Source organism: Aquarana catesbeiana, linkage group LG03 (assembly GCF_042186555.1).
Source record: "Aquarana catesbeiana isolate 2022-GZ linkage group LG03, ASM4218655v1, whole genome shotgun sequence".
Classification (NCBI taxonomy): Eukaryota; Metazoa; Chordata; class Amphibia; order Anura; family Ranidae; genus Aquarana; species Aquarana catesbeiana.
The window spans coordinates 479,162,279-479,234,367 of NC_133326.1; positions in this window are offsets into that span (position 1 = coordinate 479,162,279).

The window sequence follows — 72,089 nt, forward strand, 5'->3', positions numbered from 1 at the left end:
AGTAATGCAATTTGTAGGATTACAGTGTACCATATGTGTTATGTTTTTTGTACTTTTTGAATTTGCCGCTGGGCTCCGCCCCCATGCGTCGCGGCGCTCACAAGGAACGAAGCCCGGAACACAGAGCATCGGGCGGAAGATCCAGCGGAGGACGCATCGGGGGGACATCGCAGGATCCTGGTGACAAGGTAAGTATGCTGTACCAGGATTCTGCAATGCAATCGGGGTTACCGCCAATGGTACTGAAATTTAACTCTGAGCCACACTCTGGAATACTGCCAGGAGGGTTAAAGCAAACTCAAGGCACAGATAACAAACACCATAATATAGTTATGTATTATTTATAAAAATAATTATATGCATTATGCTATAAAACCAGAATAAAAACCTGAAGGCAACCTGATCAACAGCCTCAAGTTATCCGCCTCAGGACAGCACATACAATCTGAATGTTAGGATAGTATTCTGAGCCAGTACATAACTGCAAAATTTTGATTAAATAATAATATATGTGCAATAATATCATATAAAGTGCAACAGTAGTATTAACAGCACTTAAAATTGTTACAACATACAATCTTAAAGAGGAACTACAATCTGCTCACATCATTTGTAATAAAAACATCTTTGCCATTCTGAAGCTTCACTCCAACCATTTTGCATATTACTTCATATATACTGTAATTCTGTACTTACCAAATATGCTGCAGAAATCTCCCTCCTCTAGGTCTGGCTGCAGCCATTTTAACTGTGGGCAGCTGAAGCTGCTGCCTGTTCACTTTCTGGATTTACACAGAAACACCTCCAGCACTGCAACCCTGCAGCTTTCATTGGCCCTCTTATGACTCACCCCCCCTCCCTTCCTGGCAAACTCTCACAAGAATGAGAGAGAGAACTGTGCATAATGTCATAAGCCTAGGCTAATAACCAGACAAGAAACATGAAGTGGGCTGTATAAGGTATTTACAGAAAAAAAATGTTTTATGAAGTTAAAACAACAAGGGCAGAAGATTTAATAGATGAAAAGTTGAAAAAATGACTGTAGGTCCACTTTAAACACAAAAAGTTAGTTAGTTAGTTAGTTAGTTTTAGTTTATTTTGAACATGTAAAAAAAAAAAAAAAATACAAAAAAAAAGTAATAATTCAGTAGTAGACAATCGCAAAACAACTAGTTACAAGAAAAGACAAAAAAAAAGAACTATAAACAATAATTTAACTTATCCAATTCCACATCTTCCCCATAAGTAATAAACTATCCCCTTCCCGCCGACCGTACACACATATGGGGCCTCGGCTTAAGGTTATACTGGGATGATGCATGCAGCTGCATGAAATGGCTTTATTCCAGTCTTCTTTCTGTAAACACAGAAGTGACGTCATAACGTCACTTCCGGTTTACATGGCTGCCAATGGCACCATTTAAAAAAAAAAAATAACAGTATTCAGAATCGCAGTTTTGACGATCGAAATACTTTGAAGTGCAAAGGAGGGATTTGGGGTCCATAAAGAGTACATGTCACCACCTATTACTGTCACAAGCGATGTTTACATTCCTTGTGACAGCAATAAAAGTGATCACATTTTTTTTTTTTAAAGTGACAATGAAAAAATAATAAAAATAAATAAAATAAATAAGAAAAAGTAAAGAAAAAATTTGAAAGCGCCCCCGTTCCAGTGAGCTCATGCTGCAAAGAAAACGCACATGTAAGTTGCGCCTGCATATGTAAACAGTGTTCAAATCACACATGTGAGGTATCACCATGATGCTCAGAGCGAGAGCAATAATTCTAGCACTAGACCCCCTCTGTAACCTGGTAACCCATATTTTTTTTAAAGCGCTGCCTATGGAGATTTTTAGGTACCATAGTGTGTCGCCATTCCACGAGTGTGCGCAATTTCAAAGCATGACATGTTAGGTATCTATTTACTCGGCATAATCTTTCACATTATACAAAAAAATTGGGCTAACAATACTGTTTAGTTTTTTTTTAATTTATGAAAGTGTCTTTTTTCCCAAAAATATGCATTTGAAAGACGGCTGCGCAAATACAGTGCGACATAAAATATTGCAACAATCACCATTTTTTTTCTCTAGATTCTCTGCTAAAAAATATATATAATTTTTGTGGTTTCTAAGTAATTTTCTAGCAAAAAATAAAGATTTTAACTTGTAAGCAACAAATGTCAGAAATAGGCTTAGGCATGAAAGGGCTATTCAATGTCCCATCGCTCTAAAGTCATACAATAATTAATAATTCAAATATAATATACTAATTACCAATAATCTAAACACACAATCATACACATATATGCATACATACATGCATATACACACCCAAACAAAACTAACAAAAAGTCCTCCTTATAGATAAATCCAAAAGTCCCAAAATTTGAGTGCTTTAAGCATAAATAAGTCCAATTAATGACCACAGTGTCAGCAGGATACAAATTCTTCCCACCATGTGACTTGTAATGCCAAGGCAATTTTTCCCCACTACCACATAAAATTACGCCCTCTACTGGATGGTTAGACCCCTTATTATATGGAGGTTATGCCATCATGCCACTTTAATGGGTATCAGAATCACTGAAATCAGACTGACTGCATGCAAGCTACTCCCCTTAGATCATCCAATATGCTCAATAGACAATGGATTCAAAAAAGAAACAAACCACACATAGTGTAATATTGTGTAATATTGCACAATTAGCTTGAGTTTATTCACTCATAGATATACTTATAAGTAGCAGCAAATTTAAGCATACATATCAGAAACGTGCTGTACAGCACGCATGCATGGTGCATGATGACATCAGACAAAGTGCCCCCCTACAATTTATTTTAGCAAAACTGTCCTCAGGGGAGCCAGGAAACATACATATGTATATAGTATATACATTTATATATATAGTTTTAATAACTGTTTGTTGATATTTTTTGTGAGCAGCCATCTCTTCTTTCAGAGTACATTAATACTCTGACATCACCGTGGAGTTCACTTGGGATATAGTATTCTGAGCCAGTTAAGAGCTCTATTGTTTTGTGCAGTGTCATCAGTTAATAAACTGGCAATGCTTGCATGAGTGAGCTGGCTGGCGAATACACCAGTATGCTGCTTCACTGTTAAATCACAGACTGGCAGCAAGATGGTGACCAAGCTCTTTAGATTAAGATTGAACTCTAGGTATGATCTTATTTGCATTGTTACTGCGGTCCAACTTGGACCAATGTAAGTATGCATATTTCATAAGGCGCTACTACAGTGATAGCCGCTATCTCTCAAGTCCTGTGTGAGTAGTTGCTCCCTGCTCCACAGGGGGTCGCTGATTCAATGAGGTGGATAGACAGGGTACGCACTTCACAATCTCCACCTCGCCCAATCAGAAAAAAATAAAAGGCGTCCTGAATAGTGACAGGTGGCAAGCAAGTGATCCTCTGTTCTCAATATGCATTGGGTCAGCCATTCAGAATAGGACCAGGAAAATAACAGCGGGCACTGTAATAGCGTGGACTACTACAGTGATCGTCAGCAGCTGGACCAATGTGAGTATGCAATTACAATTAGGCCTCATTCACACGAGGCGGACTCCGTTTACATGGAGCCTTCCTCGGTCCGCCGGCTCAGCGGGAGATCTCTCCGCTGATCTCCGCTGAGCCGGTGGATGACAGGTCCCTCTCTGCTCACTGAGCTGGGAGGGGCTTGTCAGGCGCCACTGCTGCCTATGGAGGGATCGGATGGAAACGGACAGCATGTCTGTTTTCATCAGATCTCACCCGATCCGATCCACCAGCGGATCTGGACGTAGGGCCATCCGTCTGCTTTTTGCAGTTCGGACCGGGTCGGATGTCAGCGGACATGTCTCCGCTGACATCCGTCGCTCCATAGGCTAACATGGAGCGCCCATTCAGGTCCGCCGTCAAAACTGACAGGCAGACCTGAACGGTCCGATCGTGTGAAAGGGGCCTTATACTTGAAGTTCAGCTTTAACTGGAGAACAGTAAGATGAGGTCATTGACAATGTTAATTGCATTTTTATATAAAACTAACATCAATGTCTCAATCTGTTTTAATAGAGTAATGTATTCACCTACACAGCAGCAAACACTGGCTTGATCATATAATTGGCTAAGCACTCACAAAACTGAAAAAAAGGTATATGTATTTAAATGTGTAATTAGCTCTTTGTCAAAATTACAGCTTTGAGGAATTTGTTACTCCAACATTTCATATTCCTGATATGTGTCTGTTGTACCATGCACTTGTGTTAAAACGTATTCAGCTCTCTTTATATTGCTTCCTTTGTGTGAAATACCTAGTTATCCTGCTTTCCTATTTCAAACTGACCACACCAGGCATCAGATCACATGTATCCCAGCTTGGTTGGTTTTCTGGCTGTGCTGGGAGTACATCCTCCAATGGCCAGATCTTGTGCTGACACCCCCTGCACAGCTATTCATTAGGAAGGTCATTCTACTGCTGTTTCACCTTCACTTCGCTAAACTCCGAGATTATCACAGAGATTATGTGATCACTTATAAAAACAGAGAAAAGGGTATTTATAGTGTATATTATATAACATTTTGGCTTTAATGTATATTTTAAACTGAATGGGTTGTTTTGCAAAGTAAGGGTTCACTTTACGTACAGAGATCTTGATATCTCAGTGCCTCTAATAATATGAAAATGGAGGTGCCATGTATGATGAAGGTGACTGTATGGCCACACATAAAACTGTCTGTTGTTTTATTTATTCAATTAGATTAGTCACCACAGGAGTCTGAGTATAAAGACTCAGTGTGCAAACATTGATTTTTTTAGTGACTGACAGCACAGAGGTCACATTCATAGCACAAAGGTGCTCAAAAGTGTTCCTGGAATATAGATTAATGTCCAACTATTCTTATCCCAATATTTTCCATTTACATCATTGATTCTCAAGACATATCAGTCAGGAAACATAATAACTTGTGTCTCATAGGAGTTATTTAAAGTGTACTCATGTCACATATTCACTATGGAGATAGCCATTTCCAGGAAGTACTAATGATGGGTAATACATGATAGATACATAAAAGAAAGGATCACCTTCTGTCACAAATGAAGGCAAGAATGTGTGTTTTGTAATGATAGGAAATACATGATAAATGAACAATGAAGTCCACTTTTATACAGTGACATTATTCCAGAAGTGCCATTCATTCTTATTTAAAATTCTGCTTTGCAAAGATTTTAATATGAGGTTTGAAACAAAAATAAACTATTATCACTTTGTAATTAACATGCCGTGAGGTTATAAAATATATAAAGAGAAATTTAATCCATTACATAACAAGCATCTCTCTCTTCTATAAAGAGATTTGTTACCCTATATTCACCTGCGCCCCAAAGATTGTTTATCCCTTTCATGACTAAGCCTATTTTTGAAATTTGGTGTTTACAAGGTAAAATCCTTTTTTTTTGCTAGAAAATTACTTAGAACCCCCAAAAATTATATATATTTTTTTAGCAGAGAATCTAGAGAATAAAATGGAGATTGTTGCAATATTTTATATCACACGGTATTTGTGCAGCGGTGTTTTAAACGCAAATTTTTGGGAAAAGGGACACTTTCATGAATTTTAAAAAATTCAAACAGTAAAGTTACCCCAATTTTTTTGTATAATGTGAAAGATGATGTTACGCCGAGTAAATAGACACAAAACATGTCACGCTTTATAATTGCACGCACTTGTGGAATGGCGACAAACTACGATGCCTAAGAATTTCCATAGGCAATTTTTTTTTTTACGGTTACCAGCTTAGAGTTACAGAGGAGGTCTAGTGCTAGAATTATTGCTCTTGCTCTGATGATCACGGCGATACCTCACATGTGTGATTTGAACACCGTTTACATATGCGGGTGCGAGTTCCGTATGCGTTTTATTTGCTGCGCGAGCTCGCGGTGACGGGGGCGCTTTAACATTTTTTTTTCTTATTTATTTTCTTTAATTATATATTTATAAATTGTGTTTAAAATAAAAAAAACATTTTGATGACTTTTATTGCTGTCATAAGGAATGTAAACATCCCTTGTGACAGTAATAGGTGGTGACAGGTACTCTTTATGGAGGGATCCCTCCTTTGCACTTCAAAGTATTCAGATCTCCGAAAACGGCGATTCTGAATACTGTGTATTTTTTTAAAAACCGGCGCCATTGGCAGCCGAGTAAATGGGAAGTGACGTCATGACGTTGCTTCCGTGTTTACGATTAGGAGGCTGGAACGAAGCCGCCCACGGCTTCGTTCCAGCCCACCCCCAGCCGCCGGAGGCAGCCGATTGGTCACCGGGCCTCCCGATCGAACGGGAGGCCCGGTAAGAGCGGCGGGAGACGGTGGGAGGGGGGGACGTCCCCTTCTGCTCCTCCGGTATAACAGCCGATCGGCTTTTAGCCGCATCGGTTGTTATACTCGGATAGCCAATCGCCCGCTCTAAACAACGGTACCGGGATGATGCCTACATCTGCGTACGCTCGGCAGGAAATGGTTAAACTATGGAGATCGGCCATATCTACAATGCTAATAAAATGTACAACTATTACTTGCTTTCCTGTTTGATCAGTGCCATTGTGCCTGTTATGGTCTGTGCCCTTTTTTATGGAAATTTCCAATAAAAATATTGAAAAACAGAAATGTCATCATACAGTGTAAAAAGAAAAGAAATATTCTAACTAAAATGTTAATAAAGAGTTAAATTTTCATCAAAGGGAAACTATAATGGATTCAGGGCAGTTTATTTAATGTTATAGGTTTTTACATTTTACATCTCTAATGTAGGGATGAGCTTGATGTTTGGGTCAAACATACAGTAGGTTCGACCCAAACATCGAGTGTTCGCCCGTTTGAGTGAACATTATGGGGCGTTCACGGCAAATTCGAGCACCGCGGAACGCCCCATATTGCACTGCGAGATCTCAGTGCATTGCTGTATGATGATTGGCCAAAGCATGCACCTGACCTGCATGCTTTGGCCAATCACAGCACGCTCTGCTAAGAGACCCATAATTGGCCAAAGGCAGGGTGCCTTTGGCCAATCATTTAAGTTAATTTTTTTCCTCATTAATGTACACACAGCACCCCATATTGACAGAAAAACACAGAATTGTTGACATTTTTGCAAGGTCTCCAACATCCACCAGCTCTGTGATGTCGTCATGGAGGAGTGGAAGAGGACTCCAGTGGCAACCTGTGAAGCTCTGGTGATCTCCATGCCCAAGAGGGTTAAGGCAGTGCTGGAAAATAATGGTGGCCACACAAAATATTGACACTTTGGGCCCAATTTGGACATTTGCACTTAGGGGTGTACTCACTTTTGTTGCCAGCGGTTTAGACATTAATGGCTGTGTGTTGAGTTATTTTGAGGGAACAGCAAATTTACACTGTTATACAAGCTGTACACTCACTACATTGTAGCAAAGTGTAATTTCTTCAGTGTTGTCACATGAAAAGATACGGGAGTCTTCTTCTCCTGTAAGCTTTCTCCTGCCAAGAGGAATTATGACGTAGGTGACCGTGAACTTTTGGCCATTAAAGCCTCACTCGAAGAATGGCGATACCTGCTGGAGGGAGCGGCACATCCCATACTTATCTACACGGATCATAAAAATCTGGAATATCTGCGAACTGCCAAACGTCTGAAGCCGCGCCAAGCACGGTGGGCGCTATTCTTTTCCAGATTTTCATTTCACATCACCTACCAGCCAGGGTCAAAAAACTTCAAGCCAGACGCTCTCTCTCGCATGTACGATGACCCCAAAGAAACCTCAGTTCCGGATACTATTTTATTTGAAGGCAATTTTCTGCTTCTCCAGACAGACCTGATGTCAAGCCTAAAACAAGCCTCAGGGGTGGTGTCCTGTCCACCAGGAGTGACCCTGATACCTAAGGATTGAATGCTTTGGAAAGACAAAAAAAATTTGTGCCAGAGAGGTTCCAGACAAAAGTACTGAGCCTGTGTCACGACCACCCCCTGGCTGGCCATTTTGGGGTCCACAAGACTCTCAAACTAATTCAGCACATGTGTCAGGAAAGGTCTCCTCCGCTGGTGATATCGATCATTTGGCATGCAGTACTGAGGTCCACCAGCAGGTGTCTCCTGGCAGTTCGGAGCTGTCAGAAGAGCTCTTTCCTGCAAGTATTCTATCACCTTTGGGCCGCAGTACTGGCGTCCACCAGCGGAGGAATCCTGGCAGCATGGAGCAGGTATTCCCCTCTGCAGACAGGTGTCACCTGACTTTAATTAGCAGAACTGTAGTATAAATACCCAGCAATTGCACACTTATGTTGCCCTGGTATTGTCCTTGAGCCCTGACCTGTATCCTGTTACTCTGATTCCTGAACCTGTAGCCTGAACCTGAAGCCTGATTCCTGGAACCTGTTTATCCTGTTTCCTGTCCGTTACATAAACCCTGGACCCTGGACTCTGAGCCTTGTACCTGACCCATCCCTCCTGTGATCCATCCATCTTCTCTTGTCCTGTTTAGCTCCCTTCCCAGCTACTGATTCCCTGTTTATGACCCCGGCCTGGCTTGTCTACGATTCTGGTACTCCCTCTTGCTACATATGCTGGTTGGTTTTATATCACTGATTGTTTGGTGGTTCATTCTGTATTGGTGGTGTGTTCACATATGCATTTTTCCTTAATAAACTTACTTTCACCTATTTATGTCTGGTTCACTCTGTCGCAGTCACACAGTTCTGGTCACATCTGGTTTATGACAACATGTTCTGGTGGCCGAAGCTCGAGAAAGATTGCAGGGAATATGTCAAGTCATGTGTCATCTGTACGCAAAGCAAGTCTGCCAGGACCAAGTCCTGGGGTTTCCTCAGACCATTACCAATTCCTGACAGACCCTGGAGCATGATTGCCGTGGACTTTATAGTTGAGCTACCCCCTTCTGAAGGAAATACAGCCATCTTTGTAGTGGTCGACCATCTATCCAAGATGGCCCACTTCATACCCCTAAAGAATACGCCTTCTACCTTCTGTTCGGGTGTTCATCCAGGAGATCATAAGACCACATGGGGTACCAACAAACATTGTATCTGACAGGGGAGTCCAGTTTACCTCTCGCTTCTGGAAATCACTATGCCAAATCCTGAAAATTGAACTTTCCATGTCATCTGCTTTCCACCCCCAGACTAATGGACAAACTGAGAGGACAAACCAGACCCTAGAGCAGTACATCCGTTGTTTTACCACATTTGTCCAGGATGATTGGGTAGCACTTTTACCTCTAGCAGAATTTGCTTTCAATAATGCTAGCCATTCAGTCACAGGTTAGTCACAGGTTAGTCAGTCTTCCTGCCTAATTTTGTTCCAGAATCTCCACTTCCAGCAGTACAAAGCACTGTAGAGTTTCTAGGTCGCAACAACAACATGTACATAATATAACTGGGTACTGACATTTATAGGTAAAGTTGATCCAGGGAAAATCCGATTGCCTCTCTGGGATCAGGAAGGAATTTTTTCCCCTGCTGTAGCAAATTGGAGCATGCTCTGCTGGGGTTTTTTGCCTTCCTCTGGATCAACTGTGGGTATAGTATTGGGTATATTGGATTGTACGTTTTTTTTTTTTTTTTTGTGGTTGGACTGGATGGACTTGTGTCTTTTTTCAACCTGACTAACTATGTAACTATGTAACAAGTTGTTGCAAGAAACCATGTCCAAAGCGCAGGCAACCAACAAGAAGCTATACGACAGGAAGAGAAGAGGGGAATTACGTCTCCAACCAGGTGATCAGGTGTGGTTATCCACTACCAACCTCAAAATGGCTTACCCCTCGAAAAAGCTGGCACCCAGATTTATTGGCCCTTTCCCAGTTAAAAGGAAATTGAATGAGGTCTCTTATGAACTTACCTTGCCAGATTCGCTCAGAGTTCACCCAGTGTTCCACGTGTCCCTGCTGAAACCCACAGTATCCGACCCCTTCCCGGACAGAGGATCAGGGCCATCCGAACCCGTAATGGTTAATGGGGATGAAGAATATGAGGTGGAGGCTGTAGTAGACTGCAGGAGAAGAGGTAATCAACTTCAATATTTAATCAAGTGGAGGGGGTATGGACCAAAGGAGAACTCATGGGAACCTAAGCAAAATGTGCATACCCAAGAACTAATCCAGGCCTTATTCCCCAGTCATCCCCAAAAAAGAGCTCTTTTGGGCACCCGGAGGTTGCTCTTAAGGAGGGGGCAATGTCGTGGACATACAGCTCTTAGACCTGCAACAGGGCTCAGGCACATCCCAGTGCACCAATGGGCATGCGCGTGCGCCGATTACAGGGATTATGCATGAGTGCACAGTAACGCGGCTTTGGTGCCCAGTGGCCTTTAAAAGGGGCTCCTACCATTCAGTCCTTGCTGTCTGATCTGCAGTTTTTCCTGTTACCTGTTCCCGAATCTGCACCCGATCTCATACTGACCCGGCTCTCTGACCTCGCTGCTGTCTCCAGTCCTGTCCTTTGGCTTTCCTTGACCCTGCTCTGTTTACCTGCCTGCCTGCCTGATGTTCTGTTGCCAGAACCAGCCTGAACTCTGACCATCCCTTGCCTGCCGATTCTGCCTGAACTGATCCACTGTGTATGACCTGGCTTGTCTGACTTTGCTCCTACCTGCCGTGCCCATTTCTTGGCACATCTGCATCCTGCTGACCTGCATCCAGCTGACCTGCATCCAGCTTACCTGCATCCAGCTGACCTGCATCCAGCTTACCTGTTCTATCTTGGTCTCATCAGACCAGAGAATCTTATTTATCACCATCTTGGCGTCCTTCAGGTGTTTTTTCAGCAAACTCCATGCGGGCTTTCATGTGTCTTGCGCTGAGGAGAGGCTTCTGTTGGTTCACTCTGCCATAAAGCCCCGACTGGTGGAGGGCTGCAGTGATGGTTGACTTTCTACAACTTTCTCCCATCTCCCGACTGCATCTCTGGATCTCAGCCACAGTGATTTTTGGGTTCTTCTTTACATCTCTCACCAAGGCTCTTCTCCCCCAAAAGCTCAGTTTGGCTGGATGGCCAGCTCTAGGAAGGGTTCTGGTCGTCCTAAACATCTTCCATTTAAGGATTATGGAGGCCACTGTGCTCTTTGGAGCCTTAAGTGCAGCAGAATTTTTTTGTAATCTTGGCCAGATCTGTGCCTTGCCATAGACAGGTGTGTGGCTTTCCTAATCAAGTTCAATCAGTATAATCAAACACACCTGGACTCAAATAAAGGTCTAGACCCATCTCAAGGATGATCAGAAGAAATGGACAGCACCTGAGTTAAATATATGAGTGTCACAGCAAAGGGTCTGAATACTCGGACCATGTGATATTTCAGTTTTTCTGTTTTAATGAATCTGCAAAAATGTCAACAATTCTGTGTTTTTCTGTCAATATGGGGTGCTGTGTGTACATTAATGAGGGAAAAAAATGAACTTAAACGATTTTAGCAAATGGCTGCAATATAACAAAGAGTGAAAAATTTAAGGGGGTCTGAATACTTTCCGTCCCCACTGTATATGCCGTATACACACAGTATTAATATACATATCATTATCATGTCGGGAAGATGAAAATATTTTATATGGAGATATCATTATGACATGCCTTGCTTATGGGCTTGGTGGATGTCTTTCTAGCACAAAAATAATGCAATTTTACAAACTTGCAGGTAATCATCTGAAAATATTTGGTTTGCATTTTAACAAGGTATGTGCATGTTCAGTGGTTGAACAAACAACTGAAGAGATCTATAGTTTGAAAATACAATTATATTAAGGACTGTATTTATACTAAGGACTGAATTGCTGCAGATTGCAGATATGCCAACTTTGCTGCTCAACTCAATACCCCTCTCTTAAGATGACTACCTTTACACAGAGTATTGTATTTTATTGGTTCTAACCTAAGTTTGTACAAGATGAATGTATTTCTATTGATTATGGAGAAAATGTGTAGCTAATAACTATGCAAGAAGCTAGCTGAACTAGCCACCCATAGGTGCATGCCTGCTGTGCCTTATCATAAAACTAGCCCTGATTGTAATGATTTTTATAATTATAATTAGGATGTGACACTGGACCCCTGACTGCGTAATCAGGAGTACCAGTTGCTCCCTGAAGGACAGTTTGTGCTGTTCCCTGCCATGACTATGTTTAGCATTGTTGTTCCTGTGCTTTGCTGAATACTTGCATGCACCCAATAAAGTTGAATATAACCCTTTATTAACTGCATATAACTGTTGTGTGATATTTACTATCCCAAATCTAATGAAGGCAGAGTTTATTTTAAGAACTCAATAAATTAATTTTTTTTTTTTTTTTTTAATATATACTGTAGATATATAACACAATGGCAATTTAATATATTTATTTCCTTAATTTTAATTAATAGTCTATCAAACTTAGATTTCTTCAACTTAGAGTTGGCAGGCCTTAGGAAAATACTGAACCAATGCTTTTTTTTTGCATTTTTCTAATGTTCTGTTATATTTAAATTATGATTATTGGGGGCGTGTCCTAGCCGCTGAGCGAGCTGGCTGACTGAACTGACCGCTCTGCACTATCGAGGGTGATAACAGTGGCCAGAAGCATAAAATTCTGCCGAAAACACCTCCATCTAGGAGGGGGAGACAGCGGGCACCTCACAGGCTATGTCCCGCAAGAAGAACAGAATTACAGTGCCACGCCAACTCACACATTACTACACTATGCAGGCAGGGGAAGGAGGGAAAGATGGCATTGAGGAGAATGGCCGTTCTTCCTCACTGACACACACGCCAGAGGATTACACAGAGCGGGAGCTCCCAGGCACGATGGAGGAGACAGCACAGGATGCAACTACCATTTCCTTTGCTGACAGAGGTAAGAGAATAGCGCTGTGACCAGCACATTCGCCCCATAAGCCTCTTCAGACTAAAAAATAACACTGGACAGCCTCCTCACAATCACAAGCTGACACTGCAGCAGGACATACAACACCATTAGCTGCATTTCCTGCCTCTGATGCTCCAGCTTCAGAAACCTTACAAACAAAAAAAAAAAAAGAAAAAAAAAAAAAAAAGAAAAATCATTGACCTTTCTTTGCATGTGTACACACACGTGTTTGAATTCAAAGATACATTTAAAAACCAGGAATATGAATACAAGATTAATTATCCTTGCAAATTGGATTGCAACAAGAAATGCGCACTTCTATCTTTCACCTAACCAATCGCATTGACTCTATTGAGGACATCACCAACATCTTAGACACGCAGATAGGAGAGGTGGTCAAAGCGCATGATGAACTGATAGACGCACATGAGGAACAAGAGGAAACAATCCGCAAACTCCAACTTAAAGTGACAGATCTCGAAGATCGCTCCCACCGCAACAATATCAAACTTAGGGGTATCCCTGAGGCTGTGAAGCAAAATGACCTGATTGCTTATTTACACCAACTTTTCCTCAAACTCATCCCAGACCTAACACCAAGGGATATGCTACTGGACAGAGCACATCGGGTTCAGAAACCGGCCCACCTACCCGACACGATCCCTAGAGATGTTCTGGTCAGAGTACACTTCTACCATATTATAGAACGTCTGCTGCGTGCAGCCAGATCCAACCGTAAGCTACCCCCCCCCATGCCAACATAGCGCTCTACCAGGATATCTCTCCAGCAACATCTCAAAGGAGGAAAGAATTTGCACCCATAACTGCAATCTTAAGGGAGCGTGAAATTCCTTATCGCTGGGGTTTTCCGACAAAGCTTCTAATAACCTACCAATCTCAACAATTGGTCATTACCTCCCCCAAAGATGGCCTCAAACAACTGCAAAATTAGGGTATGAATACCCAAACCCCCCAGCTTGGGGTAGGAGACAACCGTACTTAAAGCGCTAAACACTCCCTCTCATAGGTGTTCGGTAACTATATACTGCTGTAATTAATAATTTTCTTTTCTTCTTCCATGTTTATTGGCAGCAGGTCCTATAGGTGCCTAAGCAAAGTGTTACATATCACCCTCGGGGTGCAGTTATTCTATTGTTTTACCACACATTTTTACTTGTTCACACGTACCCCAATACGTTGTGCTAAGCACACCTTACTCTATTTTACATATATTTTGTTCTATTTCTCTTCCCCCAACTAGTTTGTTTCAAGCGTTTCTATACTGAAACTTAAGCTAAGGCTGTACAATTTATTTTTTAGTTTATACTTAAACTCATCTGATCCACACCTTCGGGCCTTTGGGGCCATACCCTTTCTTTTTATCACAATGACGCTTCTTATACCCTCCATTAATGCGAAGGGGCTTAATAGCCCATTTAAGAGATCAAGCCTATAGAGGGAAGCCCTGTCGCTGAAAGTAGATCTTTTATGTATGCAGGAGACGCATTTTGCACAAGGGAAAGCCCCCTCCTGTACCCATCGCACATTTCCCCAACAATTCTTTGCTAATAATACTAAGAAAACGAGAGGGGTTATGATTGCTGTACAGGGATCCATATCCTTTCAGCTCCAGCACACAAAATGTATGGGCCGATATCTCATTCTATCCACCCTCTTTGACAATGTGCACTATGTGATAGTTAATTTATACGCTCCTAGTACACATCAGAAACGGTTTTACCGTATGATCCAAAACAAACTATCTCACTACCCCAAAGATAGAATAGTGCTCTGTGGTGACTTCAATGATATAGTAGACCCGACCCTAGACTCCTCCTCCACCAGCAGAAGGACACCAACAGCTCTTCACTCTTTCCTGCTTCTAGAAGAATTCTATGATCCGTGGTGCTGCTTGCATGGCACGGAAAGAGATTACTCTACTTTTTTTTCTGCTGCCCAGGAGTCCTATTCTAGAATTGATCTGTTTCTACTGCATAAATCCACTCTCCAGACAGTATCTCAAGCCAATATAGGACTAATCACCTGGTCAGATCACGCGCCTGTATCCTTAACAATTTCTACTAACCCAACAACTCAGAGAGGCACAACCTGGCATATGAACACCTCTCTACTCTCACAGCCATTATATCAGAGACAGATCAAGTCAGAAATGGAGTCTTTCTTTTGCCTGAACAACGGATCTGTAACCAATGCCCCACTACTGTGGAATGCCCACAAGGCGGTTGTTAGAGGGATTTTCATAAAGCTGGGTGCCCATAAGAGAAAACGAGCAGAGAGGCTCACTTCCCTTACCGATCAAATTCACAAGGCTGAACAGAGTAATTAAACCCGACCTAATATAACTGATGCGTCCCTTCTCCGCACCCTTAGAGAGGACCACCGTAACTACATGCACTCCTCTTTTTATTACCACATTAAGAAATTATAGCTAAACTGGTATGCTTATGGCAACAAACCTGGAGCCCTACTGGCCAAACAGGTTAAAAAGAAGGCAGCCCTTTCTAAAATTCCCTACCTGCACACCCCACAGGGACAAAGAATCATTAATCCCAAAGATATTGTGGACTGTTTTAGCGACTTCTACTCGAAATTATACAATTTGCGCACATCTAGCTCAGAGCTCACACCGGGTCCAGTCCTAATAGACAAATTTTTTAAATCTTTACAACTCCCTGCTCTTACTCCAGAGTAACTACAAACAATCAGTCAACCAATCTTTGACACTGAAATTTTAAAAGCCATTCGATCACTTCCACTACATAAAGCACCTGGACCAGATGGGTTCTGCAGTGAATACTTTAAAACTTATGCTTCCATCCTGACCCCCATACCTGTGTCAAACTTTTGACCATTTTATTGTATCTGGAGAAATACCTGAAGAATCCCTGGAAGCCCTAATTGTCACTATCCCTAAATCGGACAAGCCATCAGATAATCCGGCAAATTACAGACCTATTTCGTTACTAAAGACAGACATTAAACTATATGCCAAAATCCTAGCCTCCCGCATATCTCCCTATATCCCCACGTTAATACACCCAGATCAAGTCGGATTCGTCCCACACAGACAAGCATCTGACGGAACCAGAAGGTTCATTGATATTATTCAGTGGGCCGAACATCATCACACGCCTTCTCTGCTCCTCTCTTTGGATGCAGAGAAGGCGATAGGGTGCATTGGACCTAAAAGCAGTTTTGCAAAAATTTGGTCACATATCCGCAGCTATTCTAGCCCTATACTCCTCTCCATCTGCCAGAGTCCTGATCTCCGGTATGGTCTCTAAACCCTTTTGCATTTCAAACGGTACAAGGCAGGGCTGCCCTTTATCGCCTCTTATATTTGCTCTAATAATGGAACCATTGGCCGAAGCAATCAGAAGCAACCGACAGATTACAGGCCTACAGATAGGTGGAAGGGCCCACAAAATAGGGCTTTACGCGGCGACGTAATAGTTGTCATGACTAATCCAGAAAAATCCCTTCCTATCCTTCACGTCCTACTTCTTCTATTTGGACAACTATCACTATATAAAATTAAATGTACCAAATCTACTATCATGCTCGTCCCCCTTCCCATGGGCCCCAGCCAAAATCATTACTTACTTAGGTGTTAAATTAACAGTTCCATCCACAGGTACGCTACGCCTTAATTTTGAGTGTTTACTTCAGAAATGAAACAACCTGTGCTCTGATCTATGCAAGCTGAGATCGTCCTGGGCTGGTAAGATCACCCTTACCAAGATGTTTCTGATGCCACATGTTTTATATCTTTTTCGGACCCTTCCAATCGCCTTCCTCTCGTCGCAACTTACCTCAATACAACATATTCTCAACAATTTCATTTGGGGCAATTAGCACCCAAGAGTACGATCCTCCACTCTCTGCACAGCTAAAACAAAAGTGGGACTAGGAGCACCAGATGTCCGAACTTACTATAAAGCTATACTCCTCAACCAAGCCAAACAACGGTGGACATCCTTATCTACAACATCATGGGTTCAAATTGAAGACACAGCCCTTCAGGCTAAAGGCTCACAACTTCTTGCTGCACTTGTATTACATCACAGAACGCAACATTCTTTCCTCAACACAGTCAATGCAACTATTAAAGTATGGGAATTCAAAATCCAACAAACCAAGGGCCTGTCTCATGAAGCTTTAAGCCACATCCCAATCTCAGCCCTTGAGTTTGTCTACCCAAATCTTACACTCTTGACCTGGCTCTCAGCAGGAATATGCAAAATAGGAGACCTTTATAATGATAAAACCCTGCAATCCTTTCAAGAACTACAAACTAAATACTCTATCTGGCGTATTACAAACACGCCACGCACTTTAAGAGGTACGGTGGTCGGAATCCAATCAGATTGTAGGGATTCTACGATTGGGAAAGAGCTTTCAACTTCTCAGCTCCTTCTAACATATGGCACCATGCATCCTGCACCAACCTACGGTTTTCCAGATGCCTTTCCCATTGGGAAACAACTCAGAAGCTGCTACATTTCTGGTACTACACTCCAGAAAAATTATGCAAAATTTTCCCGTCTTCCCCCTCCACCTGCTGGAGGGCTTGTGGACATCCAGGATCTTCTGCACACATATGGTGGACTTGTCCTGCAATCTCAGGATTCTGGAAGGATGTACAAATTTTGCTTGGATCAATCACCGGAGTATTTTGTGGGTTCACTCCACAAATGGCCCTGTTGGGAGTAGGAATCAAGGACTGGCCACATCAACTCCACTCAATTGTCACTCACATTTTTATTGCGCCCGGCTTTCCATTGCCCGAAAGTGGAAATCTGCCATCCCTCTGACCATAACCCTGCTGATCACAATACTAAATCAGAACTTCCACCTGGAATACATGTTTGCCAAAGCACATCTCACCATGACCAAGTTCCTCCAACAATGGGCGACCTGGATAGCCGACACAAGAAGCACCCCACTCACTTAATGAAAAGTTATATTCCCCACGACTGACATAAACAATTACAGTACTACGCGATGCTCCCCCAAACCCCAGCACTGACGAATCCAAGAGCATTACTAGACAGCCTACCTATTATTTGTTACTTGTTCCATGTTCTATAGCCTATGGTCATTTAGCCACGACCACCTGTTGCAAATATCTTGCATCTCTCCTGGATTTACTGACTCTAACACAATATTTTTACATCTTGATTACAATGCTTGTAACCTTTCTGTTAACACTGTATACTTTTGAAACTGACATTTCTATACTTGTAAATTGTAATATCTTAATAAAAATTACAAGTTAAAAAACAATAAATAAATAATTTATGATTATTAATTGGTTTAATAGTTTAAAAAAAAAAGCACTGAGAAAATATGGAGGATGCCATTGTTAACTTCTCCTTAAAAAAAGGTGCCTGGATGTCAAGCTCATCCAATGACTTCAATACTTTATAAACGCAAACCTGGATCAAACAAGATCAGGGGTTCTGACCTCACACTGACTTTCACATACTGTATCTGTATGTTTTAATCCCTGAACTCTCCTCAGCATGTACTTACTCATCTCTCCTTCTAGTCGCCACTAGCAATTTTAATTTTTTTAATGTTCACTGAGCTGAGCATGCTTGTTATGTAATGGCTAATCAAGATACACAATCACGTTCAGCGCTCAGAGCTCCACCACAGGCAAAGTGTACAGCAGACCATGGGTGGCAACGATGATATCAATCAAAAATGCTCAGGAGATGCAGCCCTCTTCAGATCAGGGAATCCAATAGAAGTTACGAAAAGAACATACAGGTGTGTTCTTTTTGTGTGGCTAATCAAGATGGTCAAAGATGCCAAATGCAGAAGTAAACTTGATGTGGATGTAGGTATCGGCACAGGAACCTGCATTACTGGGGAGAGAAAAGTACAGTAAACTTTAGTTACAGGTAGGTATTAAAAGTATATTGTGGTATTGTGATTTACATGAAAGTACTATGGTAAATAAGTGCTACCACTTACATTAGTTGTAGGTTTAATTGTTAATACATATAGCACTGTTTCTGGAAGGTGGGCAATAACTATGCTGTATCAAAGTCTTGGTTCTGAGAGAAAAAACCTATCCTACAGGAATCCTTTCAAGCCACACTCTTATCATTGGAGTAATATGGTGGGGTAAGTTTGGAAATTCAATATGGAGACAGCCAAATTTATTTTCCTAATTTATATTAAACCCAATCTACTGTTAGATCATGTAATTTTTTATTTATATTTCTTGATCTATTAGTGGAGATTTGCACTGTGTAAATATACACTCACTGAATTTTCTTCCATCCATAAATGGTGTTTATTTTCAAAAACAAATAATATTAATGCCAATATTATTTCTCTATTGCTTTTCTGAGGCTATCCATTTTAAGATTCTGGATTGCAGTGTAGACATTTATAAAAAATATGTATTTTTACTGCACATGAATAGAAACATAAAGGAAACATTGATTCTAAAGGAATAATTAAATATGCTTTTCTTTATTGTCGACTTGAAACATTGCAGCAGGCAGCTCAGGCATGGACTATTATTCCTCCTCAGCGGATGCCTAGATTTGTGAACATTATAATCAAAGAAAATACAAATGAAGATGGATAGAATGGAGAATGAGCTGTATAGGTTGCTTTTTGACTTTTGCATATTGCTAATGTTTATTTCATGCTTTCTTTGTCTGTGTTTAAATAGCCAGCTCAAGGGATGTGGTTAGACTTTGGTGCTCAGTATTGAACTAGAAGTGCATCCTATGGGTAATGGTTTTACAGCTGTAGTAAAAGTTAGTGACCGTAAACATTGGAGAGCTTGTGGCACTAAAATACTCTTAATAAATTCAGTAAAGCTTATTTTACATGTACATTTTATATTAACTTTGTAATATTTCCTTTTCTTCCCCCTTAAATTCAGTGTTCTTTTTTAGGTGTTTTAAAAAGTTTAGTACCAACTTTGTATATACAGATCTCTATAGTCTCTACAAATGAGAGTTGGAAGGTATAGGCTACCTTTCCCAGTAGCAGGTATTGACTACCTGTGTTTAATTTTTTAATGCAGCACAGGACATTCTCTAGGGAATTCTAAAGAGTGTTAACAACACTTTTATGGTGGTAATTTCCTTTCAGACAAAAGGGAATACAATACTCTGGCACCACTAGCGTAATAAAAAAAAATATTTAACAAATACCAGTAGAAAAAAAAATTGCACTCACAAATGGGGTGTGCACACTTTCACAGCCTGTCACATATGTATGGCTATAGTCTTGGCCAGAGACATAGCCTGGAAAAGCCATAAGAATCCTTTCCCTGCACTGTTACCAGCAGGCTTGCAAAACAAAGCGCTTTGGCCCCCTGCATCTGCCAATCCCCTCTAGGGCTCAGAGGAAAGGTATACTGATGTCACTCTAACAGTGAATCATGAACACTCCCACACCTCACATTGTGGGTTGCTGTTTGTTTACATTTTACAAAGAATTGAAATACCCACAATGCCAAGCGTCCTCCCATGGACACTCAGCACTGAACTGCATGCTGGGTAGGTTATAAAAGGCTCCGAGCGGCCATCTTAGCTCTCTTCTGGACGCATGGCCTGCCTGCAAGGATCTATGAGGAGGTGCTCCACAGAGTTGTGGCCTACATCGTGTGGATCGGAACAGCAGCCTTTCATCCTGCCTTACATCACAGCATGCTGGAGCAACAGTGTGATCGTTCCAGAGACCCTTGAAGGAGGTAACCAAGGACTCCCGGTCGTCTTCAAAATGGAACAGCGCGACGGCGCGGCCGTAGCAAATAGACTAAGATCTTGTGGATTGGAGGCATCCATCTGTCTGGACCTAGTGTGGTGAGAGGGCTGTTGCCCAAAGTTTTCCTAGCGCACTTTTACACACCTGAATCTGTAACACAGTGTGCTGGGACCTGTAGTCCTACACAGGAGAATTGAAGGAACTAGAGACTGAGTTCAAATAAGCCTCAAGCCTACCCTTCACTGCACTATTAGCACTGTGTTACACAAAGTTAATTGCATCGGAGACAGTTACAGGTTACTACACTACAAGAATATACCTTCAACATCTACTTTATTGAACCCTGGTTTATTTAACCGTTGGATTACAATTTATGATTCGTAAATAGCTAGCAGAAGACAGAAGACCAAGAAAAGACATTTCATTGCAAGGCCTTGCATTCTAATTGCTGTTTAATAGAGAGTTTACACTCTAAAGCAGGGGGAGCTCCCTAGGGATTGCATTTGTGCTCTATCTATTAATATTGTCTTTTTGTTTTAGAAGGGCGCACTGGAAGTGGGAAGGTGCCCAGAATTAAGGTATTTCCCATTCTGGCACTAGTCCCACTTGGAGACGCACTTCCAGAGACCAGTTAATATAACTTTATGTGTTCCAACTATTGTGTATACTCATTGGGCTATTGCACTATGTTTGTGTGACAGACCAAATATTGTAATACCACTTTTATACTGATTCCAGTAAAAGTTTTGTTCCTGGTTAAGTACAACTTGTGTGGAGTGCTGTTAATTTTTCTAGCAGGTGGAACATCGGATACCCAAGTAATAACAAAGGTACACTGTTATTATATTGTAGATTGTGGGGTTATCCTTCATTATTAGCTTCACACTAACACTGCGCCACAGCTGTGTCAAGGGAATTGAGTCAAGTCATTGGGGGTGGTAAGGCAGAGTACAGGCCCAAATCAAAAATATCAGCAGCTCCTTCGGGAGTCAGTGCTTCCCGTGGGGGCTCTTCCGGGATACTGTGACTCTGCAATTGACCCCCCAGATACCCCAGAAGGAACCAGGATGGACCCCGTCAGAAGGCGCATGCTCAGAAGCGAGCGTGACGATTGAGCTCCCAAGGGAAGACTGGGAAGAAAAACATGTAAAAGAAGTTGTACAGGCTTGTCCCCAGATAGGAAGGCCTGGGTGATTGCTGTGAGACCAGACTATGGGACCTCTTGCACTTATGCGCTACTAGAGTGGAGGGGAGGTGTCCCTGAAAATTTCCAAGGTACTAGTGTGAAGCTGTCTGACGAGACTAAGTTTTACCTGACACACCCAGAGAGACCAGATGAAAGTCCTATCAGCTCCAGGCAAGCAGAGTCGGTAGTACGGGAAGTCAATTTTCGGTCAACCCCAACCAAAAGTGGGTTTTGTGGCCCCTTTGAAAAAAAAGAGAGCCATCGCTGAAATACCCAGCGGACACAAGAGAGGTTCCCAACCTGGGCAACAACTAACTGATCTGGAGAAACAATCTCACAATATACAAGAGAAGCTCCAGGAAACCTCCTGAATCATTGAGGGACGGATCAGAAAGCTAAGTACTATATGCAAGGACTCGAGTGACAAGCATTCAAAGCCAAGACCTGTTTCAGTCATGCAGAGACTTCCCCATGGTAACTTGCCAGAGTTGATGATCAGGAAGGACTTCAAGATTGAAGGTCAGATAGGTGAGAGGGAACAGAAAGACAAGCTGTCCTACACAAACCTGATACGTCAGATCGAAGAGGGATCTCACAGAGGGTATCCTGAATCTGAGATTGTGGGAGCTGTAGTGAAAGCCATTATTCCCGGCCTAAATCTCAGAGGGATGCTGGAGATGAAGAATGGACTGACCCTGGTACAACTCAGGAGAATACTAAAAAGCCATTACAAGAAGGAAAATGCTTCTGAACTGTAGCACCAATTGATAAATCTTGCACAAGACAGTAAAGAAACTCCCCAGAATTTCTTGTTCCGAGCTTTCGAGTTAAAGGACCGACTGTTGTTTGCCTCAGAAGGAGAACGTTCGGATGAACACTTCGGGGCTGCATTAATTCAGAAGAAATGTTTGAGGTCCGTGGCTACAGGACTGAGGAGTGATTACATCAAGTTCCAACTATGGCAGTATTTGGACGATCCCTTCATTTCAGATGAGGTGCTCATAGAGGGAACTAATGAAGCAGCCAACATGGAGATGGAAAGGGAAAAGAAGAAGAGTCAAAAGTCTGAATTTGTTGTTGGAGTCAGTGCAGCTGATAGAGACTCAGAGATTAGAGGCCTGAAGACTCAGATGTCCAAGATAATGGAGATGTTGCCCCGAGTCATTAGATCTCATGTCTGAGATAGCCGCATTGAAGATGCAAGTGTCCCAGATGGCAGGAATGATGAACAAATTGATGACAGAATGTACTGGGATGTCCGGCCAGAAGCCTATGAAGCAGGACATCTGTCGAAACTGTGGAGGTGTAGGTCACTACCAGCGAGTATGTCCAAGTCCACAAAGGGAGACAGAAGAGAGGCATGGGACCCCAGAGAAGTGACCCAAGGATGGAGAGAAGATCTGGGCCTTCAAGAAGAACTTTCTCTGAATCCGAAAGGGAGCAATGGAGAACACCTGCAGTTTATGCCGTCTCAGTGAGAGGTGCTTGTCGGCCTGCAAAACGAAGCCAGAAGCAGCACCCTCAACGCCGGAAGCTGAGGGGAGCACGAGTTCAATCACGTAAATCGTCTGCTCAAGATGTTCCCAACAGGCCTCCTGTCCAGTTAGGCTCTCTGCCTATAGTGTCTGTTCTGGTTGAAGGAATCTATACCAGAGCCATTCTTGATGCAGGTGCCCAGGTTACCCTGCTGACCAGAGACTTTTACAGCAGGTACCTGTCATACCTGCCATTGGAAAAGTTGTAAGACTTAAAGGTTAAGGGTATTCAAGCAGAAGATTACCCTTGTGATGGATGTCTGCGGATCAAGTTGTCATGTGATCCATCGAGGGCTGGGAAGCCCCAGAACTTTGAGACACTGGCCATGGTCTGCCCTTGGCTGCCAGGGTCCTCAAGAAGTTTGTTGATCGTTGGGACCAACACAGATTTGGTGAAGCAGCTGTTAGCCCCTGTTGTTCCCAGATGTGACCCTCTACCCTCCCTGCCAGAAGAAGGGTTGGAAGTGTCTACTTTTTCCACAGTGGATGGAGAAAAATCCAAGGCAGAAGTAATTGAACGGAAAGAGAAGGCTAGTGAGCCTACTGTGTATGAGTCAATGAATCAGAGGAAATGGAGAGTCCTTTCCAAATTCAAGGGATCGACCTGTGATGTGATGGATGAGAGTTCCGAAGAAGTTATTCTCACCCCTCAAAGGTTGCCAAAAATGCCTGGTCTCTCTACTGTTGACTCAGAGGGAGACAACCCCACCTCACCCCTTGACACATCTATATCAGACACCATGGTGTCAGCTGTGAGTGCACAGAACAGCTCCCCATCACATGAGAATTGGTGGGAGGCTCCTCTGTTGGTATTATGCAATCACCTAGAGGCAAAAATGTGTAATAGAAATAAGATTCTAAATATCTTTGGGGACCAAAGACTTAAAGCAAGGGGAGTGTGTAGCGCTGACAATTTTTGCCTGTCTTTCTAACGTAATGTTAAAAGTATGGACAATGCATTCTTTGGTGTTTGGCACCATCTAGTGGCCAAAATGTGAAATGGACTTTATTTTACATTCTGTTTCAAGATCATGAGAGGAATGTTACAGGAAGTGACTGTTTGTTTACATTTTACAAAGAATTGACCTACCCACAATGCCAAGTGACCTCCCATGGACACTCAGCACTGAAGTGCATGCTGGGTAGGTTATAAAAGGCTCCGCGTGGCCATCTTAGCTTTTTTCTGGACGCATGGCCTGCCTGCAAGGATCTGTGAGGAGGTGCTCCACAGAGTTGCGGCCTACATCGTGTCTATTAATATTGTCTTTTTGTTTTAGAAGGGCACACTGGAAGTGGGAAGGTGACCAGAATTAAGGTATTTCCCATTCTGGCACTAGTCCCACTTGGAGATGCACTTCCAGAGACCAGTTAATATAACTTTATGTGTTCCAACTATTGTGTATACTCATTGGGCTGTTGCACTATGTTTGTGTGACAGACCAAATATTGTAATACCACTTTTATACTGATTCCAGTAAAAGTTTTGTTCCTGGTTAAGTACAACTTGTGTGGAGTGTTGTTCCTTTTTCTAGTAGGTGGAACATCGGATACCCAGGTAATAACAAAAGTACACTGTTATTATATTGTACATTGTGGGGTTATCCTTCATTATTAGCTTCACGCTTATGCCCCGTACACACGGTCGGATTTTCCGATGGACAATGTCCGATCGGAGCGTGTTATCAGAAATTCCGACCGTGTGTGGGCGCCATCGGACATTTTCCATCGGATTTTCCGACACACAAAGTTGGACAGCAGGAGATAAAATTTTCCGACAACAAAATCCGATCGCGTCAATTCCGACCGTGTGTGGCCTGTTCCGACGCACAAAGTGCCACGCATGCTCAGAAGAAATTCCGACACGGGACAGCTCGTTCTGGTAAACGTAGCGTTCGGAATGGATACAGCACTTTCGTCACGCTGCAATGTTCAAAATGGTTTAATACAGCGCACTCTCTTCTTCTTTATAATGTGACAAGAATTAAGTAGTTTTGCTGCTCATATTCACACACACTTTTTTTTTTTTTTTTGGACTTTAATGTAGATTCTTTTTTTGTGTTTCTCTTTTTTATTTATTTTTTTTTTGGTGATTTTGATTTGTATTCCCGAAAATGTTTGTGTGTTTTTTGTGACAAGTTCCCACAACACCACTAATATGTTGTTCTATTTAATCTGTAGGAGATTGTTTGGTGTTGTTGTCCCTTGTTAATTTCACATTGTACTTTAGAAATGTACCTGAATCGTCACCAACAAACTGTCCTTTTTGGATGAAAACACACACAGGAGAGTAGAATTTACCCAAAAAAATTTTATTAAGGGCTCACAACTAAACAAAGAGAGAGGCAACGCTGGAGAAACTGCAGAAGTGGGCGAAGCCTTGGACCCCCGGGGCAGACATCAACTATTTAAAAGCAAAATTGGTGGCCTGAGGAGTCCATATCATAAGGGAGGGCAGTCTGGTCCAGAAGTCCCAGAGATCCGGAAAGCAGCAGATGACATCTGTGTCCCCAGGCTGTGGTCATACGAGAGACTGCAGCTTCTGTCAGACCAGACTGAACCCAGGGCAATCACTCTCAGGTCTTCTTTCCACGCTTCCTTCCAGCCTTTGGCTGTGGTGGTGGAGTTGTGGCAGCAGGAGGAGGAGGAGGAGAAGGATCGTCGATCTCAATGACATCCGTCTTGTGTGTCAGTTCCCCACTCTCCCCCTTACGAAGGACTTTATAAATCAGGTCCTCAGAGATCTTGCGTTGACCCTCCTGCATGCCCTGCAATTTTGTGGCAGCCATGCAGGCAAAGGCCTCTTCAGGACTGGGGAAGGCTCGGAGGGACGCCGAAGCCTCCTGGATCAGCCTGTACGCTGAATCCTGCACGGGACTCGGAGTGGCCTTCCTGGCTCGTTTATATGGCAGGCGGAGGGGAGGGACCTGAGACTCAGTCAGGCTGCGACTTGTCCCTGGCTTCTCTTGGCTGACACTTAGCCCCGCCTCCTCCTGGCTGCCACTAATCCCCGCCTCCTCCTGACTGCCACATTCCACAACCTCCTCCTGGCTGAGGTCTTCCTGTGTATGAAAAAGGGACATAGTTTTAGTTTTTTATTCATCAATCACACACAATTTTCACCTCCTGACTGCTGCAAATTGAATGTTAACAAATATAACAGACTATCCTTCTGAGCCCAGCAGTTTTCATTCTTTTCCCAATTTTGGGTGCCCACTACTGTCTATTGATATGTAAAGCACTTTTTTAAATCAGCAATTAGTGATCAATAATAACATCTAATAAACATCATTTATTTATTGACCAGAAATCTGTAGAAGAATGCTATACCTGACTCCAGCTGGGCTCCTCCACTTCTTCCTGGCTGGAAGGCCCAGGTTGGACATCGGAAGCCTCAGCTGGGATGGAAGGAAGCGTGGAAGGAAGAGTGGAGAGGGATTCCCTGACTTCAGTGTGGTCTGACAGAAATCGCAGTCTCTCGTAGTACCACAGCCTGGGGACATAAACGTCATCTGCTGCAGCTCCGGACCTCTGGGAATCTGTGACCTTCTTGCGCTCCCTAAAATAAGTGCTCCTCAGGCCACCAATTTTAGCTTTCAAATAAGGGATGGTTGCTGTGGGGACCACCGGCTTCACCAACTCCAGCAGTTTCTCCAGCGCTGCCTGCCTCTTCTGTTTGTGATTATAGTGGGGGTGTCTCACTTGCCACAGACAGGGCAGCTCCCTGTACTTGTCTATGAACAGGGGCAGGAAATTGTGGTCGTTGAACCCATCCATTTTCTCTGTAAGACACAACACAAGACAAAGCCTAATGTCAGGCCAAACTCCCCTAATCTTGTTACAATATAGGCTTCCATTTCGAAGCAGTATAGGCCCAAGTTTAGATCCTTCCTTCGTTAGCACGATCGGCGTCTCCGATGCTCCTTCCTCCGCTCACAGATCGTACGTAAGACGCGCGCGTTACGATTTATACACACTGCGCATGCGTATAACTCCGCCCGCCCCTGACGTTCTTTCTAGTCTATTCCCGCCCCTTTTGTTCGGCGCAGTGGGGGAAGAGCACATGGCGGATAAACAGCAGGATCATGCTAATTACAGCAACGAGGAGGAGGAGGAGGAAAGGCCAGAGCCTGAAACGTCCTGATCCAGAAGGAGATTAAAGGACTCAAATATGTCCTTTGGGGAGATGTTGGAGATGGTGGACATCCTGAAGAAGGCCGACTATGATGGAAAGTATGGACCTTACCCCAGCCCCAATGTCCGAAAGGCCAAGATCATGGCGAAAGTGGTCAGGAGTCTGCACCGGAAATTCGGGGTACGACGATCGAAAGATCAGCTCAGGAAGCGGTGGTCGGACCTGAAATTACGAGAACATGAGCAGTACAGAAAGATCCGGAGAGTGCTGCAAAAAAGTAAGTAGTTGTGCTGTGTTCCTATTCTTTATGTTTATTACGTTCGTGCTGCTCCATGTGCTTTTAGGAACTGTTGTACAGTTTAAAATGGCAACTTTCATGTTCATGGGCACATTATTCGTTCGGATCACACATTGTTATTTCGGACGATAAAATACCATTGTTTAGGCCATATGCATTTGGCCACCATTTTGACGCCCTATACTTGTCTTCAAAGAATTGGGTTGTGTAGATGGCTTTGTTACTAGAATGAAATGCAAACTAGATTCTGTGTAAGGAGAGGACACTGAGCAGCTGTTTTCACATCTGGACACTGGAGCACTAGTGTGGGACACAAGAACACCATTTTTATTAGGGGGCCACACAGGTGCTCCAGTGTATACTATAGGGGGGGCTACATCTGTGAAGCTTTTACCAAACAGGTAAAGTATTGCAGCTTGACAAAGGACACTAAAAAAGCTACATGTTGGAACTCTGCTAAAATAGATAATTGTACCCCACTTCCAAGCAATGTTTCATCTTTATAGTTCTGCCATCAAATATCTGTGTGCTAATTATACCATTTTTGTTTTACATAGGGGAGAAAAGACTCGGAAGACACCCCTCATCCGAGGAGACCAGAGCCCCCCCTCCTCTGGAAGAAGGGGAAATCCCCCCAACACAAGATGAGCAGGAGGATGAAGACGTGGTGGAAGTAGTTACCACAACAGGTGAGTGTCTGCAACCACAGGCTCCGATAAGAGATGGATGGCGGCATTGTTTTGAAACCTAATTTATTTTGGGGTTCCTCTCTTTTTAGGTGATCGTGAGGTTGTGGATCCAGATCCTTTCACATCCGAAAGTGCCCAGATCCTGATCGGGGAGATCATGGGGTGTAATTTACAATTGGAAAACATCAAGCAAAACATCAATGATGTTATTCCAAAATATAAAAACATCATTGATGTTTTGGGGCGAGTTTAAAGCCCCTCCAAATCACTTTCTTCTTTTGTGTGCTACAATGTGCGAAATGTTTTTGTGATTTTTCCCAAAGCCAAATTTGGAAGATGCACACAGTGTGTCAACATGTGCTATCTGCCATCACGGGAGATCAATGGACGCATTTTGGGGGTGCAACCCCTTCCTCAATAATAAAGTAGCGGTGAGGAAGGGCTTTCTCCCCCAAAACACATCCCTTGATCCCCCCGTGATGGCAGCTAGCACATGTTGACATTGGGAAATTTGTGTGCATCTTCCAAATTTGGCTTTTCCAGGGGTGATTTCCCCCCATCTGAACGCTATATCAAACACAGTTCCTAAATACTCATGTCTGATATTGCCTTCCAGTTCTACCAAATGTGAACTTTGTAAGATCAAGATTTGTGTCTTTCTTGTTGGTTTTACACAGGCCTGTTTTCTATAAAATTCACATTTTGATTTTGGATAATGACACCACAAAAATTGTTATACAACAAACATGTCGGTTTGTCAGAAAAACCTTTGGTAAATGCACATGTGATTGTGCAGGTATTAAAAAGATTGTTCATCAAGAATGTGTGGATTATTGTCTCACGCTACAACACTTTTGGGGTGATGTAATTGTTGTTTTATGAGAAAATGGGGGTTATTTCCTAAGGGGAAATCCACTTCGCACTACAAGTGCAGTTTCAGTGCAGTTGCAAGTGCACTTGTAGTGAAAAGTGTCTTTGCATTTAGTAAATAACAGCCAACAGTGCTTTGTATAAGGTTACACAATCACGATATTTTCTGCACTCCACAAATTTCTGTCAGGGTCAGCTCAAACAAACACAAGCAGTAAATGTCCACAAAGAAGAGCCTGGGGGGAGATGCCTGTCGAGAACTTGAGGTCCTGCAGGCTTCTCCCTGTGGCCAAATACCGCAAGGTAGCGACCAACCTCTGCTCCGAAGTGATGGCTTGCCTCATGCAGGTATCCTGCCTGCTAATATAAGGGGTCAGCAAAGCCAACAAACGGTGAAACACGGGGTCCGTCATCCTGAGAAAGTTCCTGAAATCATCAGGATTATTCTCACGGATCTCACGGAGCAAAAGCATATGAGAGAACTGGTGACGCTGAAGCAACCAATTCTTGGTCCATGAACTCCTCCCCACCCTGTTCATGGACTGGACTTGTGTCAAGGTCAGGACCCCAACACCAAGCCCCCGCACAGCACGAACTGTACGAGGAGTACGCATACGAAACATTGCTAGAAAACGGTCGGCTGCTCAGAACGAAGTAACAGAACGCACTGAAGAACAGCAAGGCCTGTGAAGAGCGACCTGAAAAACAGCAACGAGCAGGCAAGATCACACAGAAAACTCTGATACGAACTGACTGCACGCACTGAAGAGCAGATACAAACCCACAAGCACAAACTGAACAGCAGAAAACGATCTGAAAGCCATGAGTCTGAAAAAGCGCGAATCGTCTCTCACCAAACTTTTACTAACACGAGATTAGCAAAAGGAGCCCAAAGGGTGCCGCGCTTGGTTCTGAACCGACCTTTTCTAGTCTCGTCGTACGTGGTGTACGTGACCGCGTGGTTGTCGATCGGAAATTCCGACAACTTTGTGCGACCGTGTGTAAGCAAAACAAGTTTGAGCCATCATCCGTCGGAAAAAATCCTAGGATTTTGTTGTCGGAATGTCCGAACAAAGTCCGACCGTGTGTACGGGGCATAACACTGCACCACCGCTGTGCCAAGGGGATTGAGTCAAGTCATTGGGGGTGGTAAGGCAGAGTACAGGCCCAAATCAAAAATATCAGCAGCTCCTTCGGAAGTCAGTGCTTCACATATATATATATATATATATATATATATATATATATATATATATATATATATTTATATATACACTGAGCAAAATTATAAACACAACACTTTTGTGTTTGCCCCTAATTATCATGAGCTGAACTTAAAGATCTACGACTTTTTCTATGTACACATAGTCCTAGATCTTTAAGTTCATCTCATGATAAATAGGGGCAAATGCAAAAGTGTTGCGTTTATAATTTTGCTCAGTGTATATGTAACGAAAAGTCCCACACCCCGCTTGAGTGCTTTCTTCATATACCGCTTCCTCCCAGTCTGAATATAGATATCAGATATTCCAATCGCTGACAACCACAAACTAAGCAGTACTCGTTTGGTTGCTCAACATGGAATCTTTATTGAAACACAGGTAATACTCGGGACAATCCCCCCCCCCCCCTTTGCATTCCAGGCTGGGTAGACTGTCCAATTAGCAGGGAGAGCTTTTGGAGGAATTCGCCCCCTCTCCTCTCACAGCTAATTTACATACACATCACATAATACTCAAGCCAGACAGACACAATAGAACAATGGAATGCAGCCACACCCCAAACGACCCAACACAGAGCACATCATAATATGAGACAATATACAATATATATATATATATATATATATATATATATATATATATATATTGTCTCATATTATGATGTGCTCTGTGTATGTATATATAAATAAATATTATATATATATATATATATATATATATATATATATATATATATATATATATATATATATACAACATACCAGTGTGGTTCTACAGTGAGTCTGATTAGTACAGGTCAGACTAGGGTTCTCGGTCACCCTGTGCCCCTATTAGAGACGCAGGGTGACTTTGAAATAGGAGGTGCATGGGGAGCTGAAAGAAAGGTTTCTCAACCTCAACAAGAGATTCTGGGTTCCAGGACCCCAGCCCAAAGTGGCTCCCATCATATCTCTCCCCTTTCGGCAGCAGACTAACACAGGAGGAGACCCCAGATGGGTTGACTCCGAAGTTAGTCCATAGTTCCAGTACCCCAATGCTGGTATCCACATAGTACACCAAATAAATTGTCCCAAACATAGCATTACTCACCCAGCCAACCTCTGCCTCTCTCAGATAATATACCCGCCGCTGGGGAGAAGTGCAGACTGGCCCTTCTCCCTGGAGTCCTGTCAGCCACTGAAAAGAAGACAGGGTGGCTGGGCTCACTTTATCATGCTGTTGGGGATCTGTGCTGACTGCACAGCATCCCTGCAGTACACAGGTGGCTACCACATCTTTTGTTAGTTGAGGGTAGAGGCCAGCAGCACTCTGCTCTGATGCCAGCCCTTGTGCTGGGTTGGTGGCATCATTCTGGGGTGCCACCTGCTGCTGGGAAGGGGAGCTGGCTGCTCCATCTCCCTTACCCTCACCTGGCTGCTGGGACGACGTGTCTCTTGTACTGTCTCCCAGGTGCACGGATCTTTCCTGAGGAGGAAAGATTGCTTCCTCCAATCTGGCCAACTTTTGGGATAGGATCTTCTCCCCCTGGATCTTAATCTGCTGCTGGGAAGTGACCATCTCCTTCCCACCCTGGGCCTCCGGAACTGCTGCAGATTTGGGGCAGAGGTCTTGGACCCTCTGCCCAGTTGTCAGCGCTTCAGCTGCAGAAGGTTCTGGTAACTCCACAGATGTTGTTGGCAGAAAATCCCATGTCTCTGTCAGTATTGTAGAAGAAAGGCCGACTCCCTCTTCTTTCAGGGAGGCTGAAGCTGCTGTTGGTGCTGGGCAGAGGTTAGCCGAGCTCTGCCCTGTTGTCAGCACTTCAGCTTTGGAGACTGCAAACTCTGGAGTTTCCACTGCCGATTCTCTGGCATAATGCTGAACATGTTCTAGCAGTTTCCTGTAAGCCCTTTTCTGATAATTTTCCTTCCTTAGCAAAAAGATCCAGATCAGGTTTAAGCTCTGAGACCCCCGCAAGACGGAGCATAGCCTCTCTATAATCTCGCAGGTCCTCAAGGGTAGTTTCCCCTTCATTGCCAATCACAAAACATTATGTGAGGCTCTCCTACAGCAATCCAGGGTCGCCAAAGCCATATCCCTCCGAAGAGCATTATGTTGTCTCGCCTAAATATCCCTGCTCTATGTGCCATTGCAGAGCCCAGTACCGATTGTCCAGCTCTATCTCCTGCTGGACCAGCTTGTTCAACTCAGTCACCAATTGCTTCTGGGGCCGCTCTGCCAGGAATGCCACCCGCCATGTCCGCTAGTCACTGGCCTGTTGCTCTGGGGTTGGAAAGCACTTGCCCTGTTGCATACTAGCGACCTGGAGGGCTCCAATCAAGAGTCCTACCCAGATCTGCTGCCTAAGCTCTAGGCATTCATCCGTGGACACAGTCCTGGAGTATGCTGAAAGGACGATCCGCAGCAGCCCCGGGAACTCTGATGCCAGATCCATATCTCTGATGGGATGACCAAAGTCTGCTATCCTGATCTTGGATCCAAGTGGAGGTTTGGATGTCCCAGACTGCAGGAAGGGTCCCACTGCTTGCCACCAATGTAACGAAAGGTCCCACACTCTGCTTGAGTGCTTTCATCATATACCGCTTCCTCCCAGTCTGAATATAGATATCAGATATTCTAACCGCTGACAACTATAAACTAGGCAGTACTCATTTGGTTGCTCAACATGAACTGTTTATTGAAACACAGGAACACAGGTAATACTCGGGACAACCCCCCTCTGCATTCTGGGTGGGGTAGACTGTTTAATCAGCAGGGAGAGCTGTTGGAGGAATTAGCCCCCTCCCCTCTTACAGCTAATCTACATACACATCACATAATGCTCAAGGCAGACAGACACAATAGAACAATGGAATACAGCCACACCCCAAATGACCCAACACAGAGCACACCATAATATGAGACAATATATATATATATATATATATATATATATATATATATATATATATATATATATATATATACACATATACATACATATATATACATATACATACACAACATACCAGTGTGGTTCTACAGTGAGTCTGAATAGTACAGGTCAGACTGGGGTTCTCGGTTACCCTGTGCCCCTATTAGAGACACAGGGTAACTTAGACATAGGAGGTGTATTGGGAGCCTAAACAAGGGCTTCCCAACCTCCCCAAGGGATTATGGGATTATGGGTTCCACGGGTACCCCCGCCCAAAGTGACTGTATATGTGCCCATATCATTAATCAGAAGGAGAAACAGCTGGTCACAGATTATTGCTATTAATATGCCCAAAGCAGGGATGGAAGCTATGTACCATGAATAAGATAGCCACCTAGCTTACCTTTGTGGTCTGAAATGGAAAATATCATGTTATACCTTTGGTTATATAATTATATAGTTGGTCTGGTTGACAAAAAACACAAGTCCATCTAGTTCAACCAATAAAAAAAATATATATATATATATATATATATATATATATATATATATAATCCTATACCCACAGTTGATCCATAGGAAGACAAAAAAAAGCAGCAAAGCATGATCCAATTTGCTCCAGCAGGGGAAGAAAATCCTTCCTGATCCCCCAAAAGGCAATCAGATACTCCCTGGATCAGCTTTACCTATAAATGTTAGTATCCGGTTATATTATGTGTATTAAGGAAAGAATCCAGGCCTTTTTAAAGCAATCTACTGAGCTGGACAGAACCAGCTCTTCAAACAAAAAGAGGGATTTGGGACTTTAAATGAGGCGTGTGAGATCAGACCTCTCCATTCCTAAATCTATTTGCAAGAAAAAGAGGGTTTGGGACTTTAAATGAGGTAGATCTAGCATGGCTAAAAGATAAGTTAATGTAAGAAGAAGACATGTTTTATTCAATACATTTAAAGACATGACATAGCAAAATGAGTACATGCATGGTAAACAAGCATATTAATCACATATTATTAACCAGATATTAATGAAAACAATTATAGCAACTTACAGATGACATATTAAGGTATAAGACAGTTGACCATCAAAAAGAATTGCTTGAAAAGCAATATGGTGGGGTAACTTGGGAGTGGATGGGATAAAAACATCTAAAAAGAAAATGGTGCACCAAAATTGGCCCGACGCACGTTTTATGGTTTCCTACCACATAATCAGGGGCGAGTGCACTAATGTCTGTAAAAAAGCATAAATAAAACGACATGGTCCAATCTTACACTCAAATACGAGGGAGACTATATACAGTCAGGTCCATAAATATTGGGACATCGACACAATTCTAATCTTTTTGGCTCTATACACCACCACAATGGATTTGAAATTAAACGAACAAGATGTACTTTAAGTGCAGACTTTCAGCTTTAATTTGAGGGTATTTACATCCAAATCAGGTGAACGGTGTAGGAATTACAACAGTTTGTATATCTGCCTCCCACTTTTTAAGTGACCAAAAATAACGGAACAGATTAACAATCATCCATCAAACTTTCACTTTTTAATACTTGGTTGCAAATCCTTTGCAGTCAATTACAGCCTGAAGTCTGGAATGCATAGACATCACCAGACGCTGGGTTTCATCCCTGGTGATGCTTTGGCAGGCCTCTATTACAACTGTCTTCCGTTCCTGCTTGTTCTTGGGGCATTTTCCCTTCAATTTTGTCTTCAGCAAGTGAAATGCATGCTCAATCGGATTCAGGTCAGGTGATTGACTTGGCCATTGTATAACATTCCTCTTCTTTCCCTTAAAAAACTCTTTGGTTGCTTTCGCAGTATGTTTCGGGTCATTGTCCATCTGCACTGTGAAGCTCCGTCCAATAAGTTCTGAAGCATTTTGCTGAATATGAGCAGATAATATTGCCCGAAACACTTCAGAACTCATCCTGCTGCTTTTGTCACCAGTCACATCATCAATAAATACAAGAGAACCAGTTCCATTGGCCACGCCATGACACTACCACCACCATGCTTCACTGATGAGGTGGTATGCTTTGGATCATGAGCAGTTCCTTTCCTTCTCCATACTCTTCTCTTCCCATCACTCTGGTACAAGTTGATCTTGGTCTCATCTGTCCATAGGATGTTGTTCCAGAACTGTGAAGGCTTTTTTAGATGTTGTTTAGCAAACTCTAATCTGGCCGTCCTGCTTTTGAGGCTCACCAATGGTTTACATCTTGTGGTGAACTCTCTGTATTCACTCTGGTGAAGTCTTCTCTTGATTGTTGACTTTGACACACATACACCTACCCCCTGGAGAGTGTTCTTGATCTGGCCAACTGTTGTGAAGGGTGTTTTCTTCACCAGGGAAAGAATTCTTCGGTCATCCACCACAGTTGTTTTCCATGGTCTTCTGGGTCTTTTGGTGTTGCTAAGCTCACTGGTGTGTTCTTTCCTTTTGAGGATGTTCCAAACAGTTGATTTGGCCACACCTAATGTTTTTGCTATCTCTCTGATGGGTTTGTTTTGTTTTTTCAGTCTAATGATGGCTTGCTTCACTGATAGTGACAGCTCTTTGGATCTCATATTGAGAGTTGACAGCAACAGATTCCAAATGCAAATAGCACACTTAAAATGAACTCTGGACCTTTTATCTGCTCCTTGTAAATGGGATAATGAGGGAATAACACACACCTGGCCGTGGAACAGCTGAACAGCCAATTGTCCCATTACTTTTGGTCCCTTAAAAAGTGGGAGGCACATATACAAACACCTACACCGTTCCCCTGATTTGGATGTAAACACCCTCAAATTAAAGTTGAAAGTCTGCAGTTAAAGCGCATCTTGTTCCTTTCATTTCAAATCCATTGTGGTGGTGTATAGAGCCAAAAATATTAGAATTGTGTCGATGTCCCAATATTTAATGACCTAACTGTATGTGAAGGAAGGGAGAAATTATCTCATCCCACTATGTACTTACATGTCAATTAAGTCTAAACCATGTGAACATGAAAACTGGTGGCTGCTTAAAATTTCATCCCAGGAGCTGAGGAGGGGCCCACAGGAAAGCTGGACGCACATCATGATCCCCAGAGAAAAGGAAACAAGTGATCAAAAAGATTTGGGCTCCAATGCTGTAAAAGTGAGTAAATCAGGTAGACTGTGAAGGCATGAAGGTATATAAGACCCCTTTCACTCTGGGGCAGTTTTCGGGTGCTTTAGCGCTGGAAATAGCCCCTGCTAAGTGCCTGAAAACAGCCTCCCATTCATTCAAGTGTGACTTTTCACACTGGGGCGGTGCACTTGCAGGACGTTCCAAAAAGTCCTACAAGCAGCATTTTTGGGGCGGTTTGGGAGTGCTGTATTAAAATGCCCTGCTAATTGGAATGAATGGGCAGCACTTCTGAAGCGCCTGAAAAGCGATTCAGATGAGCCGCAACATGGGAGTTTTTAACCCCTTCTATGGCTCTTAAAGGGGCCGCCATACATATACGGCGATTCACGCAGGTGGGCCAACCTGTCGCCCTATATGTATGTGAGGCGGTCGGGAAGTGGTTAAACGATGCTCAATTTGTACTAAGTGGCCCGAAGTGTGTCAAGAAGATATCTCCCACACCATTACACTACCACCAGCCTGAACCGTTGATATAAGGCAGGATGGATCCAAGCTTTCATGCTGTTTACGCCAAATTCTGACCCTACCAACTCAATGTCGCAGCTATAATCGAGACTCATCAGTCCAGGCAACCTTTTTCCAATCTTCTATTGTCCAATTTTGATGAGCCTGTGCAAATTGTAGCCTCAGTTTCCTGTTCTTAGCTGTAGCCCATCTGCTTCAAGTTTCGATGTGTTGTGCATTGAAAGATGGTATTCTGCATAGTGCATACCTTGGATGTAACAAGTGATTATTTGAGTTACTGTTGCCTTTCTATTATCTGGAACCAGACGGCCCATTCTCCTCTGGCTTCTGACATTAACAAGGCATTTTCGTCTACACAACTGCAGATCACTGGATATTTTCTATTTTTCTGACCATTCTCTGTAAACCCTAGAGATGGTTGTGCGTGAAGTAGATGGATGATGCTGGATTCTGTATGGTACCACAGATAGTGGTGGTGTAATCAGGACGGCCTTATTTTTGATAGAAAGCAGGTGACAGCGGGCATACTCAAAAGCTGCTAGTGAACTGAATAGCAGCTATGGATCTACACACTACTGTGCACTGTCAATAAACAGCAAGAAGGACCAGATGACGTAGGGCCCACTGCCCATTTTAGGCCTGAAGATTATTTAAAAACCCAAACAATATACAGTGGGGACGGAAAGTATTCAGACCCCCTTAAATTTTTCACTCTTTGTTATATTGCAGTAATTTGCTAAAATCTTTTAAGTTCTTTTTTTTCCTCATTAATGTATACACAGCACCCCATATTGACAGAAAAACACAGAATTGTTGACATTTTTGCAGATTTATTAAAAAAGAAAAACTGAAATAACACATGGTCCTAAGTATTCAGACCCTTTGCTGTGACACTCATATATTTAACTCAGGTGCTGTCCATTTCTTCTGATCATCCTTGAGATGGTTCTACACCTTCATTTGAGTCCAGCTGTGTTTGATTATACTGATTGGACTTGATTAGGAAAACCACACACCTGTCTATATAAGACCTTACAGCTCACAGTGCATGTCAGAGCAAATGAGAATCATGAGGTCAAAGTAACTGCCTGAAGAGCTTAGAGACAGAATTCTGGCAAGGCACAGATCTGGCCAAGGTTACAAAAAAATTCTGCTGCACTTAAGGTTCCTAAGAGCACAGTGGCCTCCATAATCCTTAAATGGAAGATGTTTGGGACGACCAGAAGCCTTCCTAGAGCTGGCCGTCCGGCCAAACTGAGCTATCGGGGAAAAAGAGCCTTGGTGAGAGAGTTAAAGAAGAACCCAAAGATCACTGTGGCTGAGCTCCAGAGATGCAGTCTGGGAGATGAGAGAAAGTTGTAGAAAGTCAACCATCATTGCAGCCCTCCACCAGTCGGGGCTTTATGGCAGAGTGGCCTGACGGAAGCCTCTCCTCAGTGCTAGACACATGAAAGCCTGCATGGAGTCCAAGATGGTGAGAAATATGATTCTTTGGTCTGATGAGACCAAGATAGAACTTTTTGGCCTTAATTCTAAGTGGTATGTGTGGAGAAAAGCAGACACTGCTCATCACCTGTCCAATACAGTCCCAGCAGTGAAGCATGGTGGTAGCAGCATCATGCTGTGGGGGTGTTTTTCAGCTGCAGGGACAGGACGACTGGTTGCAATCGAGGGAAAAATGAATGCGGCCAACTACAGGGATATCCTGGACGAAAACCTTCTCCAGAGTGCACAGGACCTTAGACTGGGACGAAGGTTTACCTTCCAACAAGACAATGACCCTAAGCACACACCTAAAATAACGAAGGAGTGGCTTCACAACAACTCCGTGACTGTTCTTAAAAGGCCCAGCCAGAGCCCTGACTTAAACCCAATTGAGCATCTCTGGAGAGACACAAAAATGTCTGTCCACTAACGTTTACCATCCAACCTGACAGAACTGGAGAGGATCTGCAAGGAGGAATGGCAGAGGATCCCCAAATCCAGGTGTGAAAAACTTGTTGCATCTTTCCCAAAAAGACTTGTGACTGTATTAGATCCAAAGGGTACTTCTACTAAATACTGAGCAAAGGGTTTGAATACTTAGGACCATGTGATATTTCAGTTTTTCTTTTTTAATAAATCTGCAAAAATGTAAACAATTCTGTTTTTTTCTGTCAATATGGGGTGCTGTGTGTACATTAATGATTTTAGCAAATGGCAGTCCCACCTGTGCCCATCAATACAGCCTCACCTGTGCCCATCAATACACCCTCACCTGTGCCGTCTGTAAAGTCTCATGTGTGCCTGTCAGTACAGTCTCACCTGTGCCCATCAATACAGTCTTACCTGTGCCCATCAGTACAGCCTCACCTGTACCTGTCAATACAGCCTCACCTGTGCCTGTCAGTACAGTCTCATCTGTGCCCATCAATACAGCCTCACCTGTGCCCATCAATACACCCTCACCTGTACCGTCCATACAGTCTCACCTGTGCCCATCAATACAGCCTCACCTGTGCCCGTCAATATGTCCTCACCTGTGCCATCCATACAGTCTCACCTGTGCCCATCAATACAGTCTTACCTGTGCCCATCAGTATAGCCTCACCTGTGCCTGTAAATACAGTCTCACCTGTGCCCGTCAGTACAGCCTCACTTGTACCTGTCAATACAGTGTCACCTGTGCTTGTCAGTACAGTCTCACCTGTGCCTGACAGTACAGTCTCACCTGTGCCCATCAATACAGCCTCACCTGTGCCCATCAATACACCCTCATCTGTACCATCCGTACAACCTCACCTGTGCCTGTCAGTAATTTCTCCCCTGTGCCCCTCAATACACCCTCACCTGTGCCGTCCGTACAGCCTCACCTGTGCCTGTCAGTACAGTCTCACCTGTGCCTATCAATACAGTCTCACCTGTGCCTGTCAGTACAGTCTCACCTGTGCCCCTCAATACAGTCTCACCTGTGCCTGTCAGTACAGTCTCATCTGTGTCCATCAATACAGTCTCACCTGTGCCCATCAGTACAGCCTCACCTGTGCCTGTCAGTACAGTCTCACCTGTGCCTGTCAGTACAGTTTCACCTGTGCCCATCAGTACAGTCTTACCTGTGCCCATCAGAACAGCCTCACATGTGCCTGTCAATACAGTCTCACCTGTGCCCGTCAGTACAGCCTCACTTGTACCTGTCAGTACAGTGTCACCTGTGCCTGTCAGTACAGTCTCACCTGTGCCCGTCAGTATAGTCTCACCTGTGCCCATCAATACAGCCTCACCTGTGCCCATCAATACACCCTCATCTGTACCATCCGTACAACCTCTCCTGTGCCTGTCAGTACAGTCTTGCCTTTGTCCGTCAATACACCCTCACCTGTGCCGTCTGTACAGCCTCACCTGTGCCTGTCAGTACAGTCTCACCTGTGCCTATCAATACAGTCTCACCTGTGCCTGTCAGTACAGTCTCACCTGTGCCCCTCAATACAGTCTCACCTGTGCCTGTCAGTACAGTCTCATCTGTGTCCATCAATACAGTCTCACCTGTGCCCATCAGTACAGCCTCACCTGTGCCTGTCAGTACAGTTTCACCTGTGCCCATTAATACAGCCTCACCTGTGCCCATCAGTACAGCCTCACCTGTGCCTGTTAATACAGTATCACCTGTGCTGTCAGTACAGCCTCACTTGTACCTGTCAGTACAGTGGTACCTGTGCCTGTCAGTACAGTGTCACATGTGCCCATCAATACAGCCTCACTTGTGCCCGTTAATACACCCTCACCTTTGCCATCCATACAGCCTCACCTGTGCCCGTCAGTACAGCCTCACTTGTACCTGTCAGTACAGTCTCACCTGTGCCCATCAATACACCCTGTACCATCCGTACAACCTCACCTGTGCCTGTCAGTACAGTCTCACCTGTGCCCGTCAATACACCCTCACCTGTGCCATCCGTACAGCCTCACCTGTGCCTGTCAGTACAGTCTCACCTGTGCCTATCAATACAGTCTCACCTGTGCCTGTCAGTACAGTCTCACCTGTGCCCCTCAATACAGTCTCACCTGTGCCTGTCAGTACAGTCTCATCTGTGTCCATCAATACAGTCTCACCTGTGCCCATCAGTACAGCCTCACCTGTGCCTGTCAGTACAGTCTCACCTGTGCCTGTTAATACAGTTTCACCTGTGCCCATTAATACAGCCTCACCTGTGCCCATTAGTACAGCCTCACCTGTGCCTGTTAATACAGTCTCACCTGTGCTGTCAGTACAGCCTCACTTGTACCTGTCAGTACAGTGGTACCTGTGCTGTCAGCACAGTCTCACCTGTGCCCATCAATACAGCCTCACTTGTGCCCATTAATACACCCTCACCTGTGCCATCCATACAGCCTCACCTGTGCCTGTCAGTACAGTCTCACCTGTGCCCATCAATACAGTCTCACCTGTGCCTGTCAGTACAGTCTCACCTGTGCCCCTCAATACAGTCTCACCTGTGCCTGTCAGTACAGTCTCACCTGTGCCCCTCAATACAGTCTTACCTGTGCCCATAAGTACAGCTCACCTGTGCCTGTCAGTACAGTCTCACCTGTGCCCATCAATACAGCCTCACCTGTGCCCGTCAATATACCCTCACCTGTGCCTGTCAGTACAGTTTCACCTGTGCCCATCAATACAGTCTTATCTGTGCCAATCAGTACAGCCGCACCTGTGCCTGCCAATACAGTCTCACCTGTGCCCATCACTACAGCCTCACTTGTACCTGTCAGTACAGTCTCACCTGTGCCTGTCAGTACAGTATCACCTGTGCCTGTCAGTGAAGTCTCACCTGTGCCTGTCGGTACAGCTTCACCTGTGCCCATTAGTACAGCCTCACCTGTGCCTGTTAATACAGTCTCACCTGTGCTGTCAGTACAGCCTCACTTGTACCTGTCAGTACAGTGGTACCTGTGCTGTCAGCACAGTCTCACCTGTGCCCATCAATACAGCCTCACTTGTGCCCATTAATACACCCTCACCTGTGCCATCCATACAGCCTCACCTGTGCCTGTCAGTACAGTCTCACCTGTGCCCATCAATACAGTCTCACCTGTGCCTGTCAGTACAGTCTCACCTGTGCCCCTCAATACAGTCTCACCTGTGCCTGTCAGTACAGTCTCACCTGTGCCCCTCAATACAGTCTTACCTGTGCCCATAAGTACAGCTCACCTGTGCCTGTCAGTACAGTCTCACCTGTGCCCATCAATACAGCCTCACCTGTGCCCGTCAATATACCCTCACCTGTGCCTGTCAGTACAGTTTCACCTGTGCCCATCAATACAGTCTTATCTGTGCCAATCAGTACAGCCGCACCTGTGCCTGCCAATACAGTCTCACCTGTGCCCATCACTACAGCCTCACTTGTACCTGTCAGTACAGTCTCACCTGTGCCTGTCAGTACAGTATCACCTGTGCCTGTCAGTGAAGTCTCACCTGTGCCTGTCGGTACAGCTTCACCTGTTCCCATCAATACAGTCTTACCTGTGTCAATCAGTACAGCCTCACCTGTACCTGCCAATACAGTCTCACCTCACCTTTAGAGAGCGGGGATTGACCGCTGTGACAGTTTTCCTTTGAATTGCTGGGTTCCCGGCGCCACTCACATCACACAGTCCCACCTCTTTGCTCTGCGCCGCTCACGTCACACAGTCCCACCTCCTTGCCCTGCACCGCTCACGTCACACAGTCCCGCCTCCTTGTCCGGCGCCTCCCAGGATTGGACCGGTGTTCTGGCTATCAAATGCTTCGGGCAAGGAGGTGGGACTGTGAGATGTGAGAGGCGCAGGGCGAGGAGGCGGGACTTGTGACATGATGGGCACAGGGCAAAGAGGTGGGACTGTGTGACGTGAGCATACACTGCTCAAAAAAATTAAAGGAACACTTTGAAAACACCTCAGATCTCAAAGGGGAAAAATATCATGCTGGATATCTATACTGACTGGGTAATGTGTTAGGAACGAAAGGATTCTACATCATTTGGTGGAAATGAAAATCATCAACCTACAGAGGGCTAGTCCATTTTGCTTAAATTTCATTGCAGCAGCTCAAAATGGTACTCAGTAGTTTGTATGGCCCCCATGTGCTTGTATGCATGCCTGACAGTGCCGGGGCATGCTCCTAATGAGATGACGAAAGGTGTTCTGGGGTATTTCGTCTCAGATCTGGTGTATATATACAGATAATGTGTATATATAGATATATATAGATTGGACATGTGGGGTTTTTTTTTCGTGCTGAATTGAAATTCAGATGGATCCGAATTTCAGAATTACAATAGTACCAAATTTAAACAAATCATGGAGGCAGACTGGAGCAGATTGGCTGGCATGGAGGCAGACTGGAGCAGATTGGCTGGCGTGGAGGCAGGCTGGAGCAGATTGGCTGGCATGGAGGCAGGCTGGAGAATACCGGCTGGAGTGAAGGCAGGCTGGGGCAGATCGGCTGGTGTGGAAGCAGGCTGGGGCAGATCGGCTGGTGTGAAAGCATATATAAAAAACCCAGGAGGGTAAAAGCTGCGCTCAGAAACCAAAAACCAAAAATAACAAAAGGAAATCAAAAGCTGCCAGCACTCTAAAAGTCCAGTATCTAAATCCAAAGTATATGATAAACAGAAAAGTGCAGCACTAAGTGTATACACAGCATATACATAGTTGCCAACAGTCCCGATTTTCCCGGGACAATCCCGATTTTGGGACCCTCGTCCCGATTGAAGAGTGTCCCGAATTCGGGATTTCCCATAAGGAAAATCGGGAATGTTGTTTTTTTTTGTTTTTTTGGAGCAGCGGGCTCCAGCAAAATGGCAGCCGGCGCCGCCGCTCTCTCTTCCTCTAGTGTTCAGTGGAGAGGGGAAGGGGGCTCGTTCCGTGCAGCCAATGAAGCGCCTTCTTTAGCTGCACGGCCCCTCCCCTCTCCACTGAAGCGAGCAGAAGACACGGCGTCGTCGCCGTGTCTTGCTGAAAGCTCCCAGCCCCGTACTGCGCAAGCGCTGCACCTGCGCAGTACAGGGGGTCCTCCATTGCCGAGTGGAACGTTCTCGGCAGAACACCGGCCGCTCCTGCACTGAGCGGGGGCCGGGCTGCATTGAGGGGGGGCTGCACTAACAGGGGGGGCTGCACTAACTGAGAGGGGGCTGCACTGAGGGGGGGGCTGCACTAACTGAGGGGGGGCTGCACTAACTGAGGGGGGGCTGCACTAACTGAGAGGGGGCTGCACTGCACTGAGAGGGGGCTGCACTGAGGGGGGGGCTGCACTAACTGAGGGGGGGCTGCACTAACTGAGGGGGGCTGCACTGAGAGGGGGCTGCACTGAGAGGGGGCTGCACTGAGAGGGGGCTGAACTGAGGGGGGGCTGCACTAACTAAGGGGGGCTGCACTAACTGAGGGGGGGCTGCACTAACTGAGGGGGGCTGCACTAACTGAGGGGGGGCTGCACTGCACTGAGGGGGGGCTGCACTGCACTAAGAGGGGGCTGCACTAACTGAGGGGGGCTGCACTAACTGAGGGGGACTGCACTGAGGGGGGGCTGCACTGCACTGAGAAGGGGCTGCACTGAGGGGGGGCTGCACTGAGGGGGGCTGCACTGAGAGGGGGCTGCACTGAGGGGGGGCTGCACTAACTGAGGGGGGGCTGCACTAACTGAGGGGGGCTGCACTAACTGAGGGGGGCTGCACTGAGCGGGGGGCTGCACTAACTGAGGGGGGTGCACTGAGGGGGGGCTGCACTAAGGGGGGGTCTGCACTAATAGAGGGGGGCTGCACTGAGGGGGGTTGCACTAATCGAGGGGGGGCTGCACTGAGGGGGGGCTGCAATAATAGAGGGGGGTCTGCACTGATGGAGGGGATCTGCACTGATGGAGGGGATCTGCACTGATGGAGGGGGTCTGCACTGAGGGGGTCTATACAGACTCTGACGGGGGCACCTGATGCAAGGACAGACTCTGGCGGGGGCACCTGATGCAAGGACAGACTCTGGCGGGGGCACCTGATGCAAGGACAGACTCTGGTGGGGGCACCTGATGCAAGGACAGACTCTGCTGGTGGCAGGCGACGTGGCTAGTGACACGCTCAGGGATCCCACTGATTCGGCATTATGGTGAGTTGAATGATTTAATTTTATATTACAATGTAATAATAGAAATAATGCGCTTCAATCATCCTGACACCATAACAACCATGGTGCCAGGCTGATTGAAGCGTTAACACCAGGCGTTTGGAGTATCTTTATCTGCTGATTGTTAAACTTTCTAGAATACACATTTCTATTGTGTAGGATCTGGGCCTGCTGTCCCGTCATTCCCCTCTCCCCCTTTCCTTCTCCCCCTTTCCTTCTCCCCCTTTCCCTCTCCATCCCTCATTCATCTCAGACTCTAACCACACCCTCTTGAGCCACGCCCATTAAAGCCACGTCCACTTTTCACACAAGCCACGTCCACTTTTCACACAAGCCACGCCCACTTTCACGCAAGACACGCCCATTTTCGTATAAGCCATGCCCGTTTTCACATAAGCCACGCCCATTTTCGCCGCGGCGCGCTTCGCGCCCCGCACTTAGAAATGTTTCTGAGCCACGCCTACAAACGAATGCCCCGCCCCCTAATTATTGTACAACTCCGCCTACAGCCAAAAAAGTGTCCCACATATTTTTTTTTCAATGTTGGCAACTATGCATATAGAATCTTGGCAAGAGTGGAATCCTGCCATGTGACTTAATATAAATAAGTGAGCAAAATGTCAAATATGAAAAAAACAACAAATAATAAACGAACAGCATATATTGCAAGTGCATATAAAAAACAGAAAGAAATCTGAAAAAAAGTCCAAACAGGGATATTCAATCCGTAGGTAAATATAAAGCACCCATCCAAGAGAGATGTGTAGAAAAAAACGCCAGTAGATGATCCACCATGAAGTGAGTATATAGAAACTGCTTACCGGACGGCGATGACTGCTATTACGGCAGTCTCGCACAGCATAGGGATTAGGGTCTCCCAAAACCGAGGGTATAATACAGGACCAGCAGCTTTAACAGTCGGTCGTTACCGGAAACATAAACAGAATACTCCCATAGCGTAAAACCCTTTTATTTTTCTATTCTTCTTTGCACTTCCAACCAGGAAGTGCAAAGAAGAATAGAAAAATAAAAGGGTTTTACGCTATGGGAGTATTCTGTTTATGTTTCCGGTAACGACCGACTGTTAAAGCTGCTGGTCCTGTATTATACCCTCGGTTTTGGGAGACCCTAATCCCTATGCTGGGCGAGACTGCCTTAATAGCAGTCATCGCCGTCCGGTAAGCAGTTTCTATATACTCACTTCATGGTGGATCATCTACTGGCGTTTTTTTCTACACATCTCTCTTGGGTGTCCTTTTATGAAACTGAGATCAGCGGCGATCCCAAGTCTCACCGCTGATCTCAGCTCATTACCAGTTTATGAAACTGAGATAATCAGCGGAGAACATGTTCTCCGCTGATTATCTCAGCACAGTGAGAATTTGTAACTGACTTCACAGAAACGGCCAGTTTATGAAGGTGCGATCTCCGCACCTCACTGGCGATCTGTGGCAGAATTCTCACTTTCTGATTCACCATTTCAGAAGTGGAGAATCAGAGTGAGAAGCCTGAAACTGGCTGATATTCTGTAGAAAGAAAGAAGTCTTTTGACTTCTTTCTTTCACCAAACAGTCAGAGCACACCTTCCCCACCATTACACACCCCAAAACCAGCAGGATAGGAATTTATAGTGTATATATATATATATATATATATATATATATATATATATATATATATATATACATATGTATATATATATATATAGCTATATATAGATACATATCTATATATATAGCTATATATAGATATATATCTATATATAGCTATATATATATTTTTTTTTTTAGATGTTCACGGCTGGGTTCACACTTGTGCGATGCGTGAACCAGCGTGATTCCTGTGCGGGTTTTCACATCGCACCTACATTGACATCTGCGCACCACTGCGGGTGTCAATGTAAAGTTAATGACACCCCCAGATCATTTCACAGATCGCAGTGCGAACTATGTAATGGTGCAGGAATCGGATCGCATGGGTGTTCACACCCATGCGATCCGATTCCAGTGCGGACCAAATAAAGGGTCCTGTACCATTTTGGTGCAAATGCAATATGATTTAGGGCCAGTTCCCACTGCTGCGGTGTCCGAGATCGGATGTGATTCGCACCGCAGTGCAAAATCACATCCGATCTCTGTGCGATGTGATTTCAGCCATACAGATAGTATTGCTAAATTTGCATTGCCCTCGGACCATACTCTTACAGGACCCTTTTTTTGGTCCACAGCAGAATCGGATCGCATGGGTGTTCACACCCATGCGATTCGATTACTGTCCGAGTTTGCAGATCGCACTGCGATATGCAAACTGATTTGGGGGTGTTGTTAACTTTTAGGCCCAGTTCACACTTGTGCGATGCCGAACATCGCACAGGCATCGCATGTTATTCGCAGCACACTGCCATTCACATTACATGCGATGTCTGTGCGGTGCGATATCAGCTGTACAGATAGTATGGCTGATATTGCACCGCATTCGGTGCAAACACGCACAGGACCCTTTTTTCTGTTCGGACCAGAATCGGATCGCATGTGTGTTCACACATATGCGATCCGATTCATGTCCGAACTGTCAGTTCGCAGTGCGATATGCAAGCTGATCTGGGGGTGTCGTTAACAATGTATTGACACTCCCCAGCGATTCGCATATGGCAGTGTGAACTGACATGCAAGTCAGTGCGATGCGGGAACCCGCAGTGGATTCGCAGTGTTCTCGCATCGCACCAGTTTATCAATTTTTATGTTTATCTATAATGAAATATATTTTATTTTAATTTATTAATAAATATTTATACTTGTATACTTTATTAAAATTATTTTTTTAATGATTATAAATGTATTTTGCATTTATATGAATGGTGTATAGCTGCATTACATATGTGCATTACATTCATTTACTATACACCATTCACATTTAAATAGGGACATGTATGATCTTTAAATATTGATAAAAACAATGTTTTTTTTATAATTAGGTTAATGTATATTGTGTAGGGGGAATTTATCTTTATTATTTTATTAATATGTTGGGGAATAATGTGTGCTGATTTGTGTTAAACTTTTGTATTTTATGGTTCCTCATACTGTAATCCCCCTACATCACACGAGATTATAGTGAGAGGAGCCATTCTCAGGAGTTCCCGGCGTTTGTAGATCGCTCCTCAACTCAACATGAGAAGCGATCTACACACTTTCATAAACAGGCACTCAGAGGAGAGCGATCTCCTCTGAGAATGCCTGAGAACTGAAAAGCGGTATTTTACCGCACTTTCATAAAAGGACACCTTGGTGTGAAAGCAGGTTGCAGCAGATCAGCTGATGTGGAGGCAGGCTGGAGCAGATCGGCTGGTGTGGAAGCATGCTGGAGCAGATCGGCTGGCATGGAAGCAAACTGGAGCAGATCAGCTGGCGTGGAAGCAGGCTGGAGCAGATCAACTGGTGTGGAAACAGACTGGAGCAGATTGGCTATTATGGGTTGGGAAAAACTTCAATTTCTTCTTTGGTTCAGCCACTGAAGTTCTGTAGGTGACTGCAGGGCTGTAAGTAGGGGATGCAGCTGATTGAAGAGAAGAGCTGGAATATGGTAAGGAAGAGGGAGCAGTGGCTGGGGAGAATTTTTGTGGGATTGTTGCAGGCAGCAGAGAAGAGGCAGATGGATTAAAGGCAGGATAGGTGCAGCAAGTGGAAACAGGATACTGATACTTAGTTGGTAGCAGGGTATATATGGTACCGATACTGGGGTTGCCGTGGGTGATGGAGAGAGACACATTTGAGCAGGCAGGTGTCTGGCAGCAGGAATGGGTTATTGCAAGCTGACTGAGGCTGAGTGCAATATATCTGACCATGCTTGTAGTAATGGCTGAACCAAATTCAGTTTACATGCTGCCTGTCTGACAAGAGACAGCACTGCGTTAACACACTCCACTAGCACTGATTGGGAACATACTGAATAGTGCTCAAAGTAATATACAGAGTCATCCTCCAAAAAGCCACACTAATGATTCTACCTGAGCCATACTGAAGGGGGAGAGAGATAATCATTGCCTTTAGGAATATTGGACAAAGCTAGCTCTGTACACACCGGAATCAAAAGCTGAATGTTTTCAAACAACATACTGCCCTGATCACCTAGAGAATGGGCCAGTCGGATACACTCTAGTAGCTGGTCATTGGCACACTCTTTCAATATCTGGCGACAGTATTCCCCATCCTCTGTCACCAGCAGAGAATAATAAGTAACTTCCTCTGGATGCATGTTTGCCAAAACAGAACCACAATGGCTTCCCTTACCAGCCACTTCTGGTCAGGATTGGCCTTGGTATTATGTCATAAACCGGTGCGACCAGAAATGTGTGGACTGCAATAGGAAAGACCAAAACACATGTAAAGTAATAATAGTAAGATTTATTAAAAGGATAAGTCATAAACAATAAAGCAAACCAGCAAACAACCATGGTGAGACACAATAATAACTCTCTAAACCAAATGTGAATACAGGAGTAAGATATAATCATTAAGGTAATCAATTCAGGGTCATACACGAGAGATCAATCAGATAGAACAGGGATCAGGATGGGACAGGGAGAGGACAACTGGAGGAAGGGATAAGTCTGCAAGACAGGGGTCCAGGCATGGATGCAGGGTTCAGGAACGCAGGACACAAGGTACAGGATTCAGGAATACAGGTCACAAGTTACAGGTACAGGATTCAGGAATACAGGTCAGGGCTTAAGGAAAATACCAAGGCAAATGTTGAACATCTGCCGGGTATATATACACACCTCCTGCAATCAGTCTCAGGTAACTCCTGATTGCAGGAGATGATGTTGGCTCCAGACTGCTGGGAGACACCCAGTGGTGGACACCAGTACTGTGGCCCAAAGATCTGACAGTGCCACCAGCAGGTGAAACCTTTCCTGACAGATTGGCTGTCACAATGGTCACACAATCAGAAGCTGGTCCTGCTATGTTTTCTCATATGCAATGCATATCTACAGCATGTGAGCATTAAAGCCCAGCTTTTTGCTGTCGCACACATGAGTTACTGTGGCGTAAAGGGGTTAAAGAGCTGATGATTAGGGATCTAGAGATCCTTAAATTGGATAATAAACTAATATTTTTAACAATAATTCTTACAGCTGCCTTGGCATTTTCCCTTCTTCAACACCTTATGCAGTACCTTGTTTTAAAAAAAGGCTGTATGGTTTTTAAAAGCCAGAGGGCTGCCTTATTCGAGTCTCTGCATCAAACAATGCCTGAAGATCCAGTGTTCAAGAAGCCATCACTGCCAAGTACTGTACCTGTTATGGGTCAATGACTCAGAAAAATCTGTAGCCATTGGATCAGCAATGACAGTCTCTATATTTTTCTTATGTCAAGTTTCCTTTAAAACAACAACAAAAATAACATGATACTGCTAATGGCCTATTTAGGCCTCATTCACATGGATGGGGGCTGTTTTTTTATACAGTTCTGAAAAGTGTTCCACAAAGGATCCACTTAAAAATACAAATCAATCACCTGTTTTCACCACTACTCTGCCAGCGAAGTGAATGAGTCCCTACAGGAATCAGTCTTATCATGCTTCAAAGTATAACATCTGAGTCCTAGAATACAATCATAGACTCCTGATTGCCTTTGGGCTGGAAGATTTTAAATTATCATTCAGTTTAATTGATTATATCAGGTTATATTATATGCTGTCTCATTTTTTTCTACGTTTTCTTCTTCTTAATATTATTATTCCCACACTTGTAGCAAATCCTTTCCTGTGCTGAAAATTATTATTCTCAATTCCCTACGAACTTGATTCTCCACAATGTAACCCATTGAAGGTGTAGCAGCTATCCTGAGCCCGATTTTATTTTTTGTCTGAATGACTTCTCAGGTGGGCCCCCTCCCACAACTGTTAGCTTTCTTTGCCGTCATTATTTTTTTTTTCATGAGCATTATATGAAAGTACCCATCCCCAGTATCCCTTTAGATGTGCCTGTCAATCAATCAACAGACTGCAACAATAAAGTCTGCACCACTCAATGGCCTGCAGGGAGCAGTAGGCTTGTCTAAAGGGAGCCAGGGATGTGTTCTGCTGTCTGGCCCCTCGCACTACACTTGGAGCAAAGAGCAACAGATAGCCCCAGTAATGACATCCCTGGGCCTCAAAAAAAAGTATTTAAAAAAAAAAAAAACATTAATTAGATGAAAATGTGCATTGCATGTTGATGGGGGGAGAGAGGGGATATCAAAGGAGGGCATTATATGTGTATGCTACAGTTCAGCTTTAAGTTTAATTAACTTATAGCCATTGTCAGAATCTCAACTACTGTTATTTTCTGTGTGCCAGTAATTCATCTAAACAAAGAAGTTAAAGGATACAAATGTCAGCCAGGAAAAAGTCAGCAACTGCAATTGTCTTATTATTACTTATGTACCTTAAAACCCAACTCTAGTCAAAACTTTTCATTTTATTTTGGATAGAATCGTGAAGGTTTTTTTATAGACTACATTAACAGATTCACCCTCTGTTTTTAGCAGAACAAGAGACAATGAAAAATCTCTCACAGAAAAACAGAAAAAGAAAACATTTTTCTTTCTATAGATGGAGGAAAAGTTAGAACTTGAGTTAGAATGTTTTTATTGCCGTCTCTGCCATCTCTGTCCTGTGGTAACTACACCCCTTTTCTTTTACATATGTCACACGGACAGGAAGTGAGGCCAAATCTCCCCAATAAAGTCACAGACAAAAACAAAAAAGTTAGTAGAAATTTAAACCCTTTTTCCACATTGTCCAAAACTAAAATAAGAAAATGCAGGCTTGAGGTAGGCTTTAAATTGAGCACTGCATCATCACTACTACTACTCTTTCAGTAGCTAATATTTATATTACTGATAGCACTATTAATATGTTTTTAAAGGGTTAAAACTCTGTTCCTGATTAATATAGCATGATATTGCAGACTGTAGAGAAGCTACATTGAATGACTTCACCTGGAAGTGCACAGACACTATTCTAATCTATTTTTACCTAGAATCTCTTTCTTACATCATCTATTTTCTTGTGAAATTACTCTTTGAACAGATATGGTCAATCTCTACCCACTGCCCTCATGCTGGTTCCTTTCTCCAGTCTTTCAGTCAAACCTTTACCAATCAATATCTTCTTGAAGTCATCACTTTATCCCAGACAGTCTAGGAGTTGCGTGAGTTGTGTTATCTATATAAAGAATTACTCTCTATTCAGCTCAGAGCGTGGCTGAACCATATCCAGCTAAGAATAGAATAACATACTTACCCCTCTCAAGCAAGGCTCCTTACCGAATGCATCAATACATTTTTATACGAGGGGCTTCAAATATGCTGACTGTACAGACAAACGTTTTGACATCTTCACTCAGAGCTATACATCTTCACCCACCTGGCTTGTGTTGTCGCGTTTATTACTTCAGTTAGCGGTAGAGAGGTTGTTTTGTACGTCCTTGTAGATTGGTACATGCATATTTTCTGGGAAAGGTTCATTTGATTTTTGTGATCCAGCAGAGAATACTATGTTTTAAAATAGCCCAGTAAATAAAACTGACTAGCCACCACATGCTATCTCTATCTGTTTGAACAAACATGCACCAGGTGGTGTCGAGAATTTTTTTTTCCTTACCGATCAAACAGCTAAGTTACTAGACTACTCAATTGTACATAACAAAATCCACTAAACCTCAATGAATTCAATGTAATTTAAATAGTAATATTATATTTTGCATAGCACATAACAATATGTATGGGGAGAGAACAAGGTAGTAACTGTTAGCTGAGTGTGTCACCAAAGTAAGAAATATATTTGAATAAAACACATGTGATCCTACTGATCGTAATTATGGCACTTCCAGATTTTTTTATTTGATTGTATAGTATATATACATTTAAAATAATGTATACTGTGTGTGTGTGTGTGTGTGTGTGTGTGTGTGTATCATATATATATATACACAGTATCTCACAAAAGTCAGTACACCCCTCACATTTTTGTAAATATTTTATTATATCTTTTCTTTCAAATGTTTTTTTTATTGGTTTTTCACAAAGAAAATTGAACATACATAAATGTTTATATGACAAAAACAGTATAAACGATGAAGTAAGAGTACTGCAGAATCAGAGCGATCAGTGTATATTATGTAATACATAAGTGCTATGAAATCGTCAAATTATAAGATCAACCATTAAGTTGTATATATTGACTTCAGAAAGAGTGACTCCTCTCCCCGAACAGCTGCGGGCATCATCCCGGTATAACCCCCGAAAACCGAGTACGCACATCTGCATACGCTCGGCGGGAAGGGGATATAATAAGATAACCAGATAGTTTCTTGTGTTTGTAATCAACAGTGGAATGCTGCACAAGGTGAAATAAAGTTGTTACTATTAGCTCATCTATAAAAACCAGGTGGTACGTAACTTTGTCCTATAAATGCACCCATTTAAAGAATGTAGTATATATCTCAAGACCATATAGTTATTATGAACAGTGGTTGTGGAGTTGCCCTCCATTCCTCCTTAAAATGTTTGATCCTTTATGCATCTTGTATCTTCGGTCTACCCCTAATCCTTCAGTGATCAGGGGGGCCGAAGAGCTTGTGCTGCTCAGGTGGATCAGATGGGATCAGTTAAGGGTTATTTCAGAAATGGGTTAGGTTAAACTCCTGAATCCAAGACATCCATTTGTTATTAAAAGATTGTATTGAGTTGTTTTGACCCACTAAATATTTTTCACAAATGCAGTTTACATTTACTCTATGGATAACTTCAGTTATGTTGGGAATTGTTGGCTGTTTCCATTGATTCGTTATTGACAGTCGGGCAGCTATAAGGATATGTGAGACAATTGTCTGAAGCTGTATGGGGAAACGGTCTAGGTACATTTCAAAGAGGGCCATTGTTTGGCATGTCTCGGTATTTGTTTTGGTGATGTGTGAAATTAAGGCGAACACTGATTTCTAGAATTGTCTTATATCTTTACATGACCATAGAATGTGGGGTAAGTCGCCTTTTTGTCCACATTGGCGCCAGCCTACCGGAGGGGTATCTGGGAATATGCAATTAAGTTTAGCTGGTGTCAAATACCAGTCGTAGGTTATTTTTATCGCATTCTCCCAGTGAAATGTACAGTGGGAGGAGCTAAGAGTCATATTGAGTGCTTTATTCCATTCTATGAGGGAGTATTCTGTTTTTATATTCTTTTTCCATCAAATAATTTGGGATGGTTGAAATGAAAAGGGGAAACACTTGGGAGAGGGAAGTGGCTGCACACCCCGGAAAGGTTCAGAAAAAAAGGAATTTTCCCCCAAGAGGAAGTGGTTTTCTAGGCAGCAAACAACTGGTACAGATGGTACTAAGTTTAAGTTTAAAAGGTAACTTTATTGGGACATAGGACAGTAGAGTAAAAAACATGAACTGTGTACAAATGGTTATAAAAACACAGGAGCATATATAGGGCTACACATGATTTATGCAATAAACAAGTGCTTGGTTAAGCTGACACGTTTCGACCCCATCGGGTCTTCTTCAGAGGAAATGTATGCGCTGTAGAGAAGATTTACATGCATAAAAATAGTACCAATACTTTTCTGCACAGTTATATATAATAATTATAAAAGTTTAAAGCATAGTTACCAAAAGTATGTGTATAGCCATATCCCCTGGGCCTAAGGCTTTCAGAGAACCTCCACCATCTGGATCCAGCCCGGAGCCCCCCGGTCCGCCAACACCCCAAGGGGGGAGGCTAAACAGAAACTGTGCAACTTACGATGACCTACAACTATGGAATGCCCTGCGATTGGCAAGGGGTATGTGGGGGCCTACGGCACTTGTGATCTGGACATCAAGCAATAGCACCAATTAGTGCATGTTGGAAATGTGATTATGATCTATTTTGTATACTTATATGAATCAAATAATAATGATGATCATATCTTTACAAAGTATCTTAGGCTATTTTCCCTGAATTGTAACAATAAATAATCAAAAATTATATATAAGTGTACTGTGTGTACTAAGAAAGCAGATTGGAAAAATGGGAAGAAAAAATGGGAAGAAGAAGCAAAGAAAAAAAAAAGAAGAAAGGGGGTGTGAGGGGGGGGGGGAGTTAACAGGAAAAAATAGTGAGGAATAGGGCAGGAAGGGAAAGGGAGTGAGGGGGAGAGGGCGCTTGTTTATTGCATAAATCATGTGCAGTCCTATATATGCTCCTGTGTTTTTATAACCATTTGTACACAGTTCATGTTTTTACTCTACTGTCCTATGTCCCAATAAAGTTACCTTTTAAACTTAAACTTAGTACCATCTGTACCAGTTGTTTGCTGCCTAGAAAACCCCTTCCTCTTGGGGGAAAATTCCTTTTTTTTCTGATAATTTGGGATGGTTTACCTGTAGTATGTTGGCTGTTTAGGTATTTATAAAACCACTATATCCCTTTTTTGGTTGATGTTATATTATGGTAGTATGACCAAATTGCATTGTTCACGTTTACAAAGGAATTTGGGTAAGTCCTATGGAAATGTTGTATTTGGGCTGCTTTATACAGAGTTTTCATATCCTGGGACTGTTGCATCTCTTCTAAAGGTGTGTGAGCTGTAGTGGTTTTGGGGTCCACTAAAAAGGAGGGTATGATGTATTCATAGGCAGTTACAGGTATAACTATGGCTCTTAGGGAGTCATTGTAGGGGAGCTTTTGGAGGGAGAAGTTCCAAGCTTTCACTGGTGCCTGGATAGAGGCTGCTTTGCTTATATATACTTTCTGGTGTGTAGCACTTGCAATCAGTAGAGAGGTTAAATCTATATTTAGGAGGATACACTTTTCTATATTAACCCAACGTTTGGTAGATAGGGGTTCAAACCAGGGGCGGACTGACCATTCAATAAAACCAGGGACAGTAAATCTGTCAGATTATGTAAAAATCTGTGTTTTTTTAAAAATCCCAAGATTATAGCTGCCCCGCCTCTCCAGTACCTTTTCAGTGTGTGTATGTGTATTCTGTGTGTGTATACTGTGTGTATATATTGTGTGTCTGTGTGTGTATACTGTATGTGTGTGTGTATACTATGTGGCCCCATAATCTATTGCCTGGGGCCCCCATAATCTCCTATTGCCCGGGGGCCCCATAATCTTCTCCTATTGTCCGGGGGCCCCATAATCTCCTATTGCCCGGGGGCCCCATGAGTTGTCAGTCCACCACTGGTTCAAACCATGTTTTGAGTTGGTCTAATATCGTTGATTTATGATAAAGTTGAATATTGGGTAGATTTATCCCACCTTGTTGTTTTGACCTATGTAAAAGTTTACGTGCTATTCTTGGTTTACCTGAGTTCCAGACATAAGCTTTAATATATTTATTTATTGTGGTGAAGAATTTGGTTGGGATTGCCATAGGTGTAGTTTGAAAGAGGTAGAGTATTTTAGGTAAGGACAACATTTTAAATGCCGCTATGCAGCCTATCCAGGAAATTTAATTTTTTCTGTAATTAAGCAAGTCCTGTTTAATATTTTGTAGGAGTGGAGGGAAGTTTGCTTCATATAGTGTGGCTGTGGGGAAAGTCAGTTTAATGCCTAAGTAATCTATTGTGTTGTTATCCCACGAGTAAGGAAACTCTCGTTTTAAAACTGTAATTTCTTTTCTATTAATATTAACAGGGAGTATTGAGGATTTTGTTATATTCACTTTACAGTAGGAAATCATTCCAAATTTCTCAATTTCATTTTGTACTGCTCTCAGGGAAGAAGCCACACTGGTCAGGGTTAGGAGGACATCATCCGCGAATAGTCCAATTTTATGGGCATATTCTGCTGTTTTAATGCCTTGAATTTGGGAGTTTTGTAGGATAGCTTCTGCAAAGGGTTCCATTACGAGGATGAAAATTATGGGGGACAGAGGACACCCTTGTCTAGTCCCATTGGTTATTTTAAATGGGTCTGACAATGTATTGGACATATATATTTGAGCTGAGGGACATGAGTATAGTGCTGAGATTGCCTTAGATATGGGGCCTTGAAATCCAAACTTATTGAGAGTGTGCTTAAGATACCCCCAATGGACCCGATCAAAGGCCTTCTCAGTATCTAACGTTAAGAAGGCTGTTGGTTACTTCTTAGCTTCCATTATGGTGAGGAGATTAATCATTCTCCTAGTGCCATCTGAGGCTTGGCGGCCTTTTACAAAGCATACTTGATCCATATTTATTAGGGAGGGTGTAATTTCTGCTAATCTATTTGCTATTATTTTTGAGACGATCTTTAGATCCGTATTAAGGAGTGAAATCGGGTGGAAGTTTTGTGGATATATTGGCTCCTTCCCTGGTTTGGGCAGAGTAACGATAATAGCCTTAAGCATTTCCTCAGGAAAAAATCTGGAGGTTGCAGCTTTGTTGAAAATAATTTGCAAGTGTGGGGTGAGGGTGGTCTGGAATGTTTTATAATATTCTGATGATAGGCCGTCCATTCCCGGTGACTTGTTGTTGGGGAGGGATTTAATGACTTTAGTTATTTCTGTTTTGGTCATAGGGGAGTTCAACTTTAGGAGTGTGTCTTTATCTATGGTAGGGAGCTGAAGGGAATTTAGATAAGTTTGTATAGCGTCATCTTTGGGTTGTATAGTGGAGTGGTCATTCTGGAGGTTATAGAGAGATTGATAGTAATCTCGAAATGAGTTTGCTATATATTTTGGGTTGAGTATTTTAGAGTTATTTCCTGGGTTCAAGAGATATGGTATTGAGTTCTTTGTTCTTCGCATTTTAAGTTGGTTAGCTAAAAGCTTACCAGCTTTATTTCCTTGAGAGTAGTAAGTAGCTTTTACTCTACGTGTCTGTGTCTCGTGATCTGAGAGCATAAGAAGTCTCAATTCGTATCTACATGTCATCAGGTCTGTGAGGATGTTAGGGTCATGGGTTCTTTTGTGTTGGGATTGAAGTTTTTGGATCTTAGTAAGAAGGTTTTCAATTGACTGCAACCTGCGCTTCTTTTCCCTAGCTGCCTGCTGTATCAGTAACCCCCTGGTATAGGCCTTATGAGTACACCATACATTGGACATATTTGAGTCAGGTGTTAAATTAAGTTGGAAAAATTCCACTAGTTATTCCTCTAGTACATTGATTCTTTTCCTACAGGTTTGGTTACTGAATAGAGATGCGTTGTTGAGCCAGAAACGGGTCGGAAGGTCTCAATGATCCTCTGTAATTGTCATTTTGATGGGAGCATGATTAGACCATGTTATAGACATAATTTCTGTCTTAAGGACTTTGTGTAATATATTCAGGTCTGTTAGGAAGAAATCTATCCTTGAATATGAACCGTGGGGGGGCGAGAAATAGGTATAATCTCTTTCATTGGCTTGCATACACCTCCACGGGTCATATAGGAGGTTTCTTTTTAGAGAATCTTGTAGTGTTGGTCTAACATGTGAGCTCAGTTTAGATACATCCATTTTTTTGGCCTACTATTGAATTGAAGTCACCCATAAGCAGGAGTGAGCCCTTCTGAATCTTCTCTGTTTTTTTATACAAAAGATTCATGAACTTAAGTTGACCAGCATTAGGTGCATATAAGTTGACAATTGTATAAGGAATATTATTAATAATACACAATAGGATGATATACCGTCCTTTTTGGTCTTTGTGGACTTCTTGCATTGTAAAGGCTACTGAGGAGTTAATGGCGATAAGAGCGCCATTTTTCTTCACTGGGGTGTTCGCCGTGAAAACATGTGGAAATTGGTGGTGGGAGCATTGTGGGGCTTTGGAGGCATTGAAGTGTGTCTCCTGTATGCAGAAGGTGTCTGCTTGTAAATTCAAAGCCTCCTTCCATGCTGCCTTGTGTTTAAAGGGACTGTTTAGCCCGTGGCCATTAAGTCATACCAGTGAGATAGTCATGTATGTTATAGGGTTAGTGGTGCATATCTATCTAAGTTACCAGATGCTTGGTTAAAAAAAATGGATGCTCTCAATGACATCCCTAGGGATATGTTCAGAAAGATATGGGGGTTTGGGCAGTCTGTGGGCCCGATCGATAATGTTGTCTTGTGCTGGGATTTCTGGTAGTAGGGTAGATATCATTTGGTGTATGTATCTTTTCAGGTCACCCAGTAGCACTGACTCCGCAGCTCCCCTGAATTTGAGGATGTTACGCCTGGAGTGGTCCTCGAGGTCTGCGATTTTCATTTTTAGTTGTGTGATGGTGTCCCCGGCTTCTCTATGTGCATCTACTAGATCATTGTAGGCCTCTGCAAATTCTCCCATTTTATCCTCCATGTGATCCACTCTTTCTCCTAGTTCTGCCACTTCAGCTTTGATGTTTGATACTGCTGAAAGCAGATCTTTGTGCAATGTGCTGCGAAGGGCCACTAACATGCCCTTCAGTGTGGTGTCCACAATAGGCTGCCCTGTGGTAGGGAATTGTGTAATGGGTCATCAGGGTCTGTGGTCTCCTCCATGCAGCCGCCCTCCCCTTCATCTTCATCAGTGTCCTGCTGTACTGGGTCTAGTCTGGGCCTAGATTTCTGGGGGCTGTGGGAGGGAGAGTCTTTGTCACTTGCCTGCTCCCAGCGACAAGGAGACACTCTGGTCTGTGTATCCAGCTTGTGGGTCCCGGAGTGAGACTTGTCTCATGTTGCTGCAGCTGAAGCGGAGCCACCATTTTGGCTCCGGGAGCTCCAGACTTTTGTGAACATGTCCGCGAGCTTGCGGGGTCCACCGTGGTGTACCCTCTTGCTCATTTTGGATCTGGTGATTCGGTCAGACTTCTCCAATGTGGGGAAGGGTTTTACTGTTCCCCAGGTCACTGTGTGCCCCTTGTGGAAGCTGAGGCATCCCGGAGCTCTCTCACACTGCGCCCATCTTTTGTGCTGCTGGCCACGCCCCCCTTTATTATATCTTTTCAATGTAAAGTAGTGAGTGTACAGCTTGTATAAAGTGTAAATTTGCTGTCCCCTCAAAATAACTCAACACACAGCCATTAATGTCTAAACCGCTGGCAACAAAAGCGAGTACACCCCTAAGTGAAAATGTCCAAACTGGGCCCAAAGTGTCAATATTTTGTGTGGCCACCATTATTTTCCAGCGCTGCCTTAACCCTCTTGGGCATGGAGTTCACCAGAGCTTCACAGGTTGCCACTGGAGTCCTCTTCCACTCCTCCATGACAACATCATGGAGCTGGTGGATGGTAGAGAGCTTGCGCTCCTCCACCTTCCATTTGAGGATGCCCCACAAATGCTTAATAGGGTTTAGGTCTGGAGATATGCTTGGCCAGTCCATCACCTTTACCCTCAGCTTCTTTAGCAAAGCAGTGGTCATCTTGGAGGTGTGTTTGGGGTTGTTATCATATTGGCTTACTGCCCTGGGGCCCAGTCTTCCAAGGGAGGGGATCATGCTCTGCTTCAGTATGTCACAGCACATGTTGGCATTCATGGTTCCCTCAATGAACTGTAGCTCTCCATTGTCGGCAGCACTCATGCAGCCCCAGACCATAACACTCCCACCACCATGCTTGACTGTAGGCAAGACACACTTGTCTTTATACTCCTCACCTGGTTGCCGCCACACAAGCTTGACACCATCTGAATCAAATAAGTTTATCTTGGTCTCATCAGACCACAGGACATGGTTCCAGCAATCCATGTCCTTAGTCTGCTTGTCTTCAGCAAACCATTTGTGGGCTTTCTTGTGCATCATCTTTAGAAGAGGCTTTCTTCGGGGATGATAGCCATGCAGACCAATTTGATGCAGTAGGCGGCGTATGGTCTGAGCACTGACAGGCTGACCCCCCACCCCTTCAACCTCTGCAGCAATGCTGGCAGCACTCATACGTCTATTTCACAAAGACAACCTCTGGATATGATGCTGAGCAGATGCACTCAACTTCTTTGATCGACCATGGTGAGGCCTGTTCTGAGTGGAACCTGTCCTGTTAAACAGCTGTATGGTCTTGGCCACCGTGCTGCAGCTCAGTTTCAGGGTCTTGGCAATCTTCTTATAGCCTAGGTCATCTTTATGTAAAGCAACAATTCTTCTTTTCAGATCCTTAGAGAGCTCTTTGCCATTAGGTACCATGTTGAACTCATGTGACCAGTATGAGAGAGTGAGAGTGATAACACCAAATTTAACACACCTGCTCCTCGTTCACACCTGAGACCTTGTAACACTAACGAGTCACGTGACACCGGGGAGGGAAAATTGCTTATTGGGCCCAATTTGGACATTTTCACTTAGGGGTGTACTCACTTTTTTGCCAGCGGTTGAGACATTAATGGCTGTGAGTGTAAGGGCCAATTCTGCTCAGTTACTGGACAATCAGTAAGAATTCTGTTTCAGAGCTCTGGCAGCATTCAATGCAGACACAACACAGAATGGTTTCAAAGAATGCTTGCTTGAATGGTAGGATGGGCTGTACCTTTTATACAGGATAAAGACAAAGACGATTGCACAACTTAAAGAGAAGGGAGGGAGGAAGAACAAAGTTCATCACATGAGACATAACATCTCAGATATAATTTAAACTAGTAATGCTGACGCTTGATTTTGTCTGAAACCAGTTCTTACCAGACCTTATCTATCCTGTGGTCATTGCGACAAACAAGACCCTAAAATAAAGATATTCGACTGTCTGCTATTTTAATGTTTTAGTCTTGTTAATTCTTTCTTACCCTTCAATCCCCTCTTAAATCACAAAGTGATTTCACCATGATCACTTAATATTCTCTGTGTGGGATCATTTCATTGTATAACTACAAATACGTTGAATAAGCTTGAATAATATATATATAACAAGGAAAAAAAACAGGCACATTAAAATTAACATTCCTGCCTGTCGGAACCTAGAGAAAATGGCACCATAAAAATCACCGAAACTTCCTAGTTCCTTAAAAGGGTTCCACCGATCTTTGGCAATATCTCTGGCTTCAGCTTGGAGGTTTGAAACCTTTTTTCGGTGTTTATCAATTATATCATAGTAATCCAGAACTTTGATACTGGTATTATGAATACATGTGCAGCACTCATAGTTCTCCGTTACTTCACAGAGTCCAGTCAGTGCAGTACTTATGGATTCAATGGCTAATTCGTGCAAAGATTTTGACCTTTATTTAAGGAATTTCCTATGTTAAAACACCAATCTGTAAAATGACTTCTACCAATTATCAGGAAAGAAATTGTGTTATCCGCTTATATGGCCTTTAGGGTGCCCACATCCTGAAGATGATAGATACAGTTAGTGATGATCTATGTGGGCAGAAACACCATCCGTGCCAGCATACAGAGTAGGCACAAGGCTTTCTCAGAAGTCTGTGGTGAGAGAAGTGAGGTCATCTTTTTTCACCTTTTTTCACGTTTTACACGTTTTATCACCTGTTTCACTCATTCTTTGGGGATTTGCATCACCTGCTTCACCTCCGTTATCTGTGTCTTGCTTTGGGGTCCTTTGTGGTACTTTCTTTATCCTCTCGGCGTGAATCCAGGCTCCATATTGTTCCGTGAGGACAGAGGTTCTGGTCACTGTGACTACACTAGTGGGCAGGCCAAAAGGGTAATCTTGCTTCTTGGTCCTGTTCAGCTGGCGAATTACGACCACATCTCTGGGTTTGAACTTGTATGTCGGTTCCTATGAGGGTAATGGAAAAGAAGAGAATACTTTACCATAGATGCCATTCAGCTTCATAATCACATTTCTACAATATTCTTCCTGTATCAAACTCAGATTTCTCTGCTCTATTACCAAGGGTGATAGTGATAGTCAAGTGATTGGTCTTGGAAGGGGATATCCTTATTTCTGCTAAAACTGCAGGCAGCACAGTTTTCCATTTGGCAAATGTGCCAGCTGTAGCCTTCCAGATGCGGTATTGTCAGAGCCAAGGCAAGAAGAAGAATGCTTGCTTTAATGGTAGGATGGGCTGTACCTTTTATACAGCATAAAGACAAAGAAGATTGCACAACTTAAAAAGAAGGGAGGGAGGAAGGGCAAAGTTCATCACATGAGAGATAACATCTCGGCCATAATTTAAACTAATAATTCTGACACTTGATTTTGTCTGAAAACATAATTTCAAAACCAGTTCTTACCAGACCTTATCTATCCTTGTTGTCATTGCAACAAACAAGACCCTAAAATAAAGATATTCGTCTGTCAGCTATTTTAATATTTTAGTCTTGTTAACTCTTTCTCACCCTTCAGTGTGTTGAGTTATTTTGAGGGGACAAATTTACACTGGTATACAAGCTGTACACTCACTACTTTACATTGTAGCAAAGTGTCATTTCTTCAGTGTTGTCATATTAAAAGATATAATAAAATAATTACAAAAATGTGAGGGGTGTACTCACTTTTGTGAGATACTGTATACAAATAATCATGCAGTATAGGGACTTAAAAAAGGCTTGCATTAGCTTAAAAATGTCACCACTCATATATAACAATCTCATATTGGTGCTCCAGACAGTTTCCAGTTAAGCTATCCACACACATTACAACCTGATAGTATAATTTTTACACAGTCTCCTTTAGATTTATCTATGATGTGAAGGACTACCTAAGCAATCTATATAATGTAGTATATCTAAAAAGGTACTCTTTAAACCTAGGTGCTAAATTATATACGTCATTCAAGCTGGTGAAGCCCAACTCTCACAATCACCTGGCAAAAAGGAAGATACTCCTCTGGAGCAATGCATGTATAAAATAAAAGAAGCACCACGCTCCCACCCAGCCAACCTAGTATAGACCTGAAAATTACCTCGAACCATGAGTCTCTGCCAAAGCCAGAGCTTAATCATAAGGCAGTGAGCCTAGATCCAAATAAGGGCTATATATATGTATATATAGTACATTATCAGTCACGAAAGAAAACAAGCAGAGAGAGTGAACAGTGTGGATAAAAAAACACTGATTTGAATGATGTGAGGGGGTAGAGAAAAAAAAGCAATCCAAATAAAAGTAGGAGTCAAAAGGGGGCAGGAAAGAATAAAAAATGGATTTGCTTATTAAAATTATATATGTCCCATTCATAGTTAAGTCCTTTTGGGATAGGAGTTTCCAGTTGGAAGATCCAATATACCTCCCTTTTACACAGGAGGGAAAAATCTTTCTCCGCCTCTTATTGGAGAATCAATTTTTTTCTATAATTTGGATACTAGGAGATGATAGATTGGACTGATGTTGACATCTGAAGTGTCTCGCAATATTAGAATCTTTATTGATGTTAATATTTGAATTGTGGTCTCGTAACCTGTCACAAAGGCATCTGGTTGTGCAGCTAACATATATTATTAGGTACAGATTAAAACATAGATCACATATTTTGTTTGGCAATTCAGTAACTGTTTAATCTCATAGATGATATTGTTGGAACACGATCTGATGATGTGTGGATCCCCTGCATGATGACAGCTGGCACAATGGGAGGCATTACAAAAACATGTGGCATGTAGCCAATTTGTTTCAATTTCTCAGATACAAACACACTGGGAGAAATGTTATTTCCTATTGTTTTAGCTCTTCTAGCAACATATGTGACTCCCTGTGAGAAAGTGTTTTGTAAACCAGATCTCCATAAAGAATGGGTAAGTACTTTGAAATAATATGTTTAACCGCTTAAGGACCGCCCCACCTACATATACGGCGGTGGGGTGACCCTTAAGTGCAAAATCACATGTCTTTACATGATTTCTATCTTCGGGTCTGAGGTGACCTGATGTCCGCCCGGACCCACCAATCATTCCTGAAGCAGACAGAATGATGGTCTGCCTATGTAAACAAGGCAGATCGCCTTTCTGTCAGAGGGAAAGATGGAGATTTTGTGTTCCTGCTAAGCAGGAATACAGATCTCTGTCTTCCCCAAGTCAAAGCATCCCCCACACAGTTATCAAGCACTCCCAGGGAACACATTCAGCCCTTTGATTGCCCCTGATGTTAACCCTTTCCCTGCCAGTGTCATTATTACAGTGACAGTGCATTTTTTTTGTACTTCAAGTTTTATTCAATTTTCAACAGTTACAAAAAGGTAACAAAAAGATGATTACAAAGATACATCTTCAAGCTATGATATGTATACACTTAGGTGCGTATCTAGAATATGCAAAAAATGTGTTGCATATATGTGCTAGTAAAGGAGCTATAGCATGCATATACTTGGTCTTATATAGGTAGTAACCAAAAAGAGAAAACAACGTTATCGATTTTAGATTTAACTTAAACTTTATTCTTGCTCTCTACAGGAAATGGGACCAGCAGACAGTCACACATGTTACTATATTTTACTACGTGGGGAAACTGGGCGCATAATGCTGAGATGTGTGGACTGCCTACTTATTATTGAGGAATAAAGATTATAAATGGAGTTGTGAGATTTTTGTGAGTAAAGGAGGAATCAGTCCAGCTGTACACTTCTAGGGTCGTTCATCCATAAAGTCCAATTCTTGAAAAAATTTTCAGTGGTGAAATGGGCTTTGGGGAAGCCGTGTTCCATTTTGAAGTTTTCGTTTAGGATTGTGATCACTTCCTTGATGTCAGGAGGATAAGTACTTTTCAATTTCCTTGCAAGTGCCAACCTTGCAGCGATGAGGATGTGGGTGGCCACTGTTTGAAATTTCCTGGGTCATGTGGGAATCATCAGACCCAGGAGAAGGTCAGTGGAAGATAGATTATTTGTTGTGAGTGTTATTGATTGGAGCATATTTAGTACTTGGTTCCAGAAGACTTTGAGGTGTGGGCACTCCCACCAAATATGGAGTAGAGTTCCTGAAAGACCGCAATTTCTCCAGCATTAGTGAGATGTGTTGGGGTGCATCTTGGCAATTCTGGTGGGAGTGTAGTACCAGTGTTGAAAGAGCTTTTGTAAGGATTCTCAATGCGTGGTGCAGTGAGAGAGTTTCGATGGTAAGGATAAAGCCTTGTGCCAATGATTAGATGGAGGGGCTGAAGGAACGTGTTTAGACCATTGCAAGATTTGGGTTTGAGTTGAGTTCTTAGCAGGTTGAGAGAGCAAGCCATAAATATATGATATTCCCTTAAGTATGCTTTTAGTGGAAGCAAGATATTGTATCATGGGAGATAAAATCTCGTCTTGTGTTATCCATTGTGTTTTATTGAGAAGAGATCTGATCCTGAGGTATGTATGGAAAGTTCTTGGTGAGAAACCGAAGGTAGCTTGAAGGTCGTTGAATGGGATTAAACCATACGCATTGAAGAGTTGACCAATGGTGTGAATACCTGCATCAGTCCATGTACATAGTTGAAGATCTGGTAGAATTAGTGAGCAAGATTTGATTGGAATGAATTGTAGACTGGCTTGAGGTAACCCCTGCAGCATTTGAGGAATAGATGTCCATACTCTTAGGGAGGCCGTTATTGTGTCCATAGGAAAGCATTTGGGGTTTGGGGCAAGAAGTGAGGCACAAAGGTATAGTTGTGGGTCTTTGGTTAGCATTTCTGATTCTATTTGTGTCCAGTTGGAAGGAGTGGATGAGTTCCACCATAATTTCAGTTGGTCTAGAATGACTGCTTTGTAGTATAGGCTAACTTTAGAAACTCCCAATCCCCCCATTCGTGCTGGAGTCATTAAATTGTGTTGTTTTATCCTGGCCCGTTTGTGCTGCCAGATAAAGGAGTTGATGAGAGATTGGAGATTTCGTAGTTGCGTTGAAAGGAATGGCACTGGTAGCGTGCGGAAGACATAGGCAATGTGTGGGAGCATGAACATTTTAGCTAATGCAATTCTACCAGCCCATGATACAAAGGGATGATGTATATCATTAGATATTCTTTTAAGCTTTTCTATCAGGTCTACCAAATTTGAAGATTTTTGCTAGGTGAGGTCAAGCGGATTCCTAAATAGGTTAAAGATGAATCTTTGACCAGGAAAATGAGGAGTATTTTGAAATGTGTTGTTTTATCTAGGCCTAGCGCCAGCATAAAAGATTTGCTATGGTTTACTTTGTATAAAGATATTGCACTGAACTGGTCGAGGATATATTGAATCTCGGTCAGGGAGCATTTTGGGTCAGTGATGGCGATTATTACGTCGTCTGCGTAAAGACCAATTTTGTGTTCAGTGGTACCAATGTTGATACCTTTAATTTGGGGGTCAGAGCAAATTTTTTGGGCCAGGGGTTCCATGATCATGGCAAAAATTAAGGGTGACAGTGGGCAGCCCTGCCTTGTACCGTTCGTGATGTTGAAGGAGTTGAACAATACGCCCGAAGTCCACACTTTGGCACTTGGGGATGTGTATAGGCCGAGTATGGCATATAGGAGTGTGCCCGATATGCCAAACTTGTGTAAGACCGCCTCCATGTAAGTCTCCAAAGAAAGGAGCAGAGAAGGCATTCGGTTATGTTCTACCCATTGTATGATGTCGCCGGGTCCCGTCTAAAGCTTGTCTCCCCGGTATGAAACCGACTTGGTCTATATGTATCAATCGATTCATAACCTTGGAGAGTCGGAGAGCTAATATTTTTGCATACAGTTTTGTGTCCGTATTTAGTAAGGAAATGGGCCTGTAATTCCCTGTGGTGTCAGTTGGTTTACCTGATTTAGGAAGAGTTACTATCAGGGCTTCGAGCCATTCTTTTGGGATTTTCCCTGTAGAGGCATATTGATTAAATGTGGTGCATAAGTGGGGAGAAAGGATGTCATTGAAGTGTTTGTAATACTCATTAGAGAACCCATCCGGTCCTGGGGCTTTGTGTAGTGGAAGGGATTTGACGGCGTTAAAGACTCCTGCTTGTGTGAATGGGATGGACAGCTCGGCTACTTGTGTGGGAGTTAGTGAGGGAAGTTGTATGGACGAGAGAAAGGCTTCTATTTCCTCGGTACCTGGTGGGGAGGTGGATCTCTGCTCTTGCAAATTGTATAATTGTGTATAGAAGGACGCAAACGTGTTAGCTATGTCCAATGGATTGGACATGCGCACTCCTTTTGAGTTCAAAAGATAGAGGATTTTTGTATGCGTTTGTTGACTTTTAACTTGTCTGGCCAAGAAGGCTCCAGATTTGTTGCTAAAGGAGTATGAATTTAATTTCAAGCGTTTGACATAGTAATCAAATCTGTTGTGTAATAGTTCACTTATTTTGAGTCTGTAGACTCTAAGCGCATCAAAAGTTGTCCGGTTGGGTGAATTTTTGTTTGTTAATTCTAAGGCCTTTAGTTTTTGTAGCAGTGACTCTATTTCCGCTAAGCGTCTTTTGTGTTCTTGGGCACCAAGTTTGATGAGTAGACCTCGCAGAAAAGCCTTATGGGCTAACCAAACCATAGACTGATCTTCAACAGATGCACAGTTAAGTTTAAAGAAATTCTTTAATTTCAGTTTCATACTTTGGATTGGTTATGAGGGATGAGTTCAGCCTCCATAGAGAACGGTTTGTTGGACAGGTTTGGGGGAATAGTCTCAAGGATATTGGAGCATGGTCTGACCACGTGATGAGACCTATATTTGATTCTGAGGTGGCCAATAGTGCTTTTTAGTTTGTGAGGAAAAGGTCAATCTGAGAATAAGAATTCCCTGGGTGAGAATAAAATGTATAGTCGCGTTCAACGTCGTGCATGCACCTCCAGGGATCGTATAAATCTTCACTATCTATGAATGAGAGAGCAGATGCCCTCCTTCTATCTGAATTGGTAGACTCCAGTGTGGGGTTGGGGGTGTCATTAAAGTCACCACAGATGATTAATGTGTTACTCTTGTAGGGTTCTAGAATATTTTTGAGTTTTTTGTAGAATTTCTTTTGCGAGGTGTTGGGTACATTAACATTCACCAGAGTCGTGGTGTGATTATCAATGGTGGCGACTAAAATTATAAATCTGCCTTCGTCATCTGTGACTACGTGATGTAGGGTAAAAGAAACCTTGGCGCTAATGGCTATCATTACCCCACATTTTTTTTTGTATTTGTTGGAGAGGAAGTACTGGGAGTATTTTTTGTGTGTACAAGATGGAGCTTTGGTGTTTAAAAAATGTGTCTCTTGCACGCATAGTATGTCTGCATGTTGGGAGCATGCTTCTTTCCAAAGAAGATTTCTCTTAAAGGGGGAATTAAGCCCTTTGGTGTTTATAGATGTGACCTTGAGTGTCATAATTGTAGGCGTTAGAGGTTGGTTTGCAGGAATTGAGCGCGACTATAATCTTGTATACAGCTGGCTGCTATAAAGAATGGTTATTGGACAGTAGTAAGAATTGAGAGTTATAACAAACAACTTACTAGCTCTTAGTAACTGAAAGAAGGTAAAACAACCGTTGCAACTCAGAGTGTGACTAATACAGATTATGGAATTTCGGTAGAGATATTTCACCCTATTAGAAATAAGAACAAAAGAAAAACAATATAGACAGTTCTCAGATAATGTATTGAGTGAAAAATTGTAAGTAAACGTTTGACTAAGTGTGCACGGCACACGATAAAGTGGTGGGAGGTGGAGACTAATAAATCGCCCAAGCAGGATATATTTGAGCTGGGGACTAGTAGTCCTAAGGTAGCATTAGGTTTTATCTGCCTTGATTGGTTGGCGTTGAGCAGGAGAATTTGGAGATGCATCCTGATTGTGTGGATGGTGGGACGTCGCAGGGATGGGTAGTAGGCCCCAGTTAGTTAGTTTCTTATATCCATCTTTAGGCGATAGAATTGGGACTGTTTTTTGCTGGTATGTGACCAGCTGCTTGGTGGGGTATCCCCAACGATAGATGACTTTATGCTCCTGTAGAATTTAGGTGACCTGGGTGTATGCTCTACGTAGTTCCATGGTAGCTGGTAACAAATCCACAAAGAGGGCTATTTTAGAGTAGGGCGCCGGTAAGGGTCTGAGATTCCTCGCCATGTAAAGGATTTGTTCCTTTATGTGGAAAAAATGGATTCTGGTTAGGACATCTCTGGGAATCTCCGCTGGCAGGTGGTCTGGTTTTGCGATCCTGTGTGCACGATCGATGAGTAGGTCGTGAGGAGAGAGATTAGGAAGCAGGGTGATAAAGAGCTGCTGTAGGTATTTTTTGAGCTCATTGGGTGGCACTGACTCGGGGATCCCTCTGAATTTTATATTATTTCTTCTGGACCTGTCCTCGAGGTCTGCCAGCTTCAGTTTAATTTTTGGATCTCATCCGTGTGATGATTGTGCGCATCGAGAAGCTCATTATGAGCTTTACTCATTTCAGATATATGTTCCTCAGTTGTGTCAGCTCTGTCTTCCAGACAGTCAAGCCTGTCATGTGCTTGTGATAAAGATATCTGCAGCTCCCTGTGTAAATCTTTTTGTAGAGTGAGTAGCATCGACTTTAACATGCTTTCTGACACTGGGTTGTCAGTTACAGGGATATTTGCTAAGGAGGATGGGAGTGTGGAGCTGAGAGAGGTGGATTCTGAGGAGTTCCCATGGTGTTTTTAGGCCTGGGGAGTTTTGGTAGGTGAGTTGCAAGGAGAAGAGGTGAGTCTCTTACCTCTGTCCTGCTGTGCATCAGTTGGATCTAACACTAGAGGGGGAGACTATCCATGTCTTCTGTGTCCCTCGATCCTGTTAGCACTGCACCTTGTTGGCGGTGTGACTGAGCGCTGCTCGTATGGCCGTGCTGTGCGGCTGGGAACGGAGAGTGGCCGGCGCCATCTTGCTTGTATCTCTGTTCCATGGGGCCGAAATATTCAGTCAGGCGGCAGGGTTGTGGCAGCGGATTACGCCTCCCTGACATGCCGGTTCGTGTCCCGCTGTTCTCCCCTCGCTACTCAGGGAGAGGGGAGAAGCTTGTAGCTGTGTGTCGCTGTATATCCCAGCTATGCAGCGGAGCTCGTGATTCAAGCTTCCATCCCGCTCCGCGGCTAGCCACCGACAGTACATTTTTTTTAGCACTGATCACTGTATTGGTGTCACTGGTCCCCAAAAAGTGTCACTTAGAGTCAGATTTGTTTGCCGCAATATCGCAGTCTCAGTAAAAATCACTGATTACTAATAAAAAAGAAAGTTTTTTAAAAAGTCTAGAAATCAATATATGCTTATTGGGATTTTTTTTACCAAAAATATGTAGCAGAATACATATTGGGATAAACTGATGGAGAAATTTTGATTATTTTACATTTTTTTATTCAATGTGTTTTATAGCAGAAAGTAAAAAATTGTCAGTCTTTTTTTTGTTTATAGCGCAAAAAAAAAAAAAAAAAAGCAAAGGTGATCAAATACCACCAAAATGGACCTCTATTTGTGGGAAAAAAAGGACAGCCTTTTTTTTGGTTACAGTATCGCACAACCACGCAGTTGTCAGTTAAAGCAACGCAGTGCTGTATTGCAAAAAATGCCATGGTCAGGAATGGGGGTGAACCTTCCGAAGCTGAAGTGGTTAATGTTATGCGATTGTTGAAAAAAGCCGTAGAATCAAACTCATGATCTTTTCTTCCGAACTCTCTATCTATTAACAAGTTTCTAGGATTCTCCCTGGCAGATAGTCGGCCCTTTTTTACTTCATGCAGGTTATAATGTAGTCCAAAAAACTTTAAAGCTTTAGAGTTTTTCAGGGGTCATGCCCCCTTCCTCAGAGAAAGGGGGCATGACCCCCAAAACGCATCAGACGGCCAACTATCTGTTCTTAGGATGGGTTACGTTGCAATCAAGTTGGAGCAGATCTTGTTTGCTTGATGTTTTTTATTGGTATGTGAGTATCCATTTGTTTATGTGGATTTCATAAAATGTATCAATGGTGATGTATGAGGTGGTTGTACCCTCTTGTATGTTTTTTGTTGATATGGGTTAAAACCCTGTTTGTGTATCATTTGTTCCATAAATTGTGCCTTTGTATCATAATCTACATTGTTGGAACAATTACATCTCAGTCTGATGACATAT